This window comes from Setaria viridis, chromosome 7, assembly GCF_005286985.2.
Source record: "Setaria viridis chromosome 7, Setaria_viridis_v4.0, whole genome shotgun sequence".
In the NCBI taxonomy this organism is placed as follows: domain Eukaryota; kingdom Viridiplantae; phylum Streptophyta; class Magnoliopsida; order Poales; family Poaceae; genus Setaria; species Setaria viridis.
The window spans coordinates 9,434,089-9,506,177 of NC_048269.2; the positions used below are offsets into that span (position 1 = coordinate 9,434,089).

Below are 72,089 nucleotides of genomic sequence, written 5' to 3' on the forward strand. Positions count from 1 at the left end.
GAGAATAAGTACCAAACTCTTGGAATATAGAACACCTTTGTCGTTACTACCCGTAGCAGCACCCGAGTAATTGCTTCAAAGCAAAAACTCATGTCAACTACTCGTGCCAACAGCTCGACTACCGACTTCAAGACACACTACTCTTGACTCAAGACTACCAACCTAACAGGCATTCCAGCTCTGGTACAAAGCCTTAGCAGTAGAGTAATTCTTTACTCGAGACCGAGGATACATCAAGATTATATACGAGTACGGGTACTCAAAATACAATACAAGAGGACTGCAAGCAACTGCCTACTGGTGGGCTGCATTTAAGCCTCAGGCTTTTACAATATCATAAGGCCGCTTAGGCCTGCCGACTACAACGGGTGGGACCTACACGCAAGGAAGCTGCGCAAAATGCATCCATATCCGGGTCCTCTACCCAAGGCAACGCCAGAGACTCCTACACCGCCGCTGCCTTGACAACGGCAATGATGAATCTCGCGCGCCGCGCCAAGAGGGAACCAAGGCTGCTCTTTTGCTCGCCTTGCCGAGCCAACCCACTCTACGGCCACACCTCCACCTATAAGTGAGCGGGATAAAGATCGCGGCACTCATGACCCATCACCCGCGAGTTCCAGCATCTACTCCGCTGGATCACGGCTATCCCTACGAGCGATGAAACCTCCTACGAGGATTCTTCTAGCATCGCGGCTATCCCTACGAGCGCTAGAGTCTGTGGAGGGAAGGTGGTCTCAATCTACAAGAAATCTTCTAGCACCGGTGTACTCTTTGAAGGATCTCTACACTCAAACAACAGCAACCGAAGGCAATCCATCGCTACTCAGAAGCTTGATTCGGGTCGACCTCCAGAGGTGGCCTATTTATAGCCAAGCGCTACAACTATCAAACCACCCAAGAGTTACTACGCACCCGTGATCGATGAGTCTGACGACCCTAACTCTACCCACGTGAAAGCATTCACGCCACAAAGGATAAAAGAGTACAGTACACCCGTGCACCCCCAATTCAAAAAGCAGAGTACTCGACAAACACCGCGCCTACTCAAAACTCAGAACTACTCCAGCCAAGCATCGTCTGCGCTCAATGTTGGGATACGAGGTAGGCTACGCTAGCGCAAAACAAAATTTTCTACCGCGTATAACCAGGAAGAGCTGCCGTATAAGGATCACGGGATTACCACTCGACGCACTACTGGTGCGGAAGATGTAGATATGCGTCGGTGCAGTGAAGACGATCACGTAGTCGTACGTAGTCGATCAACGTAGTCGTACATAGTCGATCACGTCCAGCAGCTCCTCAGCAGCTCGTCGTCGGCTCGTCGCGGCTCGTCGGCGGCTCGTCCAAGTGCTGCAGGCGCAACACCTCCAAGGTATCCACACGTGCAGGGAGGAAGCGTCGCAAGCCGGATTGCTAGATCCGCGAGTTGCAACAGGCGAGGGCGTGGGAGGCGCGGCAAGTGTGTTCAGCCAAAAGGTGTGAAACCCTAGGGCGCCCCCACCCCTCTATTTATAGGGGTTCCTGATGGGCCTCTGGATCCGAGGCCCATTAGTACTCCTAAACCTAATCCAACTCGGATCAGATCCGAATTGGGCTTCCAGCCCCTTAAGTGTGTGACCCTATGGGTTCGGATACGTATAGACATGGCCCGAGTACTCCTACTCGGCCCAATAGTCGGTAGCGGTCTCTAGCAAGACGTGCCAACTCCTATACGCATACGAAGATCATATCAGACGAACCATCACAACATAATATACATGCTATTCCCTTTGCCTCACGATATTTGGTCTAGCTTCAAGCCGACCGCTCTTTCTCGATCCTATGATTCGGAATCCCTTTGTAGGTTAACTCTTAACCGTACGTAGCATGGCCATGCATTTTCTGATCCGATCACTCGAGGGGCCCAGAGATATCACTCTCAATCAGAGAGGGGCAAATCCCATCTTGATTGACCATGTCTCATAGCATGCTTCTTGACAAACCCGAAAGCTACCTTTATAACTACCCTGTTACGGCGTAGCGTTTGATAGCCCCTAAGTAGGTCAATCCACATCTAGAATACATGCGACAATCTCAGGTCTAAGGACAAAGCGTATATGTTGTTTAAAGAGAGAACTACTTCTCGTGTTGGGTCAGTCCTAACACATGTCTCCACATGTGTCCACATTATTAGTTCAACATCTCCATGTCCATGACTTGTGAAACATAGTCATCAACTAATACATGTGCTAGTCTAATATTCATGTGTGTCCTCACATGAACTCCGACTAGGGACAACTTTAGAATAACCATACAAGTAAAGAGTTTCACATACAATTCACATAATTGCAAATCAATTCAAGTAGCCTTTAATGGATATTCAATGAACACAGTATACAAATCATGGATACAAATGGAATATCATCATCTCTATGATTGCCTCTAGGGCATACCTCCAACAGTCTCCCACTTGCACTAGAGTCAATCTAGAAGGTACCTAATACCCATAGCTCTTACATGCGCATCATGCTTAGCCTGCGGGAGTGGTTTTGTCAACGGATCAGAAATGTTCAGATCCGTGTGTATTTTGCATATCTTGATCTCACCCCGGTTAACGAAGTCTCGAATGAGATGAAATCGCCGCATTACGTGTTTGTTCTTCTGGTGGTTCCTTGGCTCCTTTGCTTGCGCAATTGCCCCATTATTATCACAGTAGAGATTCAATGGGCTGGACGCATTCGGGAACACACCAAGCTCAATGAGGAAATTCCTTATCCAAACACCTTCCTTCGCGGCTTCCGAAGCCGCGATGTACTCGGCTTCTGTCGTAGAATCGGCCACCGTCTCCTGCTTGGAACTCTTCCAACTAACAGCACCACCATTTAGCGTGAACACAAATCCTGATTGTGACTTTGAATCATCTCTGTCGGTTTGGAAACTAGCATCGGTGTAACCTGTTACAACGAGCTCCTCCTGACCTCCATAGACGAGGAACATATCTTTAGTCCTTCTCAAGTACTTAAGAATGTTTTTCACCGCTGTCCAGTGACTCTCACCTGGATCAGATTGGTGTCTGCTTGTCATACTTAGCGCATATGAAACATCTGGGCGAGTACTTATCATTGCATACATGATAGATCCAATAGCCGAGGCATATGGCACTCTACTCATGCGATCCCGCTCATCAGCAGTCGAAGGACACTGAGTCTTGCTGAGATGTATGCCATGTGACATAGGCAAGAACCCTTTCTTTGCCTCTTCCATGCTGAACCGCTTCAACACTTTGTCAATATAAGTATCTTGGCTCAAACCTATAAGCCTTCTCGATCTATCTCTATAGATCTTAATGCCCAGAATATATGCCGCTTCCCCTAAGTCCTTCATCGAAAAACTATTTTTCAGTGAAGTCTTTACGGACTCAAGCATAGGAATGTTATTTCCAATCAGTAATATGTCATCCACATATAAGATTAGAAATACTACAGAGCTCCCACTAACCTTCTTGTAAACACAAGACTCTTCTTCGTTCTTGGTGAAGTCAAACCCTTTGACCACTTCATCAAAACGAATGTTCCAACTCCTAGATGCTTGCTTCAATCCATAAATGGATCTCTGAAGCTTGCATACCTTTCCAGCATTTTTCGGATCGACAAAACCCTCGGGCTGTATCATATACACGTCCTCAGCTAGGTTTCCATTCAGGAAAGCTGTCTTGACATCCATCTGCCATATCTCATAATCGAAATATGCAGCTATAGCTAGAATAATCCGAATGGACTTAAGCATCACTACGGGCGAGAAGGTCTCGTCGTAGTCAACTCCTTGAACTTGTCGAAAACCTTTCGCGACAAGTCGTGCTTTATAGATGTGAACATTTCCATCCATGTCCTTTTTCTTCTTATAGATCCACTTGCACTCTATGGCTTTAACACCATCAGGCGGGTCAACCAAGTTCCAAACTTGATTGTCTCCCATGGACTCTATTTCGGATTGCATGGCACTCTGCCATTTTTCGGAGTCTGGGTCCATCATTGCTTCTGCATATGTCGCAGGCTCATCATTGTCCAACAATAATATTTCCCGCATTTCGCGGAGCCTTGCCGACCTTCGTGGTTGTGGCGGTGCTTCTCTTGCCATGGGTATCTCAACTTGTTCTGCTACGTTAGCATCACTCATTGATTCTTGCCCGATTGGCTCATCTTGAACTTCTTCAAGATGCACTGTCTTTCCACTCTTTTCTCCTTTGAGAAACTCTTTCTCTAGGAAAACCCCGTTCCGAGCGACAAACACTTTGCCTTCTGATCGGTTGTAGAAATAATATCCCAAAGTTTCCTTTGGATATCCCACGAAAATGCACTTATCCGACTTGGGTGTGATCTTGTCCGACTGAAGTCGCTTGACAAACACTTCACATCCCCAAATCTTTAGAAAAGACAAACTAGGAACCTTTCCAGTCCACATCTCATATGGTGTCTTAACTACGGATTTAGATGGTACCCTATTAAGTGTGAAAGCTGCTGTTTCTAGAGCATATCCCCAAAATGACAACGGTAGGTCCGACTGGCTCATCATTGATCGAACCATGTCTAACAAAGTTCGATTACGTCGCTCGGACACACCGTTTCTCTGAGGTGTTCCAGGCGGCGTAAGTTGTGGAACAATTCCGCAACTCTTTAGATGATTGCTAAACTCGTGGCTCAAATACTCGCCTCCACGATCAGATCGTAAGGCCTTAATTTTCTTGCCACGCTGATTTTCAACTTCATTCTGAAATTCCTTGAACTTTTCAAAGGTTTCAGACTTGTGCCTCATCAAGTAGACATAGCCATATCTACTAAAATCATCAGTGAAAGTTATGAAGTATTGGAATCCTCCTCTAGCCGTCGTGCTCCTTGGTCCGCATACATCACTATGTACGAGTTCCAACAAGTCTACTGCTCTCTCAGGAAATCCTGTGAAAGGCGTCTTGGTCATCTTGCCTAGCAAGCAAGCCTCACATGTCTCGTATGATTCAAAATCAAACGAAGTTAGAAGTCCATCAGAATGGAGCTTCTTCATGCGCTTATCACTTATGTGACCCAAACGACAATGCCACAAGTAGGTAGGACTCAAATCATTAGGCCGAGGCCTTTTAGCACTTACATTACAGACAGGTGAACCATCAAGATTTAAAACAAATAATCCATTCACAATGGGTGCAAAAGCCATAAACATATTATTCTTAGAGATCACACAACCATTGTTTTCACTCGCAAATGAATAACCATCCTTCATCAAACATGAAGGAGATAAAATGTTTCGACTTAAACTAGGAACAAAATAACAATTATTCAACTCCATAATAAATCCTGACGGGAGGTGGAGTTGCATCGTCCCGACGGTCAAAGCAGCAACTCTTGCATTATTGCCCACGCGGAAATCAACTTCTCCTCTTTCCACGCTTCTACTTCTTATCATTCCCTGCATCGAATTGCAAATATGAGCAACCGATCCGGTATCAAATACCCAAGAATTAATAACTGTATCAGCGAGAAATATGTTGTCTATAACATAAACAACAAGCGTACCTGAGGTAGAAGTACTCTTACTTCCGCCGTTCTTCAAGGAAGCTAGGTACTGCTTGCAGTTTCTCTTCCAGTGACCAAGTTCATGACAGTAAAAGCACTCTTTATCTGGAGCAGGTCCAGGTCCAGCTTTAACCTTGGGCGGTGGGTTTGGCTTGGACGTTCCAGCCTTGCCCTTCTTCTTCCAAGAATTGCCCTTCTTCTTAAAGCTGGGCTTGTTCTGTATCGCCATCACATGGCTGGTACTAGCGCTTTTCTTGATGTCAGCCTCTGCTGTCTTGAGCATACCACACAGCTCATTCAATCCCTTCTCCGTCCCATGCATATGGTAGTTCGAGATGAAGTTCCCATAGCTAGGCGGAAGAGAGGAAAGAATGAAATCAGTGGCCAACTCTTGGCCCAGTGGGAAGCCTAGCTTCTCCAACCGTTGAGTGTAACCAACCATCTTGATCACGTGTGGTCCTACTGCTGCGCCTTCTGCTAGCTTGCTCTCAACAAAGGCCTTAGACACATTGAACCTTTCAGTCCTGGCCTGTGTTTGGAACATGTCTCTAAGCGCCACGATCATATCGTGCGCCTCATGGTTTGTTTCGAACTGCATCTGCAGCTCGGGTTCCATGCAAGCAAGCATAAGGCAGCTTACTTCAAGGTTAGCATCACATGCTTTCTTGTAAGCATTCTTAGCAGCAGCGGGTGCATTCTCAGCAGGTTCTTCTGGTAGTGGGTTGTCTAGAACATCTTCCTTTTTCTCAGCCCTGAGAACAATTCTCAGGTTGCGGATCCAATCCGAGTAGTTTGTTCCATTCAACTTGTCCTTCTCAAGGACCGAACGCAAAGCAAACGATGTGGTGGTGTTGCTAGGTGCCATTTAATCTACAACAAAAGTAATGCAAAATACACTAAGACAAACGTATCCATGATAGAGCAAATTACATTAAACTATTTTAACAGAATCTACTCCCACTAAAATCAATATCCCTCTATTGAAAATTAGTGATTCAGGATCCACAACTAACAAGTCTACTAGTGAGCTTTAGCATCACCGCTAGCAAACGAGGTAGGTCGGTAAGCAACTTTTGCTAATCATATCACATATGACTCCTGTTGTTGGGTGACATCTCCATGTCTCGGTGCCCAACCTTTATGCCCCAAGGTCCTTAACCGTTAAGATAACCTTGTTAAGCAAACCAACCCTTATGCGTGTAAGTGTCCGACACAAACCCGTTTAGTCAAGGAAAACTAGTGGCACCCTAATTTCATAGACCCACCACTAATTGTACAAGACATGGGACGGTGCAAGTTTTAGTTGGGAGGGCATACTAACTTAAACTTTGTGAGGGATTGTTCTACTTCTAACATCACAGCATGCAGAAAGTAAAACATAAAACAGAATAGCATTCACACAGTTGTGACACAGTATGCCCCGTTTTTCTTATGGTGATCTCCATCTCCATAGAACCTGTTCACCATGGTGATCTCCATCTCCATGTTCCATGTGCGCCATCCTCCTGGTGATGAGTCCTCCAAGAACTAGAGCATGCTATTACGCCTAATAGCTAGTAAAGAATCTAGTAATGAAGATTACATAGTTGCTCGGATCATCACAGATTGGTACGCAGACCATTAATTACAATAAAGTGACAACACATATGGCTCCTGCCGTGTTGCCGTACGCGCGACACGCAGGTCACGAATTAGTTACACACATGCATCACATACACAAGGGGGCCATACTGATCACAAGATATATACATACATCCTGCAAAACAGAGTTAGGCGTCCTAACGTTCTAAACTTGGGAGGCCCGAAACTCCATCTTCCAAGCCGAATTTGGCAAATCTAATTTCGCCGAAAACGGCAAAGCGGTTGAAATCCACGTGTAACTTTTTCTGTAGATCAATTTTCGTATAGAAATCGCCCCGATCCGAGATCGTACCGAAAAGTTACGGCTGATTTACCGAAGCATGCGCATACGGCAAAATCCCGACCCCGGCAGTAGATCACATCTACTATTGCACATCTAATGCGCCTGGCGTATGACCCTGGATCTCGATTTGACCAATCATATTGATCTTCCCTCACTGCAACTGGATTTACGTGTATCACTTAACTCCGATGGCGGAAACCGACCGGTAGGAGTATGTCGTTACACTACCATTGCAGCAAGGGCACGAAATCAGGACATAGATCAAACAGAGAACTCGCATATCTCCATATGCACACATCCCGAATCCAAAACTAAGCAGCTAAGGCTCTGATACCACTGTTGGGATACGAGGTAGGCTACGCTAGCGCAAAACAAAATTTTCTACCGCGTATAACCAGGAAGAGCTGCCGTATAAGGATCACGGGATTACCACTCGACGCACTACTGGTGCGGAAGATGTAGATATGCGTCGGTGCAGTGAAGACGATCACGTAGTCGTACGTAGTCGATCAACGTAGTCGTACGTAGTCGATCACGTCCAGCAGCTCCTCAGCAGCTCGTCGTCGGCTCGTCGCGGCTCGTCGGCGGCTCGTCAGCGGCTCGTCCAAGTGCTGCAGGCGCAACACCTCCAAGGTATCCACACGTGCAGGGAGGAAGCGTCGCAAGCCGGATTGCTAGATCCGCGAGTTGCAACAGGCGAGGGCGTGGGAGGCGCGGCAAGTGTGTTCAGCCAAAAGGTGTGAAACCCTAGGGCGCCCCCACCCCTCTATTTATAGGGGTTCCTGATGGGCCTCTGGATCCGAGGCCCATTAGTACTCCTAAACCTAATCCAACTCGGATCAGATCCGAATTGGGCTTCCAGCCCCTTAAGTGTGTGACCCTATGGGTTCGGATACGTATAGACATGGCCCGAGTACTCCTACTCGGCCCAATAGTCGGTAGCGGTCTCTAGCAAGACGTGCCAACTCCTATACGCATACGAAGATCATATCAGACGAACCATCACAACATAATATACATGCTATTCCCTTTGCCTCACGATATTTGGTCTAGCTTCAAGCCGACCGCTCTTTCTCGATCCTATGATTCGGAATCCCTTTGTAGGTTAACTCTTAACCGTACGTAGCATGGCCATGCATTTTCTGATCCGATCACTCGAGGGGCCCAGAGATATCACTCTCAATCAGAGAGGGGCAAATCCCATCTTGATTGACCATGTCTCATAGCATGCTTCTTGACAAACCCGAAAGCTACCTTTATAACTACCCTGTTACGGCGTAGCGTTTGATAGCCCCTAAGTAGGTCAATCCACATCTAGAATACATGCGACAATCTCAGGTCTAAGGACAAAGCGTATATGTTGTTTAAAGAGAGAACTACTTCTCGTGTTGGGTCAGTCCTAACACATGTCTCCACATGTGTCCACATTATTAGTTCAACATCTCCATGTCCATGACTTGTGAAACATAGTCATCAACTAATACATGTGCTAGTCTAATATTCATGTGTGTCCTCACATGAACTCCGACTAGGGACAACTTTAGAATAACCATACAAGTAAAGAGTTTCACATACAATTCACATAATTGCAAATCAATTCAAGTAGCCTTTAATGGATATTCAATGAACACAGTATACAAATCATGGATACAAATGGAATATCATCATCTCTATGATTGCCTCTAGGGCATACCTCCAACACTCAAAACGCATCCTTGTCTCGGGGGCTTGGATAAACCCGACCCTCTAAGCCAAGGGGTCAGGCGATACGAAGCCTTACGACAAGGGGTCGGGCGCATCCGATGTTGGGATACGAGGTAGGCTACACTAGCGCAAATCAAAATTTCTACCGCGTAAAACCAGGAAGAACTGTCGTATAAGGATCACAGGATTACCACTCGACGCACTACTGGTGCGGAAGATGTAAATATGCGTCGATGCAGTGAAGACGATCACGTAGTCGTACGTAGTCGATCAACGTAGTCGTACGTAGTCGATCACGTCAAAGTCCAGCAGCTCCTCAGCAGCTCGTCCACGTGCAGCAAGATCGCCCCCCGGTGCCGCAGCTCGTCGTCGGCTCGTCGTGGCTCGTCGGCGGCTCATCCAAGTGCTGCAGGCGCAACACCTCCAAGGTATCCACACGTGCTGGAAGGAAGCGTCGCAAGCCGGACTGCTAGATCCGCGACTTGCAACAGGCGAGGGCGTGGGAGGCGCGGCAGGTGTGTTTTCCAAAAGGTGCAAACCCTAGGGCGCCCCCACCCCTCTATTTATAGAGGTTCCTGACGGGCCTCTAGGTCCGAGGCCCATTAGTACTTCTAAACCTAATCCAACTCGGATCAGATCCAAATTGGGCTTCCAGCCCCTTAAGTGTGTGACCCTATGGGTTCGGATACGTATAGACATGGCCCGAGTACTCCTACTCGGCCAATAGTCGGTAGCGGCCTCTAGCAAGATGTGCCAACTCCTATACGCACACGAAGATCATATCAGACGAACCATCACAACATAATATACATGCTATTCCCTTTGCCTCACGATATTTGGTCTAGCTTCAAGCCGACCGCTCTTTCTCGATCCTGTGATTCGGAATCCCTTTGTGGGTTAACTCTTAACCGTACGTAGCATGGCCATGCATTTTTGGATCTGATCACTCGAGGGGCCCAGAGATATCACTCTCAATCAGAGAGGGGCAAATCCCATCTTGATTGACCATGTCTCATAGCATGCTTCTTGACAAACCCGAAAGCTACCTTTATAACTACCCTGTTACGGCGTAGCGTTTTATAGCCCCTAAGTAGGTCGATCCACATCTAGAATACATGCGACAATCTCAGGTCTAAGGACAAAGCGTATATGTTGTTTAAAGAGAGAACTACTTCTCGTGTTGGGTCAATCCTAGCACATGTCTCCACATGTGTCCACATTATTAGTTCAACATCTCCATGTCCATGACTTGTGAAACATAGTCATCAACTAATACATGTGCTAGTCTAATATTCATGTGTGTCCTCACATGAACTCCGACTAGGGACAACTTTAGAATAAGCATAGGAATGTTATTTCCAATCAGTAATATGTCATCCACATATAAGATTAGAAATACTACAGAGCTCCCACTAACCTTCTTGTAAACACAAGACTCTTCTTCGTTCTTGGTGAAGTCAAACCCTTTGACCACTTCATCAAAACGAATGTTCCAACTCCTAGATGATTGCTTCAATCCATAAATGGATCTCTGAAGCTTGCATACCTTTCCAGCATTTTTCGGATCGACAAAACTCTCGGGTTGTATCATATACACGTCCTCAGCTACGTTTCCATTCAGGAAACCTGTCTTGACATCCATCTGCCATATCTCATAATCAAAATATGCAGCTATAGCTAGAATAATCCGAATGGACTTAAGCATCACTACGGGCGAGAAGGTCTCGTCGTAGTCAACTCCTTGAACTTGTCGAAAACCTTTTGCGACAAGTCGTGCTTTATAGATGTGAACATTTGCATCCATGTCCTTTTTCTTCTTATAGATCCACTTGCACTCTATGGCTTTAACACCATCAGGCGGGTCAACCAAGTTCCAAACATGATTGTCTCCCATGGACTCTATTTTGGATTGCATGGCACTCTGCCATTTTTCGGAGTCTGGGTCCATCATTGCTTCTGCATATGTCATAGGATCATCATTGTCCAACAATAATATTTCCCGCATTTCGCGGAGCCTTGACGACCTTCGTGGTTGTGACGGTGCTTCTCTTGCCATGGGTATCTCAACTTGTTCTGCTACGTTAGCATCACTCATTGATTCTTGCCCGATCGGCTCATCTTGAACTTCCTCAAGATGCACTGTCTTTCCACTCTTTTCTCCTTTGAGAAACTCTTTCTCTAGGAAAACCCCGTTCCGAGCGACAAACACTTTGCCTTCTGATCGGTTGTAGAAATAATATCCCAAAGTTTCCTTTGGATATCCCACGAAAATGCACTTATCCGACTTGGGTCTGATCTTGTCCGACTGAAGTCGCTTGACAAACACTTCACATCCCCAAATCTTTAGAAAAGACAAACTAGGAACCTTTCCAGTCCATATCTCATATGGTGTCTTAACTACGGATTTAGATGGTACCCTATTAAGTGTGAAAGCTGCTGTTTCTAGAGCATATCCCCAAAATGACAACGGTAGGTCCGACTGGCTCATCATTGATCGAACCATGTCTAACAAAGTTCGATTACGTCGCTCGGTCACACCGTTTCTCTGAGGTGTTCCAGGCGGCGTAAGTTGTGGAACAATTCCGCAACTCTTTAGATGATTGCAAAACTCGTGGCTCAAATACTCGCTTCCACGATCAGATCGTAAGGCCTTAATTTTCTTGCCACGCTGATTTTCAACTTCATTCTGAAATTCCTTGAACTTTTCAAAGGTTTCAGACTTGTGCCTCATCAAGTAGACATAGCCATATCTACTAAAATCATCAGTGAAAGTTATGAAGTATTGGAATCCTCCTCTAGCCATCGTGCTCATTGGTCCGCATACATCACTATGTACGAGTTCCAACAAGTCTACTGCTCTCTCAGGAAATCCTGTGAAAGGCGTCTTGGTCATCTTGCCTAGCAAGCAAGCCTCACATGTCTCGTATGATTCAAAATCAAACGAAGTTAGAAGTCCATCAGAATGGAGCTTCTTCATGCGCTTTTCACTTATATGACCCAAACGACAATGCCACAAGTAGGTAGGACTCAAATCATTAGGCCGAGGCCTTTTAGCACTTACATTACAGACAGGTGAACCATCAAGATTTAAAACAAACAATCCATTCACAATGGGTGCAAAAGCCATAAACATATCATTCTTAGAGATCACACAACCATTGTTTTCACTCGCAAATGAATAACCATCCTTCATCAAGCATGAAGGAGACAAAATGTTTCGACTTAAACTAGGAACAAAATAACAATTATTCAACTCCATAATAAATCCTGACGGGAGGTGGAGTTGCATCGTCCCGACGGTCAACGCAGCAACTCTTGCATTATTGCCCACGCGAAAATCAACTTCTCCTCTTTCCACGCTTCTACTTCTTATCATTCCCTGCATCGAATTGCAAATATGAGCAACCGATCCGGTATCAAATACCCAAGAATTAATAATTGTATCAGCGAGAAATATGTTGTCTATAACATTAAAAACAAGCGTACCTGAGGTAGAAGTACTCTTACTTCCGCCATTCTTCAACGAAGCTAGGTACTGCTTGCAGTTTCTCTTCCAGTGACCAAGTTCATGACAGTAAAAGCACTCTTTGTCTGGAGCAGGTCCAGGTCCAGCTTTAACCTTGGGCGCTGGGTTTGGCTTGGACGTTCCAGCCTTGCCCTTCTTCTTCCAAGAATTGCCCTTCTTCTTAAAGCTAGGCTTGTTATGTATATCCATCACATGGCTGGTACTAGCGCTTTTCTTGATGTCAGCCTCTGCTGTTTTAAGCATGCCACACAGCTCATTCAGACCCTTCTCCATCCCATGCATATGGTAGTTCAAGATGAAGTTTCCATAGCTAGGCGGAAGAGACGAAAGAATGAAATCAGTGGCCAACTTTTGGCCCAGTGGGAAGCCTAGCTTCTCCAACCGCTGAGTGTAACCAACCATCTTGATTACGTGTGGTCCTACTGCTGCGCCTTCTACTAGCTTGCTCTCCACAAAGGCCTTAGACACATTGAACCTTTCAGTCCTGGCCTGTGTTTGGAATATGTCTCTAAGCGCCCCGATCATATCGTGCGCCTCATGGTTTGTTTCGAATTGCATCTGCAACTCGGGTTCCATTTAAGCAAGCATAAGGCAGCTTACTTCGAGGTTAGCATTACATGCTTTCTTGTAAGCATTCTTAGCAGCAGCAGGTGCATCATCAACAGGTTCTTCTGGTAATGGGTTGTCTAGAATATCTTCCTTTTTCTCAGCCCTGAGAATAATTCTCAGGTTACGGATCCAATCCGAGTAGTTTGTTCCATTCAACTTGTCCTTCTCAAGGACCGAACGCAAAGCAAACGGTGTGGTGCTGCTAGGTGCCATTTAATCTACAACAAAAGTAATGCAAAATATACTAAGACAAACGTATACATGATAGAGCAAATCACATTAAACTATTTTAACAGAATCTACTCCCACTAAAATCAATATCCCTCTATTGAAACTTAGTGATTCAGGATCCACAACTAACAAGTCCACTAGTGAGCTTTAGCATCACCGCTAGCAAACAAGGTAGCTCGGTAAGCAACTTTTGCTAATCGTATCACATATGACTCCTGTTGTTGGGTGACATCTCTATGTCTCGGCGCCCAACCTTTATGCCCCAAGATCCTTAACCGTTAAGATGACCTTGTCAAGCAAACCAACCCTTATGCGTGTAAGTGTCCAACACAAACCCGTCTAGTCAAGGAAAACTAGTGGTACCCTAATTTCATAGACCCACCACTAATTGTACAAGACATGGGACGGTGCAAGTTTTAGTTGGGAGGGCATACTAACTTAAACTTTGTGAGGGATCGCTCTACTTCTAATATCACAGCATGCAGAAAGTAAAACATAAACAGAATAGCATTCACACAGTTGTGACACCGTATGGCCCGTTTTCATATGGTGATCTCCATCTCCATAGAACCTGTTCACCATGGTGATCTCCATCTCCATGTTCCATGTGCGCCATCCTCCTGGTGATGAGTCCTCCAAGAACTAGAACATGCTATTACGCCTAATAGCTAGTAAAGAAGCTAGTAATGAAGATTACATAGTTGCTTGGATCATCACAGATTGGTACGCAGACCATTAAATACAACAAAGTGACAACACATATGGCTCCTGCCGTGTTGCTGTACGTGCGACACGCAGGTCACGAATGAGTTACACACATGCATCACATACACAAGGGGGCCATACTGATCACAAGATACAAACATACATCCTGCAAAACAGAGTTAGGCATCCTAACGTTCCAAACTTCGGATGCCCGAAACTCCATCTTCCAAGCCGAATTTGGGAAATCTAATTTCGCCGAAAATGGTGAAGCGGTTGAATTTCATGTGTAACTTTTTCTGTAGATCAATTTTCATATAAAATTCGCCCCGATCCGAGATCGTACCGAAAAGTTACGGATGATTTACCGAAGCATACGCATACGGCAAAAATCCCAACCCCGGCAGTAGATCTCATCTACTATTGCACATCTAATGCGCCTGGCGTATGATCCTGGATTTCGATTTGACCAATCATATTGATGTTCGCTCACTGCAACTGGATTTACGTGTATCACTTAACTCCGATGGCGGAAACCGACCGGTAGGAGTATGTCGTTACACTACCATTGCAGCAAGGGCATGAAAACAGGACATAGATCAAACGAAAGCACTCATATCTCCATATGCACACAACCCGAATCCAAAACTAAACAGCTACGGCTCTGATACCACTGTTGGGATACGAGGTAGGCTACACTAGCGCAAATCAAAATTTCTACCGCGTAAAATCAGGAAGAACTGCCGTATAAGGATCACGGGATTACCACTCGACGCACTACTGGTGCGGAAGATGTAGATATGCATCGATGCAGTGAAGACGATCACGTAGTCGTACGTAGTCGATCAATGTAGTCATACGTAGTCGATCACGTCAACGTCCAGTAGCTCCTCAGCAGCTCGTCCACGTGCAGCAAGATCGCCCCCCGGTGTCGCGGCTCGTTGTCGGCTCGTCGTGGCTCGTCGGCGGCTCGTCCAAGTGCTGCAGGCGCAACACCTCCAAGGTATCCACACGTGCAGGGAGGAAGCGTCGCAAGCCGGAATGCTAGATCCGCGAGTTGCAACAGGCGAGGGCGTGGGAGGCGCGGCAGGTGTGTTTTCCAAAAGGTGCAAACCCTAGGGCGCCCCCACCCCTCTATTTATAGAGGTTCCTGACGGGCCTTTGGGTCCGAGGCCCATTAGTACTTCTAAACCTAATTCAACTCGGATCACATCCGAATTGGGCTTCCAGCCCCTTAGCCCTGAGAATAATTCTCAGGTTATGGATCCAATCCGAGTAGTTTGTTCCATTCAACTTGTCCTTCTCAAGGACCGAACGCAAAGCAAACGGTGTGGTGCTGCTAGGTGCCATTTAATCTACAACAAAAGTAATGCAAAATATACTAAGACAAACGTATACATGATAGAGCAAATCACATTAAACTATTTAACAGAATCTACTCCCACTAAAATCAATATCCCTCTATTGATACTTAGTGATTCAGGATCCACAACCAACAAGTCTACTATTGAGCTTTAGCATCACCGCTAGCAAACAAGGTAGATCCGTAAGCAACTTCTTGCTAATAATATCACATATGATTCTTGTTGTTGGGTGACATCTCCATGTCTTAGCGCCCAACCTTTATGCCCCAAGGTCCTTAACCGTTAAGGTAACCTTGTTAAGCAAACCAACCCTTATGCGTGTAATTGTCCGACACAAACCCGTCTAGTCAAGGAAAACTAGTGGCACCCTAATTTCATAGACCCACCACCAATTGCACAGGACATGGGACGATGCAAGTTTTAGTTAAGAGGGCATACTAACTTAAACTTTGTGAGGGGTCGTTCTACTTCTAACATCACATCATGCAGGAAGTAAAACATAAAGAATAACATGCACACAATTGTGACACATTATGGCCCGTTTTCTTATGGTGATCGCCATCTCCACAGAACCTGTTCACCATGGTGATCTCCATCTCCATGTTCCATGTGCGCCATTCTCCTGGTGATGAGTCCTCCAAGAACTTGAACATGCTATGACTGTTAATAGCTAGTAATGAAGATTACACAGTTGCTTGGATCATCACAGATTGGTACGCAGACCATTAAATACATTAAAGTTACAACACATATGGCTCCAGTCATGTTGCTGTACACGCGACACACAGGTCACGAATGAGTTACACATATGCAACACATACACAAAGGGCCATACTTATCACAAGATACATACATCCTGCAAAACAGAGTTAGGCGTTCTAACGTTCCAAACTTCAGAGGCCCGAAACTCCATCTTCGAAGCCGAATTTGGGAAACCTAATTTCGGTGAAAATGGCAAGCCATTGAATTTCATGTGTAACTTTTTCTATAGATCAATTTTCATATAAAATTCGCCCCGGTCCGAGATCGTACCGAAAAGTTACGGCTATTTTACCGAAGCACACGCACACGGCAAAATTCCGACCCGGTAGTAGATTCAATCTACTATTGCGCATCTCATGCGCCTGGTGTATGAACCTGGATTTTGATTCGACCCATCACATTGATCTTCGCTCACTGCAACTAGCATTATGTGTATCACTTAACTCCAATGGCGGAAATCCGACCGGTAGGAGTATGTTGTTACACAACCATTGTAGCAAGAACACGAAACTAGGACATAGATCAAACTGAAAACTCGCATATCTCCATATGCACACATCCCAAATCCAAAAGAAAACAGCTACAACTCTGATACCACTGTTGGGATACGAGGTAGGCAACGCTAGCGCAAATCAAAAATTTCTACCGCGTAACCAGGAAAACTGTCGTATATGGATCACCGGATTACCATTCGACGCACAGGTGCGGAAGATGTAGAATTGCGTCGGGGCAGCAAAGTCGATCAACGTAGTCGAACACGTAGTTGATCACGTCGACGTCCAGCAGCTCCTCAGCAGCTCATCCATGTGCAGCAAGATCGTCCTCGCGCCGCGGCTCGTCGTCGGCTCGTCGTGACTCGTTCGTGGCTCGTCGTGGCTCGTCAGCGGCTCATCCAAGTGCTGCAGGCGCAAACACCTCCAAGGTATCCAAACGTGCAAGGAGGAAGCATCGCAAGTCGGACTACCAGATCCGCGAGTTGCAACAAGCGAGGACGTGGGAGGCGTGGCAGATGTTTTTGCCAAATGGTATAAACCCTAGGGCGCCCCCACCCCTCTATTTATAGAGGTTCCTGATAGGCCTCTCAGTCCGAGACCCATTAGTACTTCTAAACCTAATCCAACTCGGATCACATCCGAATTGGGCTTCCTGCCCCTTAAGTTTGTGACCCTATGGGTTCGGATACGTATAGACATGGCCCGAGTACTCCTACTCGGCCCAATAGTCGGTAGCGGCCTCTAGCAAGATGTGCCAACTCCTATACGCACACGAAGATCATATCAGACAAACCATCACAACATTATGTACATGCTATTCCCTTTGCCTCACGATATTTGGTCCAGCTTCAAGCCGACCGCTCTTTCTCGATCCTGTGATTCGGAATCTCTTTGTAGGTTAACTCTTAACCGTACGTAGCATGGCCATGCATTTTCGAATCCGATCACTCGAGGGGCCCAGAGGTATCACTCTCAATCAGAGAGGGGCAAATCCCATCTTGATTGACCATGTCTCACAGCATGCTTCTTGACAAACCCAAAAGCTACCTTTTTAACTACCCTGTCACGGTGTAGCGTTTGATAGCCCCTAAGTAAGTCGTTCCACATCTTGAGTACATGCGACAATTTCAGGTCTAAGGGCAAAACGTACATGTTGTGTAAAGAGAGAACTACTTCTCGTGTTGGGTCAGTTCTAGCACATGTCTCCACATGTACCCACATCATTAGTTTAACATCTCCGTGTCCATGACTCGTGAAACATAGTCATCAACTAATACATGTGCTAGTCTAATATTCATGTGTGTCCTCACATGAACTCCGACTAGGGACAACTTTAGAAAAACCATACAAGTAAAGAGTTTCACATACAATTCATATAATTGCAAATCAATTCAAGTAGCCTTTAATGGATATTCAAGGAACACAATATGAATCATGGATACAAATGGAATATCATCATCTCTATGATTGCCTCTGGGGCATACCTCCAACAGGACCTTCAATGCGTGTCCCGGCTCCTCCCTTTCGACAACGACGGCGGCACTGACTGTTGGGATACGAGGTAGGCTACACTAGCGTAAATCAAAATTTCTACCGCGTATAACTAGGAAGAACTGCCGTATAAGGATCACGGGATTACCACTCGACGCACTACTGGTGCGGAACATGTAGATATGCGTCGATGCAGTGAAGACGATCACGTAGTCGTACGTAGTCGATCAACGTAGTCGATCACGTCCAGCAGCTCCTCAGCAGCTCGTCCACGTGCAGCAAGACCGCCTCCGGTGCCGCGGCTCGTCGTCGGCTCGTCGTGGCTCGTCGGCGGCTCGTCGATGGCTCGTCCAAGTGCTGCAGGCGCAACACCTCCAAGGTGTCCACACGTGCAGGGAGGAAGCGTCGCAAGCCGGACTGCTAGATCCGCGAATTGCAACAGGCGAGAGCGTGGGAGGCGCGGCAGGTGTGTTTCGCCAAAAAGGTGTAAACCCTAGGGCGCCCCCACCCCTCTATTTATAGAGGTTCCTGATGGGCCTCTGGATCCGAGGCCCATTAGTACTCCTAAACCTAATCCAACTCGGATTAGATCCGAATTGGGCTTCCAGCCCCTTAAGTGTGTGACCCTATGGGTTCGGATACGTATAGACATGGCCCGAGTACTCCTACTCGGCCCAATAGTCGGTAGCGGCCTCTAGCAAGACGTGCCAACTCCTATACGCACACGAAGATCATATCAGACGAACCATCACAACATAATATACATGCTATTCCCTTTGCCTCACGATATTTGGTCTAGCTTCAAGCCAACCGCTCTTTCTCGATCCTGTGATTCGGAATCCCTTTGTAGGTTAACTCTTAACCGTATGTAGCATGGCCATGCATTTTCGGATCCGATCACTCGAGGGGCCCAGAGATATCACTCTCAATCAGAGAGGGGCAAATCCCATCTTGACTGACCATGTCTCATAGCATGCTTCTTGACAAACCCGAAAGCTACCTTTATAACTACCCTGTTACGGCGTAGCGTTTGATAGCCCCTAAGTAGGTCGATCCACATCTAGAATACATGCGACAGTCTCAGGTCTAAGGACAAAGCGTATATGTTGTTTAAAGAGAGAACTACTTCTCGTGTTGGGTCAGTCCTAGCACATGTCTCCACATGTGACCACATTATTAGTTCAACATCTCCATATCCATGACTTGTGAAACATAGTCATCAACTAATACATGTGCTAGTCTAATATTCATGTGTGTCCTCACATGAACTCCGACTAGGGACAACTTTAGAATAACCATACAAGTAAAGAGTTTCACATACAATTCACATAATTGCAAATCAATTCAAGTAGCCTTCAATGGATATTCAATGAACACAACATACAAATCATGGATACAAATGGAATATCATCATCTCTATGATTGCCTCTGGGGCATACCTCCAACAGTCTCCCACTTGCATTAGAGTCAATCTAGAAGGTACCTAATACCCATAGCTCTTACATGCGCATCATGCTTAGCCTGCGGGAGTGGTTTTGTCAACGGATCAGAAATATTCAGATCCGTGTGTATTTTGCATATCTTGATCTCACCCCGGTTAACGAAGTCTCGAATGAGATGAAATCGCCGCATTACGTGTTTGTTCTTCTGGTGGTTCCTTGGCTCCTTTGCTTGCGCAATTGCCCCATTGTTATCATAGTAGAGATTCAATGGGCTGGACGCATTCGGGAACACACCAAGCTCAATGAGAAAATTCCTTATCCAAACACCTTCCTTCGCGGCTTCCGAAGCCGCGATGTACTCGGCTTCTGTCGTAGAATCGGCCACCGTCTCCTGCTTGGAACTCTTCCAACTAACAGCACCACCATTCAGCGTGAACACAAATCCTGATTGTGACTTTGAATCATCTCTGTCGGTTTGGAAACTAGCATCGGTGTAACCTGTTACAACGAGCTCCTCCTCACCTCCATAGACGAGGAACATATCTTTAGTCCTTCTCAAGTACTTAAGAATGTTTTTCACCGCTGTCCAGTGACTCTCACCTGGATCAGATTGGTGTCTGCTTGTCATACTTAGCGCATATGAAACATCTGGGCGAGTACTTATCATTGCATACATGATAGATCCAATAGCCGAGGCATATGGCACTCTACTTATGCGATCCCGCTCATCAGCAGTCGAAGGACACTGAGTCTTGCTGAGATGTATGCCATGTGACATAGGCAAAAACCCTTTCTTTGCCTCTTCCATGCTGAACCGCTTCAACACTTTGTCAATGTAAGTATCTTGGCTTAAACCTATAAGCCTTCTCGATCTATCTCTATAGATCTTAATGCCCAGAATATATGCCGCTTCCCCTAAGTCCTTCATCGAAAAACTATTTTTCAGTGAAGTCTTTACGGACTCAAGCATAGGAATGTTATTTCCAATCAGTAATATGTCATCCACATATCAGATTAGAAATACTACAGAGCTCCCACTAACCTTCTTGTAAACACAAGACTCTTCTTCGTTCTTGGTGAAGTCAAACCCTTTGACTACTTCATCAAAACGAATGTTCCAACTCCTAGATGCTTGCTTCAATCCATAAATGGATCTCTGAAGCTTGCATACCTTTCTAGCATTTTTCGGATTGACAAAACCCTCGGGCTGTATCATATACACGTCCTCAGCTAGGTTTCCATTCAGGAAAGCTGTCTTGACATCTATCTACCATATCTCATAATCGAAATATGCAGCTATAGCTAGAATAATCCGAATGGACTTAAGCATCACTACGGGCGAGAAGGTCTCGTCGTAGTCAACTCCTTGAACTTGTCGAAAACCTTTTGCGACAAGTCGTGCTTTATAGATGTGAACATTTCCATCCATGTCCCTTTTCTTCTTATAGATCCACTTGCACTCTATGGCTTTAACACCATCAGGCGGGTCAACCAAGTTCCAAACTTGATTGTCTCCCATGGACTCTATTTCGGATTGCATGGCACTCTGACATTTTTCGGAGTCTGGGTCCATCATTGCTTCTGCATATGTCGCAGGCTCATCATTGTCCAACAATAATATTTCTCGCATTTCGCGGAGCCTTGCTGACCTTCGTGGTTGTGGCGGTGCTTCTCTTGCCATGGGTATCTCAACTTGTTCTGCTACGTTAGCATCACTCATTGATTCCTGCCCGATTTGCTCATCTTGAACTTCTTCAAGATGCACTGTCTTTCTACTCTTTTCTCCTTTGAGAAACTCTTTCTCTAGGAAAACCCCGTTCCGAGCGACAAACACTTTGCCTTCTGATCGGTTGTAGAAATAATATCCCAAAGTTTCCTTTGGATATCCCACGAAAATGCACTTATCCGACTTGGGTGTGATCTTGTCCGACTGAAGTTGCTTGACAAACACTTCACATCCCCAAATCTTTAGAAACGACAAACTAGGAACCTTTCCAATCCATATCTCATATGGTGTCTTAACTACGGATTTAGATGTTACCCTATTTAGTGTGAAAGCTGCTGTTTCTAGAGCGTATCCCCAAAATGACAACGGTAGGTCCGACTGGCTCATCATTGATCGAACCATGTCTAACAAAGTTCGATTATATCGCTCGGACACACCGTTTCTCTGAGGTGTTCCAGGCGGCGTAAGTTGTGGAACAATTCCGCAACTCTTTAGATGATTGCTAAACTCGTGGCTCAAATACTCGCCTCCACGATCAGATCGCAATGCCTTAATTTTCTTGCCACGCTGATTTTCAACTTCATTCTGAAATTCCTTGAACTTTTCAAAGGTTTCAGACTTGTGCCTCATCAAGTAGACATAGCCATATCTACTAAAATCATCAGTGAAAGTTATGAAGTATTGGAATCCTCCTCTAGCCATCGTGCTCATTGGTCCGCATACATCACTATGTACGAGTTCCAACAAGTCTACTGCTCTCTCAGGAAATCCTGTGAAAGGCGTCTTGGTCATCTTGCCTAGCAAGCAAGCCTCACATGTCTCGTATGATTCAAAATCAAACGAAGTTAGAAGTCCATCAGAATGGAGCTTCTTCATGCGCTTTTCACTTATATGACCCAAACGACAATGCCACAAGTAGGTAGGACTCAAATCATTAGGCCGAGGCCTTTTAGCACTTACATTACAGACAGGTGAACCATCAAGATTTAAAACAAACAATCCATTCACAATGGGTGCAAAAGCCATAAACATATCATTCTTAGAGATCACACAACCATTGTTTTCACTCGCAAATGAATAACCATCCTTCATCAAGCATGAAGGAGACAAAATGTTTCGACTTAAACTAGGAACAAAATAACAATTATTCAACTCCATAATAAATCCTGACGGGAGTTGGAGTTGCATCGTCCCGACGGTCAAAGCAGCAACTCTTGCATTATTGCCCACGCGGAAATCAACTTCTCCTCTTTCCACGCTTCTACTTCTTATCATTCCCTGCATCGAATTGCAAATATGAGCAACCGATCCGGTATCAAATACCCAAGAATTAATAATTGTATCAGCAAGAAATATGTTGTCTATAACATTAACAACAAGCGTACCTGAGGTAGAAGTACTCTTACTTCCGCCGTTCTTCTTCAACGAAGCTAGGTACTGCTTGCAGTTTCTCTTCCAGTGACCAAGTTCATGACAGTAAAAGCACTCTTTATCTGGAGCAGGTCCAGCTTTAGCCTTGGGCGCTGGGTTTGGCTTGGACACTCCAGCCTTGCCCTTCTTCTTCCAAGAATTGCCCTTCTTCTTAAAGGTAGGCTTGTTCTGTACAGCCATCACATGGCTGGTACTAGCGCTTTTCTTAATGTCTACCTCTGCTGTCTTGATCATACCACACAGTTCATTCAGACCCTTCTCTGTCCCATGCATATGGTAGTTCGAGATGAAGTTCTCATAGCTAGGCGGAAGAGATGAAAGAATAAAGTCAGTGGCCAACTCTTTGCCCATCGGGAAGCCCAGCTTCTCCAATCGCTGAGTGTAACCAACCATCTTGATTACATGTGGTCCTACTGCTGCGCCTTCTGCTAACTTGCACTCCAGAAAGGCTTTGGACACATTGAACCTTTCAGTCCTGGCCTGTGTTTGGAACATGTCCTTGAGCGCCACGATCATATCGTGCGCCTCATGGTTTGTTTCGAATTGCATCTGCAGCTCGGGCTCCATGCAAGCAAGCATAAGGCAGCTTACCTCAAGATTAGCATCAAATGCCTTCTTGTAAGCAGCCTTAACGGCAGCAGATGCATCATCAGCAGGTACTGGTGGTAGTGGGGTGTCTAGAACATCTTCCTTTTTCTAGCCCTGAGAACAATTCTCAAGTTACGGATCCAATCCGAGTAGTTTGTTCCATTCAACTTGTCCTTCTCAAGGACCGAACGCAAAGCAAACAATGCGGTGGTGTTGCTAGGTGCCATTTAATCTACAACAAAAGTAATCCAAAATACACTAAGACAAACGTATCCATGATAGAGCAAATTACATTAAACTATTTTAACAGAATCTACTCCCACTAAAATCAATATCCCTCTATTGAAACTTAGTGATTCAGGATCCACAACTAACAAGTCTACTAGTGAGCTTTAGCATCACCGCTAGCAAACAAGGTAGATCCGTAAGCAACTTCTTGCTAATAATATCACATATGATTCTTGTTGTTGGGTGACATCTCCATGTCTCGGCGCCCAACCTTTATACCCCAAGGTCCTTAATCGTTAAGATAACCTTTTTAAGCAAACCAACCCTTATGCGTGTAAGTGTCCGACACAAACCCGTCTAGTCAAGGAAAACTAGTGGCACCCTAATTTCATAGACCCACCACTAATTGTACAAGACATAGGACGGTGCAAGTTTTAGTTGGGAGGGCATACTAACTTAAAATTTGCGAGGGATCGTTCTACTTCTAACATCACAGCATGCAAAAAGTAAAACATAAACAGAATAGCATTCACACAGCTTGTGACACAGTATGGCCCGTTTTCATATGGTGATGTCCATCTCCATAGAACCTGTTCACCATTGTGATCTCCATCTCCATGTTCCATGTGCGCCATCCTCCTGGTGATGAGTCCTCCAAGAACTAGAGCATGCTATTACGCCTAATAGCTAGTAAAGAATCTAGTAATGAAGATTACATAGTTGCTTGGATCATCACAGATTGGTACGCAGACCATTAAATACAATAAAGTGACAACACATATGGCTCCTGCCGTGTTGCCGTACGCGTGACACGCAGGTCACGAATGAGTTACATATATGCATCACATACACAAGGGGGCCATACTGATCACAAGATCATACATCCTGCAAAACAGAGTTAGGCGTCCTAACGTTCCAAACTTCGGAGGCCCGAAACTCCATCTTCCAAGCCGAATTAGGGAAATCTAATCTCGCCGAAAACAGAAAAGCCGTTGAAATTCATGTGTAACTTTTTCTGTAGATCAATTTTCGTATAAAAATCGCCCCGATCCGAGATCGTACCGAAAAGTTACGGCTGATTTACCGAAACATACGCATACGGCAAAATCCCGACTCCGGCAGTAGATCCCATCTACTATTGCACATCTAATGCGCCTGGCGTATGACCCTGGATCTCGATTCGACCAATCATATTGATCTTTGCTCACTGCAACTGGATTTACGTGTATCACTTAACTCCGATGGCGGAAACCGACCGGTAGGAGTATGTCGTTACACTACCATTGCAGCAAGGGCACGAGACCAGGACATAGATCAAACAGAAATCTCGCATATCTCCATATGCTCACATCCCGAATCCAAAACTAAGTAGCTACGGCTCTGATAGCACTGTTGGGATACGAGGTAGGCTACACTAGCGTAAATCAAAATTTCTACCGCGTATAACCAGGAAGAACTGCCATATAAGGATCACGGGATTACCACTCGACGCACTACTGGTGCGGAAGATGTAGATATGCGTCGATGCAGTGAAGACGATCACGTAGTCGTACGTTGTCGATCAACATAGTCGATCACGTCCAGCAGCTCCTCAGCAGCTCGTCCACGTGCAGCAAGATCGCCTCCGGTGCCGTGGCTCGTCGTCGGCTCGTCGTGGCTCGTCGGCGGCTCGTCGATGGCTCGTCCAAGTGCTGCAGGCGCAACACCTCCAAGGTATCTACACGTGCAGGGAGGAAGCGTCGCAAGCCGGACTGCTAGATCCGCGAATTGCAACAGGCAAGAGCGTGGGAGGCGCGGCAGGTGTGTTTCGCCAAAAAGGTGTAAACCCTAGGGCGCCCCCCACCCCTCTATTTATAGAGGTTCCTGATGGGCCTCTGGATCCGAGGCCCATTAGTACTCCTAAACCTAATCCAACTCAGATTAGATCCGAATTGGGCTTCCAGCCCCTTAAGTGTGTGACCCTATGGGTTCGGATACGTATAGACATGGCCCGAGTACTCCTACTCGGCCCAATAGTCGGTAGCGGCCTCTAGCAAGACGTGCCAACTCCTATACGCACACGAAGATCATATCAGACGAACCATCACAACATAATATACATGCTATTCCCTTTGCCTCACGATATTTGGTCTAGCTTCAAGCCAACCGCTCTTTCTCGATCCTGTGATTCGGAATCCCTTTGTAGGTTAACTCTTAACCGTACGTAGCATGGCCATGCATTTTCGGATCCGATCACTCGAGGGGCCCAGAGATATCACTCTCAATCAGAGAGGGGCAAATCCCATCTTGACTGACCATGTCTCATAGCATGCTTCTTGACAAACCCGAAAGCTACCTTTATAACTACCCTGTTACGGCGTAGCGTTTGATAGCCCCTAAGTAGGTCGATCCACATCTAGAATACATGCGACAGTCTCAGGTCTAAGGACAAAGCGTATATGTTGTTTAAAGAGAGAACTACTTCTCGTGTTGGGTCAGTCCTAGCACATGTCTCCACATGTGACCACATTATTAGTTCAACATCTCCATATCCATGACTTGTGAAACATAGTCATCAACTAATACATGTGCTAGTCTAATATTCATGTGTGTCCTCACATGAACTCCGACTAGGGACAACTTTAGAATAACCATACAAGTAAAGAGTTTCACATACAATTCACATAATTGCAAATCAATTCAAGTAGCCTTCAATGGATATTCAATGAACACAACATACAAATCATGGATACAAATGGAATATCATCATCTCTATGATTGCCTCTGGGGCATACCTCCAACACTGACCATGTGGTTGCTTGCCGTGATGTAGAGGAGGAAAGGTTCTTCCCGTTCAGGAGCGACGAGGATTGGGGCTGAAGTCAGCAATGCTTTGAGGATATCCAAAGCCTGTTGTGCCTCCTCCGTCTAGACGAACGCACTATCCTCTTGAGGAGCTTGTAGAGAGGCATCCCTTGTTCGCCTAGTAAAGAGATGAACTGGCTTAGGGCGGCCAAGCAACCAGTGAGGCTTTGCATGCCTTTGACGTTGTGTATGGGGCCCATGTTGGTGATGGTCGCGATCTTTTTAGGGTTGGCTTTGATGCTGCGCTCGGACACGAGGTATCCGAGCAGCTTCCCCTTCGGGACCCCGAAAACATATTTTTCGGGATTCAATTTCATGTTGAACGTTCGGAGGTTCGTGAATGTTGCGGCTAAGTTCGCGATCAGGTCACTCTCTTGAGTCGTTTTTACTACTATGTCATCCACGTTGACGGCAATAGTAGGTTTTGTCTACTCAACTCGGTCAAGTTGGTCGGGCGGATCGATCTGGTTGGCAAAGCATCACTGTATGCACCGTTGATAGGTGGCGCCCGCGTTCTTCAAACCGAATGGCCTGGTCATGTAACAATACAAACCATACGGGGTGATTAAGGAGGATGCAACCTGGTCGGTCTCCTTCATCGCGATCTGGCGGTAGCCTGAGTAGGCATCCAGAAAAGAGAGGATTTCGCATCCTGAGGTGGAGTCGACTATCTGATCTATATGTGGTAAAGGAAAATGATCCTTGGGACATGCCTTGTTATGGCTAGTATAGTCAACACACATTCTCCATTTCCCATTCTTCTTTTTTACAAGAACAGGGTTAGCGAGCCAGTCGGAGTGGTACAACTCCTTGATGAAGCTGGCCACTAGGAGTCTGGCGATCTCATCGCCTATGGCCCTGCGTCTCTCATCATCGAAGCGGCGTAGGCGTTGCTTGACAGGCTTCAAGCCTGGGGCGATGTGTAGTGCGTGCTCGGTGACCTCCCTTGGTATGCCCAGCAAGTAAGAAGGCTTCCATGCGAAGACATCCCGATTGGTGCACTGGAGGTCGACGAGCTCGCCTTTCTATTTGGTTGGGAGCTTGATCCTGATCCGCACCATCATGGTTGGGTCGCTGGGGTCGACCTCCACCACCTTGGTTTCCTCGATCGGATGGAAGGCGCTCATGGAGGTTGGCTCGTTGTAGTCGGGGATGGCCGGTGCCGCCGTGTTCACGAGCTTCGGGAGCTCGGCACTGTTGACGATGCTGGTGGCGAGCTTGTAGTGCTCGTGGTCGCATGTGTAAGTGTGCGAGAAGGTGCTACCCATGGTGATGACGCCGTTCGGTCCCGGCATCTTCAGCTTGAGGTAGGTGTAGTTGGGGACTGCCATGAACTTGGCATAGCATGGACGCTCCAGGATGGTGTGGTAGGACCCTGGGAAGTCCACCACCTCGAAGGTCAGGACCTCTGTGTGGAAGTTGGCGTGGTCTCCAAACATGACAGAGATGTCGATTTGCCCAAGCGGGTACGCCTGCATCCCCGGGATCATGCCGTGGAAAGGGGAAACTCACAGGACGAAGCTCAGACCGGGGGATGCACATGGCGTCAAGGGTCTCAACATACAGGACGTTGAGGCTACTACCCCCGTCCATGAGTACCCGGGTGAGGCGCTTCTTGTTGACGATGGGGTCAACGATGAGCGGGTAGCGACCCAGTCGGGGGACGTAGGGGGGATGGTCCCTCTGATCGAACGTGATCGGATACTTCGACCAGCGAAGGAAACTGGGGATGGCTGAGTTGACAGCACATACCTCTCGGTAGTGCATCTTGCTCTAGCGCTTGGAGTGGTCAGTGTCGGATCCCCCGAAGATCATGAGGCATCCCTCGAGGTCGGGGAAGCCATCTCCTTCCGTGCCCTACGCACCTCCCTTCTGGGCCGCATCCTCCTTGTCTTTCCCCTCCTTGGGCTTGCCGGCTTGCCGCAAGAAGCGCTTGAGGAGATTGCAGTCTTTGTAGAGGTGCTTGACAGGGTAGGCGTGGTTGGTGCAGGGGCTCTCCATGAGCTTGTTGAAGTGGTTGGGCTAGCCTTGTTGGGGCTGCTTGCTCGGGTGCTCGGTCGCGACGACCAAGGTCGAGCTGGTCGGTCGGCGCCGATCCTTCTTGTTCTTCTTGCCCTGTTGTGCAGAGGGGTCTTCATCTTGGTTCTCGCGCTTGGCTTTGCCCTTGTCCCGACCTCCGCTGAAGACCACCCCGACTACCTCCTCGCCAGAGGCGTGGTTCATGGTGATGTCAAGCAAGTCACGAATGGTCTGGGGCTTCACGCAGCCGAGCTTGTGCACCAGAGACTTGCAGGTTGTCTCAGAGAGAAACGCGCTGACAACGTCTGCATTGACAATGTCAAGGAGGGAGTTGCATTGCCTTGAGAACCTGTGGATGTAATCCCGTAGGGACTCGTTGTGCTCCTGTTTGCAACTCTTGAGGTCCCAGGTGTTCGCAGGGCGGACGTACATCCCCTAGAAGTTCCCTATGAAGACCTTCTTGAGGTCCGCCCAGTCGCGGATGCTATTGGGCGGAAGGAATTCGAGCCAAGCTCGAACAAACTCCCCTACACAGATGGGGAGGTACTGGATAATGAAGTAATCATCATCTGCGCCGCCGGCTCGGTAGGTGAAATCGGAAGTCTTCCAACCATACACTGGGGTTCGTCTCCCCAGTGTACTTGGCGATGTTGGTGGGCGGTCGGAAGCGTTGTGGGAACGATGCTTTTTGGATGTTAAGACCAAAGGCCCATGGTCCCAATCCGTCCGGGCTGGGACTCCGGTCACCATTTCGGTCGCTCAATCGGCTGCCAGGCCTAGGGTGCACCTCCTTGTGTTCCTCATCGGATCGATCGTGGCCCGCTCCGCCCGCGCTTGCCGCCATTTGGTGGACATCGGCGTCGTGCTGAGCTAGGCATCGCGCGTGGATGACGCTGCATGCGTCATGGTTCGGTCCAAGCCACCCACGCACGTGCTGACGATGTGGAGCTGGTGCCGGGTCGGGCTGCAGTGCGGCCGCGGTACTCCGTCCTGCATGATGCAGCTGTAGGGGCAACCGAACGGAGCGATTCGGCTGGTGCGGCCCTAATGCATCGGTCGGGCAAGAGGCCATGTGCCGCTGTCATGATGCGGAGCTTTCTGCCTACTGGATGGCGGTGGTCTCTATCAACGCCCGAAGGTTCGGGTGGCTTGCCTGCTCCTACAAGTCGGTAGGCTCAGGGAGGATGCGCAGAAGCATCGCTGCGGCGGCGATGTTCTTGCCAGCCCGAGCAAATTGTGGGGGGTCGTCCCCCCAGCTAGGATGTTGCGTTGGACCTAGCGGGCGTGGCCTCGAACGCCGCTCGCCGGGTTGCGCGTGTGCGGCTCAGAGCGCGCTGTTGGGTGCACCGACGCGGGTGGTTGCTAGGCCTACCGTCGTTGTCGCAGCTCGTCACCATGCGCCTGCGCCTATGCCGGGGCCTCCGCATGGTGGTCCGGTGGGGTGTGAGTTTGCTAAGAATCCACCACCTCTAGTGGCTGTCCTGGCGCGTCCGCCATGGCGCACTCCTAGGATAGAGGATGGTTGAACGCCATGATGTTGCTGATGCTGGAGCCGTCGCTCTCTATCTCCTCGTCGCAGAGGTCGTGGAAGAAGGCGGGAGTGTAATCCGTCATTCCTACGAACTTACATGGGTGAGGGGGCAATGTCATGACCCTCCAGAGCCCCTGTGCGTACGCGTATGCAGGGGACGCGAGACCATAGGGGAACCAGCCGTGTGGCGAGCGTGGTGGAGACAGTGGGATCCCTTCGGAGAGCTGGCGGAAAGTGTTGAACAGTAAGTACAGGGCGATGTCTACATCACTCACTGTGGGGTTTGAGCCCAACGCGGACTCGAGGCGGAGTGCGAGTGCCTCAACGTCGAGGTCGTTGAGTGACCTGGGGTTCATGGAGGGCGCTCCTCCTCCTGGGGACACCAGGGCAGACGCCTCCTCGCGGAGGCGAAGTACGCCGAGCTAGTCATCGATGAAGTCTAGACTCCTGAAGCGGAAGGTCTGGAATGGTGCAAAGATGGGTGGAATCCACATCCCCCCGAGCGGGGGTGCGGGAAACTCCAGCGAGCCGAAGCGAATCGTGTCGCTCGAGCTCGTCATGCCGAAGGTGGTGGGAACGTGGGCCATCCGATGACCTGCAAAAACTCGAACGCATGACGTCTTCCCCACGAACGGCGCCAACTGTCGGTGCGGAATCTGGCCCACAGGTAAATGTTAGTAGTTTTGCCATGCGTTAGATTGGATATGGCCTAGCACACAATGACACAGGATGTATACTGGTTCGGGCAACGGGTCCTATGTCCAGTCGGGGTCGGTCAGTCGACTATATTTCTGAGCCTAGGTGCTCAAAATTTGTAGTGGGGGTGCAAACAAGAGGGATGAGAGGGGATGTCCGAGAGCTGGTCGTGCTCTGGTCCGAGTGGGAGAGAGTGACCGGGGGCTCAGACACGCGCTATGTGTTTGAGAGTGTGTGCCTGTCTGGAATGAGTAGGGGTGTCTGCCTATATCCTCCTTCTTCAGATGGGGAGGGCCTGTTCCCTTTTATAGTACAAGGGGACAGCCTTACAAGTCAGAGAGAGGGAGGGTGCAAGCGCTGCCTAGTCTTGTTGAGACCCATATCATCGGGTACGGTATGGCTACCGTCCTCGATCCCTGTTCATCTCGTCAGGCCACTCCGTTGTAGTGGGTAGGTTACGGCGGCACTGTGTCGCAGGGCGTGGTACGATACGGTTTCTCGTACGATAGTTGACCTGGGCACTTCCTCTTATCCGTTCCACCTGCTCCCTAAGCCCACACCGAGCGGGCGTCCCCGATCGATTGTCCCAGTCGGCCCCAACCCTGCTGGTCGGGGGGAGTGGTGTGGTCAGTACGGCGCATCCCCGGTTGGGGGAACTCGGTCGGGGTCAAACTGTGGTCCCACGCTGACTAGACCCTTTTGGTCGGGGCGCCGACCAGGTCTCCTGTTTGGAGGAGCCGGTCAGTGGTCGGATCTTGATCTTCGGCCTGCGTTGTGTTGCTGGGCTGGCCCAGGTATGCGTTGTCGCCGCACCTTTTGTTGGGCCAAGTGATGTGGGAAGGAGGTTCTATTGGGGACCCAAGTCTATGGACCCGTCATCAGCTGAGAGCCTAAATACACTATCCAAGACTTGTTCAAATTTTCTACTAACAGTCTCAATCAACCTCCATCTGTGCAATTAGTTTATAATTAATTCATATTTAATCTTTCTAATTAGCCTCCGAATATTCGATGTGAGACGGACTAAATTTTAGCTCGAGGAACAAATGCCCTGCCGCAGAGTCAGTAGCATCGCAAGATTAAAATTTTGACTCATCTTGAAAAGATAATCAAAACTAAGAGAAAGTTCTCGACCGTGACCCAGCTCGCGGCGCCATCAGCCACGTCACTTTCACACCAACGAATTAAGAAGCCGTGGCCGGTGACCACACAGCTGCGGTGGCGAAAAGCCACACGCCCTCACCTCACCCGGCGTCGGCGACAGGCACGCCGCCGTGGCAAATTTCCTTTTTCGCCTCGACGAAACAAGAGGAATCCCCGCGGTCAAATGAGTCCACAGAAGCAGATCGAAGCAGCAGCATCCAGCGAGCCCAACAGCGTGGCGTGGACTCATTTCCCCGCTGCTGCCACCGCGGGCCGCGGGCCCCACCCGGACCCATCGCCCCAGCTGGCCCGTCTCCTCCCATTCTCTCTCTCTCTCTAGTTTCTCTCTCTCCGCCACTCCCGAGTCCCCGCCAGCAGCAGTAGCAGCAAGCACACTCCGCTTCCCCACTCTCCGTTCTCGCAAATCCATCCGCCTCGCCGTGCGCGCGCGGGGGCGCTAGGGGTCTGGAGATCTCTCGCCGCGCTCCCAAGATCCGGACCGATCCGCCCGCCGCCGCATCCTCGTGCGGGGATTGCGCGCGCCACCGCCCGATCCACTCCCTCCCGCGGCGAATAGGCGGGACGCTGCGAGTGCGCGGGTAGCCCGGTGCCCTGCTCGCCTCCCGCGCTCGCCGAGCCGAGCAATGACCCGGCGTGACCAGCGGCGGCGACGATGAGGCGCGTCGCGTGGTGGGCGGCCCTGCTCGTGGCCGCCGCCGCCTTAGTTGGCGCCCGAGGGGACAGCATCCTCCCCGCGCTCGCGTTGGCGCCCGAGCCACGGCACGACGACCGGTTCGCGCTGGTTCCTGTTGGCGGCGGCCGCGATGGCGGTGGGGCCGCGGCGGGGCTGCGCGGGGAGTTCCCGTGCCAGACGCACTCGGCGAACTCGAGGACCTGCGAGGAGCTGAACGGCTCCGGGTCGTTCAACACCACCTGCGTCATCAGCTCGAGCTCTTCGCTGGACGGTGATCTGTGCGTGTACGGCGAGGGGAGCGTGGAGATTCGGCCCAACGTGAAGATCATCTGCCCCGTCAGGGGATGCTACATCACCGTCAATGTCTCCGGAAGCATCAGGATCGGCGAGCATGTCGAGGTGATTGGGGGCTCAGTTAGCCTTGACGCGGCCAATGTGTCCTTGGACCACCACTCGACCATCAACACCACCGCGCTCGCCGGGGAGCCCCCTCCCCAGACGAGTGGGACTCCGCACAGCCTGGAGGCGGCTGGTGGAGGACATGGTGGGAGGGGCGCGTCATGTAAGGTGTCCAATGACACCAACTGGGGAGGCGATGTGTATGCATGGTCGACGTTGGCGTGGCCCTGGAGCTATGGCAGCATGGGTGGCAGCATGTCTGCTGATCAGCAATTCGGAGGGTATGGTGGAGGCCGTGTCATGCTTAGGGCGAGGACCTTCATGAATATTGATGGGCATGTGCTTGCTGAAGGTGGTGTTGGCAGTCTCAAAGGAGGGGGTGGGTCGGGCGGAAGCATTATAATACATGCTTTCAAGCTGTAAGATCTACATTACTCAAACTTATGCCTGTTTTACTATGAGTTGCCATGTCAATCTAAATTCTCTAGCTAATCAGAAACTTTGTCGTATTTAGTATTGGTATATGCTTGGATAACTGATTCTGCAGTTATCACCAGCGAGAAAAAGCCACTGCAGTCGTCAGGCGTTTAACGAGGTCATTCTGAACTTTTGGGGATTCTACAATATGACACTCACCTTGTTGTCTATCTTTTGGACCAATGTGGCCTTATTGTTTTTTCTTTTTCTTGACCTCTCTCTGCTGTTCTCCTGAATCATGAAATCTTCGTAGTTGTGACCACCTTGGCCTATTTTGTGCGTCATTCTGCCGTTTATGACTTTATAGGCACCTGGAAGGTTTTCCAACTTGTGGTTACAAAGAAGAAACTCTTAGCAATTAACTTGAAGAAAGTTTAGTTGACCACAGAAGGAACACGTGATACACAATGATGAACCTGTTCTTTGCTTTATGAGAGGAGCTATAGGCAGTCAACTTTGATCTAGTCCTCTCTCCGTACATTGATCAGAACATGATCTTGTCAGGTGATCGTACCAATAGGTTGAGTCAGACACAGGTACACAGCGAGCAATGCTAAATCGCAAGACCAGCATTTAATTGATGAACCAAGCAGCGTGACCTCCATGGTGTCATGGTCAATGAGGCAATAACTGTTGCAGCATTGATGACGTGCATGCTCTGCTGTGACCATCTGTGAGGTTCTGAACAATGCCAAATCAAAAGGAACAACCTCAGTTCATGGGTGTTCGTGTTTGCTTTCTCTGGGAGATATATGCACCTGAAGGTCCCGCTAGGGATGAAGAGGAAGAACGTAAGGGTCGTTTTGTCCAATGTCACAAACTTCAGTGGTGGATCCATCGATGTCATGGTATTTTGTAGAGTCTCAAGGGTTTGTAATGGCAGTTTTCAGAGCCTTATGGTTGCAGTGGCTTTTCTCAAACTGGTTGATGATTGCGGTGCCATTTACCCATATATTTCCATATTTATTTTATTATATCATTTCCTGTCAGTTCCAATGGTATTTGTCACATAGATAAATAAATGCGCATCTGTTGTTCTGAACAAGGCTGATGTTAGCTGGGCAAGCCCCTTCATGCAATTCCTTGGTTGCTGCCTTGCAAGCCAGGAAAGTAAGGGGTGGCTAATACCTGGTGAATTGCTTTTGGAAATCATACCATACTAGTCAAAGGCTTAGCTTATTTGCTGAATTAGTCATATATTCTGCCTGAGTTTTCTCATTAACCTAGTTTTTCCTTGGAAACATTTTGATGTGATGCACACTAAGAAATTTACAGCTTTGGTCTGAACCACAATGTCTATTTTTAGCATAGGATGGATCTGCATGCTGCAGGATTTGGTTGGAAGTACACAATTTTTTAGAAAGGATATCTCTTTTTGAAGAAATGAAAGTGGAAAAGATATGAAGTTTTTGTGACTTTTAGCCAGGGTTCATGGTCAACCCAGTAATTGTTTCTATAATTATTAGTGTAAGTACAAACTTGACCCTGTCAATATATTTGATATTCATAAACATTCCCCTCTTCTTAGATACGGAAATGGTACAATAAGTGCTGCTGGTGGTAATGGATGGGGTGGTGGTGGTGGTGGGAGGATATCCATGGATTGTTACAGCATTCAACAAGATCTAGAAATTACAGTTCACGGTTAGTATTTTGTGACCTTAGTTTTTATGCAAAGTGTTGTGTAGAAAAGATTATCTGTCATGAATGAATGAATACAAGTAACATTTTGTGTGATGCATTCATTGATTGTAACACTAACTACAAATTTTACTCTGGGAATTGGGGATGTAGCATGCTGGTATGCCGTTTGCAGAAATAGCTCTGCCGACGCATTCTGTTGAATTGATTACAATAAAAAAATTATTTTGGTTGCTCACAATTAGATGCAGTGCGGTTATAATATAAGGCAATGGTCAGAGTATGCTCAATTTCACATTAGTTATTAGGAGGGTCAACTTATGCTGACTTAGTTCAGGACTGTTTTGCATATCAATAATTGCCGCACTGTTATGTAAAAGTATCATTCTCCCATACATAAATGTAGGATTGAGTGCCAGAGCCTCAGCGGTATACACGTTCAATGTACAATGTAAGCTTTATGTGCCTATTATCAGTTTAGAGGAAAGTCTCACTACATCTTTTGCAAGAAGACATATTGAGGTAATGTCTTCTCATTGTCTTGGTTAGTTGAACTTAGGAATTAGGAACTTAGGATATATGTGGAGCCCTAATTGTTCTGCTAAAACTACCACGGGTACCTTATGGACTGAATAAGTCCATGGGCCGGTCATCTTTGTCTTTATTTTTTTTGGCACAAATGTTGTTAGTTTCTTGATCTCTGTATTTTCCTTTTCCTCTCATTCTTTTATTTCTTCCTTTCTACTGCCCATCTTGGAATTGTATGGGGACAGTTATTTCTTTCTCCTATAATACAAAAACGTGCAGCCCTCCTGCTCGTTCAAGGAAAAAAACTATATCCATGTTGCCTTTTTTGTTGTTGTTTATCACTTTTTGCTACACATTGCAACAAGTCAAAGTTTTTATTGTCCTATTTTGGGCAACATTGATCACAATTATGTATTTGTGTAGAACTGTGACCATCAAGTTCGCTACGATAGGAAGAGATTACACCCAATCCCTTTGTGTGACTTTGGATTCTTGGAAATGTTGGTGGGTTTGGGAAATAAGAGTTTTTTTTCTCAAACACGCAGGAGAGCTGCGTATTTTTATAATAAGAAGATGATAAAGGGGGTGGGGTGGGGGGGTAAAGAACCCCTTACTAGAACCACACACCCACACTCCCAAACAACAGGGCTGAAGAAATCTCGCCTTTGACAAAGGACGACCAATCTGGGACCTGACCTTAAGCTAACCTGCTTCTAGAAGCGGGTTATGCAGCAACTTGATGCCTCTCGCACCAGCTGCACTCCATAAATCCAACTCCTCGAAAGATACAGCGAGAAGGCTTAGAATGTTAGGCGAGATCACATCAAACACACACCGATTGCGGTGGTTCCAGAGGGTCCAGGCACCAAGAAAAACCAAGGAGTTGAAGCCCTGCATAACCATACCACTAGTTCGGGAAATAACAGGTAGGATAAAACATTTCCAATGTTTGGCTCAGGGGTTAGGGAAAAGAAGGTAGATTGGGAATGGGATATAAGGCCACATTTCCCACCCATTCAAACCCATGGTATGAGGAGGGATATGTTTGGGATAAAGATGAGAAGCATAGAAAATTACATATTTGCCCTTTATTATATTGCTGCTCATTGGTTGTTTCTTTGAATTGAAAGGGTATCCTCATTATTTGTATTGTTTTTCCCTATCCCTATCCCATAACAAACCAAGCAAAGGATTTGGAATAAAACCTTATAACCCTTTTTTCTTGAACTACGCAGGAGAGCTGCACATCATTTCATTAAGGTAGAAGAAATAGTACACGAGTCTGGGTAGAAATCTTATAACAATATCCCATACCCGCGCAACGTAACCCTATTCTTATCCCATTCCCTTTCCTACTAGCTATCCAAACGCCACCTTGGGGTAGGACTGAAGTTAATTCATTTCCCCTACTAATCCAAGTGATAAACAACAATAAAAAAAGCCCTTAGATATCACTGTTATGATTTCTTGTTATCCATTCTCAGTGTTTGATAAATGTGTGTTAATACAATGTGTGCTTTTCCTTTCCTAACCTTTTCGTTTGTAATTCCTCTTTCTGTCCGTCCTTCATTGATATCATTCTTTTTAAAAACACATCAGGTGGCCAGAGTTTCGGGTGTGCTCAGAATGCTGGTGGAGCAGGTACAATATATGATAGTTCATTACAGACTCTGAAGGTGAGCAATGGAAATTTCACAACACACACCGAAACTCCATTGCTTGGTTTTCCAATGACTAGACTCTGGTCCAATGTGCTTGTGGAGTGCAATGCACGAGTGCTGGTTCCCTTGTTGTGGTCTAGAGTGCAGGTTTGTTTCAAGAGCTGATTAACATCTTATTAATGATTTCCTGTTATGTTTATGCGTATGTAGATCTCTGAGGTTCTTTGTTGCATTTATGCCACACCAATGTCCAAATTTTTTTAATGGATATTTCCACTTTTATAAGAGGTCAAACTATAAGACATGCAGCAGTCTAATTCTAAAAGTTAACATATCAAATTTGGAATGCCCTTTGCAACAAGCTAATACTCCCCCCGTTCCTGTTTATAAGGCATGGTATGACATGGCACAGTCTCCCAAATTAGACTTTGACCATTCATTTATCTTATATTATTTTGTTTATGGTTATAAACTTATAATCATTGAAAAGTATATTTGATTACAAATCTAACCATGTCAAATTTACATTACAAAAATAAAAAATTGTTGGCCAAATTATTGGTCAAAGATTGTAAAATTTGAATCTTGATATGCGTGTGCACCTTATAAACAGGAACGGAGGGAGTAGCTTGTAAAGTGGTACTAGATCTTTGGGCTTTGAAACATAAATTATCTGGATACTAATTAAACTACTACAGCCTTACTGAGTTTGATTGTTGGCTTCTCCTTTTGGGTGCACCATTGTCAACTTTCTGTTACATGGTTCAGTGAAACAATTGTGCAATTACATACACTGAAAATTTCACTATATTGTTTCAGATTTGATCTAGCAAAGAATATCAGACATTCTCAGATTTGTTTAGTATGCTATTTCCAGAATCGTATTTATGTCCATTGATTCCCTTTACCTGATCATTTTATTGCTTCCTATATTCCTAGATTACCATTCTCTCTGTTGCATAATAGCATTTCTAATGGTATATTTGCTCTCCTGTCACTATTTTCTTATTGTCAGGTGACAGGTCAAATTAGGCTACTTACTAAGGGCAGTATCTGCTTTGGGTTATCAGAAAATCCAATATCCGAATTTGAGCTGGTCGCTGAAGAGCTTTTAATGAGTGACTCTGTTATAAAGGTAAAATGCTCATTGCCTTTAGATTTTTTCTTTCCTTTGATGGGTTTCCTAAGTAAATAAGTAATTTTCATATGAGTAAAGTTCATGGCCCGTCCTTAAATTTGTCCGGCGGTGTCACTTAGGTCCCTATATACTCTTGAATTGCAGATCTGGTTCCCTAAACTTAGCCTCAGGTGTCATTTAGGTCCCTATACTCTTATGCAGGTCTGACCCCCTAAACTTAGCTTCGGGTGTCATCTAGGTCCCTATACTCTTAAAATGCATTGTCGTCCAACCAATAAAGCATAATAGGACTCAAATATTATGCTTTTAAGCATGCCGTTATTTTTATCGCCCCCTTTTCTCACTCGTTTTGTTGCCCCTTCAGTTTCTCTCCATATTTCATTAGGTAATTCATGGCGCTCATAAGCCCCTAATTCTAGTTTGGGAATTGCAGGTACACTTTAGTTATGTTTGAACAATCTTCTAAGAATAGAGCATGACTGTATGCATACCTAGCAAGCTAAGATATTGCCACCAAAGTTAACATCATCAAAGCTTCTTGGGTTCATGCTCATCAATATTATGTACATTAAGCTATACCTATAAAAAGTTTTTAACAATTTAATTGGGATGATAGTTTATTTTTAGAGTACAGGGACCTAGGTGACACCCGAAGCCAAGTTAAGTTGCTAGATCTGCATTTTGACAGTATTTGGACCTAAGTGACGCATGAGGATAAGTTTAGGGAGCTAGATCTACAATTTCACGGTATGGTGACCTAAGTGACAAGTTTAAGGACTGGCCATGCACTTTACTCCTTTCATATGCATACATCAGGTGAGCGACAGTTGAATGTAATTAATTTTATAAATATGGACTTGGAAACACAGCAATATCTATGTAAAAGTTCGTCAATGCAGCATATATCATAGCTGTCCCTTTTTCATATGTTGGATAGTATGTGACATGCTAGATGCCTAAAGTTGTCCAATGCTAGTATATTACCCACTGAATTTATGCGGCATTGATGCTTGTAAAAGAATATGTGCTGTATTGGGTATCCTTGATGCATTCTATGGTTACTTCATCAAAATATAATTTTAATACCTTTTTTTGTATTCTTTATTTCTCTTATGGAAGGTGTACGGAGCTTTCAGAATGTATGTCAAAGTGCTCTTGATGTGGGATTCAAAGATTCAGATTGATGGCGGGACTAAGGATGTTGTTCTTGCATCTATGCTTGAGGCAAGAAACCTTGTAGTCCTCAGGGTATGTTGGTTGAAGCCCTTACCGAATCTTTATTTTAGCAATTAGCACTGGTGTTCAGTTTTCTTTTTATTACTGCGGCAGCATGGTTCCGTGATATCTTCCAATGCTGATTTGATGGTCTATGGGCAAGGACTTCTTAACTTGAGCGGCCCTGGCGATGGAATCAAAGCTAGGCGACTGTTTCTCTCTCTATTTTACAACATTGAAGTAAGATTGTAGTATATGCACTACCTACATTGTTTTCATAGTGAAATGTTACTATGCTGAATGCTATAAAGTTTTTCTCTGTTTACTATTCCTTCTCCGAAGAGCAAATGATATGATTTATACATTATTATGCTAAGGAATTTGATGTGCTTTAGCTATACTCCTAAATCTAAATCTGTTATTTGGTTTCGTTGATGTGTGAGTATAATAAATTTTGAACTAAGTTGAATCCAGAAGTTAGCAACAGATGAAGCTTCCAATATTTTATTCATAATATATCTGTACAGTTTACACAACAGATGAAACTTCTAATATTTATAAACCTCATTTAATATGTCTGTTTATTAATGTAAGACGGAGCTTCTTTCTCATGTAGTGTTTATAATTTTGGGCCACTTGAGAACATGGGTAATTCAACTACTGAATCTACTTTGTAGGTCTTCTATTCTAGAAGCCGTATAAGTTTATTTACTAAAAAAGCTTAAGCCAGGAAACATAACCACATAGGCCTACAAATTAATGCTGGCATTGTAGTGCTGATTTTCTCTCCTGCATTTTCAAAAAAAAAAATTGTAGTGCTGATTTTCATGACAATAAAAGATTCAGTGCTCTGAATTCCAATAACTTAAGGAAAATGTGGTGCGTATCAGTTTTTGTGGTAATAGAAATATTTTACCTGCTTGTTGACATTATTTATCTGTTTATAGCTAGTGAGTCAGGTAGATTCAACTTAAAGAAGATGGTTAACATATAACATATGCAAGAGTGTCAGAACCTATAGTTGCTTCTTATGCCATGCAATTTATTTTTCTTATAAATGGCATTCTGCACCACTCATAAGTAGTTGTTTAATTTTTTCATTGTGCTGTGTAATATTACCATGGCACACTGATGTATAACACCCTTGGTATACTGGCAACTTCCTTAACTTCCTATTCTGGTATTTTATGTACTTAATCAGCTGAATTAAAGTATTACGGATTTTGTTGAGGTACTGTTCCTAAAATATTTTCCTCTACATGTTTCGATTGGCATCAAGTAGATCTTATTTAGTTCTAACCCCTATTGCTACTACTCCCTCTGGCTGAAATTAGAAGCGTCATTCCCCTAAAAAACAAATTATAGGGTGTGCACATATTACAAGATTCAAATTTTATAGCTTTATCATCAATTAGACGAAGTATGTATGGGTTTAGTGCCACAGATTTTGTACCACAATAATTATATTTTAATTTACATGCCTATGTTAGTAACTAGATGTTTCAAGAGAAATTTGTGGTCAAAAGTTCAATTAAAATACCATGCAAGGGGAGGAAGTACCATTTGGGCACATTAGCGGACAACTTGAGGACTTAATGATTAAATTCACTTTCCATGGTCATTCTTAACACGTTTTCATTTTGGTGTGCTTATTATCCAGCTAGTTTAAGTTATCATATCAAAGTAACATGTGGTATTTTGAGTTTTGTTCTTAAATATTTACTATTGGGGAGTTAACCATGTGTCGGCATGTGAGCAGGTTGGTCCTGGTTCCCTTGTTCAGGCTCCACACGATGAGACTGTTCAAAGTAGCTTGTAAGTTGTTACCCCACTGTGAATTCATAATCTTTACTTCCTTCTAAACAGCGAATATGATAAGATATTTGTGTTAACCAGGGATGCACTTTCACGCTGTGAAAGTAAAACATGTCCTAGTGAGCTTATTACCCCACCTGACGATTGCCATGTTAATCGCTCCTTGTCGTTTACACTGCAAGTAAGTATACTTTATTCTGATGCTCTTTTCCTTGGCACATGATTTTTTATAATATAATGAACAAGTTTGCTACGATTCTACCATGTTTTCTTTTCTAAGTATATTGCCGCCTTTCCTGAATGCTTAAGCTTTTGGGTGAAACGCTCATGGGGTCCTTATTGCAATACCCAAAAAGCTCCCACAAGGTGGGGTCTAGGGGAAGGAAATTTGTTGGCAGCCTTACCCTCTCTTATTTTGCTAGGAGGCTGATTCAAACCTAGGACCTCCACATAAAAGTGGAGAGCACCAGGCTCACCCTTTTTCAGTAATGCAATTTTAAGGGGGAAAAACCTGTTATCTAGTTGGATGCTATGTTGCAGGATTGATGTTACCTTAATGTGAGGGGTGTGTCGGAGTACATTGCCCACCTTTTCTTTCAATATCATAAACTGGTCGGTTCATGAAATACAATCTCTTGGGACTAGATAATTTGTATCATAATTGTCCTATTTGTGTTATTAGTTTATGATACACTGCCTCACCAAGGTTCTTTAGGGGTGATATACCTCTTTCCTTCATGAAATCTTAACGTGGTTCAGTTCACTAATCGGACCTGCTGATAAAAAAATGAAACTAAGTTCACCTTTCATCATAATCACATGTTTGTAGAATGTCTCAAGCTAAATTGCAGATTTCATTTGCTCTGTAGCCATCTTAAGCTTTTTTTTTAAAATTCTTTTGGTGCAGATTTGTCGGGTTGAAGACATAACTGTCAGTGGCATTGTTAGGGGAAGTATAATCCATATTCATCGGGCAAGGACTGTGACCATTGCGAAGGATGGCACCATTAGTGCCTCAGAGTTAGGTGATTCTGTGTTTTTGTGTAATAATTAATAAAGGAGCAGGAATATGTCCTGTCAGTGTCATGACTATGTTAACCAGCAATTTGAATTCTTTGACAGGTTGCAAGGAAGGCATTGGAAAAGGAACATTTCTAAAATATGGAGCTGGAGGTGGCGCTGGGCATGGAGGCCGAGGTGGCACGGGTATTTACAATGGAATGAAAAGTGATGGAGGTCTAGCATATGGTAATGCTGATCTTCCATGTGAGCTTGGAAGTGGTAGTGGTGGTTCTGCTGTGTCAGCGGATAGCACTGCGGGTGGGGGATTAATTGGTTGGTGCCATCCTGTCCTTTGGAATCTATGTTCTGCATATTTGTTTCCTGCATTTGCTTCTCTTTGTTTTCCCATTTTTCCCTTCATGATGTTTGGTAGCATCCTCTGAGTTTGCTTTCAGCATAGTTTCTTTCACTATTTTTTTCTCGAATACGCAGGAGAACTGCGTATCATTGTATTAATATTAGAGAAAGGAGTCATACAGAGACCCAAACACACACACACACACACGCCCACTTACTGACTGAAACTAATCACCTATGACTGAGATTCTTTCACTATTCAGTGTGCGACATGCATCATGCAGTGCACTGGGAACAATATTCTTTCTGTGACATATCTCCTCCTTTGTAGAAGTGCATTTGGTATCAAACTTTTGAATAAATTCTCTGCTCTAATAGCTGATCATTTTTCACTATTCAGTCATTGGGTCCATGAAATGGCCACTTTCAAGGTTGCTAATTTATGGCTCAATGAACTCTGATGGTGAAAGTCATAGAGGCACAACTGGAAACTCCAATGGGACTTTTAAAGGTGGAGTTGGTGGTGGTTCTGGAGGGTCAATTCTATTATTTCTTCAATGGCTTCTGCTAGAGAAAAACTCATCATTATCCGCATCTGGTGGCAATGGAGGTGTATATGGTGGTGGAGGTGGTGGTGGTGGTAGAATACATTTCCATTGGTCGAATATTGCTACTGGAGATGAATATGTTCAGATAGCTTCTGTCAATGGTACAGTAGCATCAAGGTATGCAATTCATTTGAAATGGCAAGTCGAGTGAAGTAGGTTTCGTGCTTGTCTTGTCACTGCATGATCATTTCAAACTCTTTTTCCTTAGTGAAAACAAAATCCATACCTACTCACATTTGTGCAAGAATGCTACATAATGAGGATTGTAGTTTTATTTGGTTGTTCCAGTTACAACTTTCAGTTGTGATACTTTATGTATGAGCTGCTTTTTTTTTCAGAAATGTTTTGTTGGTTATTTCCACTGTTAGTCTTTCCAACATTATGAATTGCAATGCCATATATGCTATTAATGAAGCACATATATTCATCACATCAAGACAGCTTCCGACATAGTAGAGTACTAGAGTTATTTTATAGAATATTTCTATAACAAGTATAATATTGTAAATATTCTCAGAGCATAGTATCAAAAAACAATTAACAAAATTATATCTTAGAAACGACACTTGGGGATAGGGATGCAAGCGGGTTTATCTGTGAGCCCACAAATAGGTCATTTTTTACTAGGCTCTGCCACGCCAAAAAATGACTATTTGCGGGCTCGCGGGCAAACCTGCTTGCGTCCCTACTTGTACTTGGGCATTTCTTTGTGCTTGCTTGATCTGTAATGTGAAAGGGGGGGAATACAAAAGCCTTTTTTCTCTCCATATGCTTGCTACATAAAAGAATTCCAAACACATGGTGGCAGCAAATTCCAAGATGTACTCTTTAACAAAGCAACCACTGCCACCTTGAGTTTTGACAGAAATGTCATGCTTAAAATATTACTGGTATTGCAAGGGTTATCCAAGTATGCCTTTGTCAGGAACTTCATCATGTGCACTACGCTGAATTAATTGTTACTGAGCCAATAAATCTTTCTGACAATTCATATTACTTTTCTTTTGTGTAGTGGAGGATCTGGTAACAACGATGGACATTTTGGACAAGATGGAACCATAACTGGAAAGAAATGCCCCATGGGTCTATATGGAACATTTTGCACCGTATGGACACTAAACTTATATTTCTTTGTTTGCATACATGTATTCCATGTGACATGTTGCAACAAGACATAGGACTTAGCATACTTAGTGCAGACCGTTGTTCGTTTCATTTAAAATTTAGACATTGAGAACAGTTGTGACCTGTAAGTTAAAGCTTAATATTGTGGGGGTGGTTTATGAGGTAGTGTTGGGAGGGTTGGGGGGGCATCGATCTTCATGCCCTAGAATATAATATTGACTTGGTTAACACACTGCAATTTTGTGCATGCTTTCCTTAAACTAGCTGATTGCTTTATTTGTTCATTATTACTGATCATAGTTCATTTCAGGAATGCCCAGTCGGTACATATAAAAATGTTACCGGGTCCAATTCATCTCTGTGCAGTCCTTGTTCTGTGGTTAGTCTTCCAAACCGCGCTGACTTCGTATATGTAAGAGGTAGGCCTTCATGGTTATTTATAATCAGTATTGATGTTACTTTCAATATCCTGATGTTGAATGCATGAAACTAAACATTTGCTGTATTTTGCTAGGTGGTGTTACCGAGCCACCCTGCCCATATAAGTGCATATCTGATAAGTACAAGATGCCAAACTGTTACACACCACTCGAGGAACTTATGTATACTTTTGGTGGTCCATGGTCTTTTGCAATTATCCTTTCTTTTACAATTATTCTTTTGGCACTTATCTTGAGTGCTCTAAGAATTAAGATTGGTGAGAGTGATATCACCTACCGGGCAACAAATGCAATCCACAATGATGGATGTTCTTCTTTCCCTTTTTTGCTTTCTTTGGCTGAGGTATACTTCTCATTTCATTCAATATATTTTCTTTATTACAAGCTTTTATAGAATAACTGAAACTTAAGCATTGAACAAATTACTCCTTGTATATAACTTTGATTACTATCAATTATTTATTCAGTAGTACTTGATCCTGTGGCTACCTTCTCATGGTTGTACAATTCATGGATTCACATATTTTAGAACTCTAAAGTTGATCCTGATTGGACAAAATGAATGAATCCATCATGAGAGATATATGCTCATATGTACCTCAAATATGCAGTTATGGAGAGATAAGCATATGCTAAATTTGCTTTAAAAAGGAAAATTATCTGAATGACTGCAAAAAACAAAACATAATTGGTGTTAAAGTATACCCAGAAAGTACTCTGGGATTTCTATCCCATTTTGTTTAAGCATTCTTACATATTGTGATTGTACTGATAAATAGTGTACCCCTCCTTTGTAGGTACCTGGGGCTAGCAGGGCAGAAGAAACACAGAGCCATGTTCACAGAATGTACTTCATGGGACCTAATACTTTCCGGGAGCCCTGGCATCTCCCCTACTCGCCTCCTGATGCAATAATTAGAATTGTGTAAGATTTTCCATCTTACAATTATAGAATAGCAGTGTGCCATTTGTATTACTTTTATTTACAAGAAAGTTATTCTCAAAAGCCCATACAGTTTGAATTTATTTACTTGTAGCTAGTGATCAGAAAAAGATTCTGTAGTTTTTTTTGTTCAACTAAATTTTTGCCATCCGTTTGTCTCGGTATTGCACACTTGCCACCAGAAATTTTTTTTTAACTGCATATTGCTTTCTTTTCAGTTATGAAGATGCTTTCAACCGATTTATTGATGAGATCAATTTGGTGGCTGCATATGAGTGGTGGGAAGGATCAATACACAGTATACTTTCTGTTCTGGCGTATCCTTGTGCCTGGTCTTGGAAGCAATGGCGCAGAAGAAAAAAAATCCATCGTCTTCAAGAGTACGTTAAATCCGAATACGACCATTCATGTCTTCGTTCTTGCAGGTCACGGGCTCTCTATAAAGGCTTGAAGGTCAGTAATCATGTTACATAAATTTTATTTAGCATTATCTAAAAAAACTGATGTCATTTCGTGTAAGAACCAGCAGCAATGTTCCCAATCTTGTGCTAAACCAAAATGTCTGGTTTGCTCTGCTGACATGGTATGGTCTTTTGTGAGCTGGTCAATAGCAGCGGCAGGAGCTCAGGTGCATGTAGCGGGAAGTTCCTGCCGTGAGACAGAGTCCAGATAGATATGTAGGAGCCCTAGTCAGTTGAATTAATTGTTAGCTTACCACAAAGTCCTTAAAGGGCCTTAGTATTATGAGCATGCTTTATCTGGTATTAGGCAAGTTATGTTATTTACTAGATGGGATTGCTTGGCAAGTTAAAAAGTTAGTTTAGTTACGTTATCGTGTGGGTGTTGTTTAGGATTCCTGAAGCTATAAAGGCAACCTTTGTGTTGTTGGTTTAGATCTAGCAAGAAAGCAAGTGCAAACATTAGTCTACCTTGGTCAGGGTCACCTGGTAAGCCAGGGATCAAGCCCTGCAAATGACCTAAACGGTGTCACCATTAGATGAAGCAAACACATTGTTGCCAGAACTTGTTCTGCCCAGAACTAGACAAATATCTGCGGACTTTCATTTTAATGAATTTTTAACTTCATTCTGAATGGCAAACCTCCACATTCCTGATGGGATAAAATATTGGTACCACTCTTTTGAACAATCTTTTAGTTAGCTTGTTAACCTATGATCACTACTGTATTGGAATTGAGTTAAAACAACTTCCTTGCGGACTTGTTTTTTGTATGTATATCATAAAAGATATAGTGCACAGGTAACTGTCTGAACTTGGCAGGTTGGTTCAACTCCAGATTTGATGGTTGCTTACATAGATTTCTTTCTTGGGGGTGATGAGAAACGACTTGATGTAGCATCCACCATACAGAAGAGGTTTCCCATGTGTCTAATTTTTGGTGGTGATGGAAGCTACATGTCTCCATACTACCTGCATAGTGATACATTGCTATCAAACCTTCTTGGCCAGGTAAAAATTCTGAATTTTTGCTGTTAATACCATCCCTATTGTTTGTCATGACTCGTGATCAGGTTCGACATTCTGTTCCTATTTCTATTCTCCCTTGTATATACAGAGTACACTGACCTCTTTGGTTTATGGTAATGATGATTTCAATATTTTCCACAAAGCATAACCAGTACCCAAGAAAAACTAAACCATATCCTGATGCACATGTGTATGATCCTGATGTTTTTTGTTGGCCATCGAGATACTCTAGGCCTCCAAGTTTATTATTCATGAGTATTCAACATCTTGTCATCTTCTAGGTGGAGAATGTGAATAATTGATCAGGATGAGATTTATTTGATGCATAGGGACACACATCTTGCAGCATTTATTAGAAAATTTAATCGTTTTGGATCTCATATTGCATATTTGTTGAGCTTTTATGTTGTTGATATCAAAATATTCGTTGGTGTTTTGATGAACATGCTAAAAAAGTGCAGCATGTTTTGTTCAATCACCCTGTATAACGTCGACTTTGTTTTTTTAGTATGTATCGACTGCGATCTGGAACAGATTAGTCGCTGGTTTGAATGCCCAATTGAGGACAGTAAGACAAGGAGGCATCCGCTCAACTTTGAGCCCTGTTGTTACTTGGATCAACAGTCATGGGAATCCCCAACTTGAGAGGCATGGTGTTCGAGTGGAGCTAGGGTGGTTCCAGTCCACTGCTTCTGGATATTACCAGCTAGGTATTGTTGTAGCTGTGAATGAGAACTTCTACAAGAGTCTCCACCCCCACGAGCATGGCCCAGAATTCGGTGAACGCTCGAGGTTTGAAAAAATTGCAAGTTATAATGTCTTTTCTTAGAGAATGTTTTACTTGCTATTTAATGCTTATATAACTAGAATGCCTTTAATCCTACAGGAAGAACATTGCAGTTCTACTTCAGGATTTCAATCAGGCAAATCAGGATCAGCCTTGCACAAGCTATGCTGTTTCTAGGAAGCGGTTGACAGGTGGAGTGAATGGTGGAATCATAAATGAGGGAACACTCGAGTCACTAGATTATAAAAGAGACTATCTCTTCCCTTTTTCATTGTTATTGCAAAATTCCAGGCCTATAGGCTATGCGGTAACTACTGGACCCATTATTTTAAGTGCAAAATGCGCTCATGCTGGATATGACGATCACCATGACTGAAACCATGCTATAATATTGCAGGAAACATTGCAGCTGCTCATTTGTATTTTACTTCTGGGTGATTTTTCCATCACCCTGCTCATGCTTGTACAGTACTACTGGATATCTGTTGGAGCTTTTCTTGCCGTTCTGCTCATTCCCCCTCTTGCTTTGCTTTCACCTTTTCTTGCTGGTCTCAATGCACTTTTCAGTCGAGGACCAAAACGATCCTCTGTGACCCGTATTTTTGCACTTTGGAACATTACTTCAGTTATAAACATTGTAAGTCTTCTAACTTCTGTCTATGAACTATCATGTTTATTCACATGTTACATATTTCTGTTATTTCCTGCTGTGATCAGTCAGAATTATGTTGCATTATATAACAATAATTATTACTGCATGCTGTTACTCTAATCTTGTGAGCATATAATCTTCACCTATTTGAGAACTGAGGATAGCTCACTGGTTAGGATCCTTGTGGTGGACTGCACACCCAGGTTCGATCTCAGATTCGGCTTGAGTGCACATCATGTTGGTGCATTCCAATGTAAATTGCATGCTCACTCTATATGAGATTAGAATCTTGTTAGATGTGTTCTAGGGCGTGCCCATGTGTGTCTGGTTGTGCATGGGATGGGCATGAGTGCCTCCAACTTGGACTTGAAAAAATGTGTATTAACTATTCCACTCTATTTGTTTGTAAATACACATATGCATGCAACATTACAGGCCATTGGAGTTTTAACCATATTAGTTTAATGCAGATTGTATCAATGATATATGGTGCTTTGTATTTTTGGCTCTCTTCTTTGGCGGTGTCCTCAGTGCATCATGTATACAACGCAAAAAGGTATGGTTCCTCCTATTCCTGAATGGTGATATTGGAACAGCATCCCAGCATTCACTCTGTAAATAAAAACAGCAGGGTTCATGTTCTGGTTGTTGGCCTTGCTATGCTACACTATGAAATCTAGTAGTCAAATAATTCTTAACTAATTGTAGTGATATTTTTGTTTTTATACTCCAAAAAGAAAATGCTTGTGATCAAGGCTAGTTGAGCAGTTGTTGTGCTCAAAAGTGAGTACTTCAGAAAAGTCACTGAATGAATGGAACCTATTAGATACCATAATTCAATTGATTGGACGGAACGGCCGATTTGCTCTTGTTTTGGTGCTTTGGATGAATTTATTGTGGAAAAGATATAAAAACTCTGAACACTCAAAAAACTCGGAGTGTAATTTAGGAAGTTTATTACATAGATTGTCTAGGGATAGATAGGATTGCAGGAAGAACCCAGCCGCCCTTCCTCAGTCACCGCCCTTCCTCCCTTCCTTTTAGGGTTTTTCTTGCTTGATTACAATGGATGGTGTGTCTAGGCTTTTATAGCCAAGCCATCTAACAAACTCAATCTAATATAAACAAACTGATCTCCTCACAACCTTATCTCCCTAACTGATCTTATCTTTAACTTATCTTGATCTCTAAACAAACCTGATTTAAACTAGACATCTGCTAGCTTGTGCTGTTGGATCTGGGTTAGGCCGCCCGATTTGCCAAAACACTTGATTCCTTTGTTTTGCCAACTTCACCTACCGTTTGGAACAGAGAAAAACACCAGCTGCTTGCACAGGAAAGGATCGATTTCCTCGACATAACACAGTAAATAAAATATCCAGTCTGAGCTAATCGTTTCGGGTTAGCCCGAGGCAAAGAGAGATAGAAGCTTTCTCAGGTTTGAAATCCTATTAGGGAAGAAAGACAACCAGATAAATTAAAAGAAAAGAGCACGCCTGACGAATGAGCATTGACTGCATCCTCACAGGTGTAGCTTGCTGCCATTTCCCCTCCTGCTTGCAGTTGTTGCCTGGTATCCCCAAGGCTGTCACTCCAATCTGGATCGCTGCCATTTTGCTCCTTGAACCGCAAAGGGAAGTAGAAGAGAGAGAATGAGGTTTTGACTGGATAGTATTTGTGGCCCATGTCATTGGTGAATGGAGAAGGATGGATGTGTGGGACAAGTCCATGCAGTGCCCACACATGTCAGATTCACATCAACTAACAACCAAATGGAATTAATTATTATGGGCTGCTGTTCAATTGATCCTATATACTAATATTCTAAGGGCCTGTGTGGCATGGCTCCAACTCCACAGTTTTGTACTCCAACTCCAAACTCCAGCTGGAGCTCTGAGCTGAGCTGTCTGTTTGTGGTGTTTGGCTAGAACGGTGCCCCAGCTCCAGAAAAGAAAATTTTGACGCTGGATTGCCATTCTTGCCCCTGGTTTGATGGGCCCACCTGTCATTCTCTCCATCCCTATTTTTCCTTTTCCTTTTATTTATTTATCTTCTTCGTCAGCTCGAGGGTCACCCACACCCCCGCAAGGGCATGCTCGCTCCGCTGGGGGGGGGGGGGCATGGCGGCGGCGCAGGACATGACCTGCTTGGCTGGCGGTGGGACAGTGCCGGCGCAATCTCCTCGGCCGGTGTGACGGCGGCGGCGCGGGATGGGGCAGCGCGGGGGGGGGGGGGGGGGGGGTGGGGGGGGGTTGTTGTTGTTGGCACGGCATGGAGCTGGCGCGGGTGGCTCGGCCGGGCGGCGGCGCACTGGGTCCAGGCAGGGTGTCTTTGGGCGCAGCTCCAGGTCGAGGAAAAGGATAGGGAAGGGGATGGCGGAGGGAAAGGGTGGGGGGTGGAGGTTGGGCAGAGCCGCGGAGGCCACCCGGCGACGGCGTTAACGGTTGCGGGCAGGAGGCGTCGAATGGGCTGGGAGGATAGGTTTGGTGTCGGTGGTGTCGAGAGAAAAGAAATGAACGTTTTTTTGTAACGAGTGGCAGTGGTGGGTAATTACCCTCCAACTCCACGTCTAGGTTCATATTGGATGGTTCTGAAGAAAATGAACTACAGCTCCACTAACTCCATGGAGTTAAGCTAATCCACAATTGGTGGAGTTAGGGTGTTTGGCTGGCTCCACTTAACTCTGGCCTGGAGTTTGGAGTTGGAGCCTTGACAAACATGCCCTAAATATGTTTTATGGTCCAATGCTTAGTGATAGTATAGGCCTGTTTGTCACAGCTCCAGCTCCAAGATTTTCTAGGCCCTGTCATTCGTATCCAGAAATTCTTGGAGCTGGAACTGTGGGAACATTGAAGATATTTGGTTCAACAATTTTGTTATTATTTTGTTTTAGATATATATGTTCAAACCACTTTATTTTGTTCTACAAACTCCAAATCCAGCATGGATCTTGCAGCTAGAGCTGGCCCTGTTATGTTTCCTTGCATTCCAAAGTCTAAACAGATCTTCCTATCCATTTCCTGTATTTTTTTTATTCCTCTGTTTGCCACTACATCCCTATCCCTTTCCTTTGTTCTCCTCATTCCCTATCCCTTTCCTGTGTTCTTCTCAATCCTTATTCCTCAGTTTCTGGTTCCTCCATTTCAAGCAGGCCCTGACAGGAGGAATTTTTCCATAGGACACTAAAAACTTCTAGCATAAATTCATAGTTGAACCTTTATACGAAGTGCAGGAAAAATGATGAGCAAATTTATTTCAATAATTTTATTGACACACAGGATAGTTTTGTTGTTTGACTAATAACATCCTTCAAAAAATAGAGGAAAAAATACCAAAATTCAGTGGAAATTATGCACATCTTATTTTCCTCTGTCATGCATTATGTGGTCATCATCCTATTGAATTTGGAGACGGGCTATACCCAGGATATGTTCAAGTACTTTTAAGTCTGTACTTTTGGTCCCATGTGGCTGCATTCTGGCCTGTTTACACATTCTCTGGATTTTTTATTCAGATTCTGAATGTCTGTTTTCGAGTTATTCTTCCAAAAAATACAAAAGGAACTGACAAGATATTTTTAAGTTTCGATTTTCATAAACGTTTTTATTCTCCAAGGATGTGTAATTGATATGTTTGTTCTATGTAACCTGTTCAGCTTCAAGAGTAGGGAAGACAATGAATGGTGGATACTACCTGTTATTCTTTTTCTTATCAAGTCACTGCAAGCTGGACTCGTTAACTGGCATGTTGCGAATTTGGAGATCCAGGACTATACATTATTTAGTCCCGACCCTGATAGATTCTGGGCAATGTAGCTGCCTGCTGCAAGCTAAGTGGCAGAAAGTATCAATTGGTTGAGCTGACAAGCAGCATTTTATCTCTTGCATCTTCGTCAGCCCATTTCTGAATCTGAAGAATTGGTCTGACTTGCTAGACCTGGAACTTCCTCCTATTTCTGGGAGCTCTCCAGCGTAGTTCAGATATGTGGTAATTATTTTCTTTCTCAGTTTTGCATCTTGGTCGTGTGTTTAGGATAGGTCTATTGCCCCATGGGAAGCAGATTTCTACATTTTCTTTGGTTGAAATTAAATCGGTGGAGTGTACAGCAAGAAGCCAGTGATTGGAGTTATAGTGGTGTACATTCTTGTAAGTAATAGTAAGCTCAGTCGATTCAATTGTAAACAGTAGGGAAGATTTCTGGTTTTGGAGTTTCATGGTCGAAATCAAACTGAGAAAGATGGACTTTTCTCTTGAAGGAATAGGCATACAGTATTAGTTTGCATCCACTTAAGTATTAAGCTGACGTCATGAGATGAGCATGTCAATTGATGTGTGCCTTGTGCGAATCTGGTTAGCACAAAATATCAAAATTACTGCAAACTTTACCGTAAGGCCCCGTTTGGATCCCTTCAAAATAAAGGAATTGGAACTATTTAATGGAGGAGCCTATTTGTCTTGGAAGGTGGTATTTCACAACTTTCCAAAGTTTACATATAAACCTATCTTAAATTCATGGGGTATGGGGTGGGAGATGGAAATTGATTTTATAGATCCTCGTGCTATGTTTTTGATATGCAATTTATAACACGTTCTTCGACTTTTCCATATAGCAGGAGTGTAGCACATAAGTATCTCTCTTGTATGACTAACAATAATATATAAATATACAAATATATTTCACGTACAACTATATTAGCTTAATTAATATATCTAAATTATGATTGTTTGAATGGAATTCAATTTCAAGGATCCAAATGGGGTCTAATTGTTCCAAAGAGAATTGTGGAAAACTATGGTACAAAGATATGCCAGGTGTTGACCTAAAAGCAAAAGCACTTTTTCCGGTCCTAACCTATTTCAAGCCATTGAACATCAAAGGAGCTAAGAAAAACACTGAGATCAGAGAAAATTGAAGGTACCTATTTCAAGACTTCGAACGCCAATGGGCTAAGAAAAACATTCTGAGATCAGAGCAAATTGAAGGCCTGGAGAGGTGTCAAGAATAGTTATGGCTACCGCATCCATGTGGAGTGTCATACTTCCACGGGTTAATTATGGTTTGTTATACGTGTAATGATTAGACCACCTAATTATATCTGTGATATTGATATGTGTTATCGTGGGTTGATTTTGGCTGCAGCCTGCATATGGACTAGCTGAACTTGTGTTGTCATTGGTGGTAACCTCACCAAAAGACAGATGGCGACCACACAAGCCATCAGACAATGAAATAAGATTATTCAATCCCACACATATTTTCAACGAAAAAGGGATTGTTTTATCATTCCAACCAAATAATGGGAACCATTCCATTTTCAAAAGTAGGGATGGATTCACCATCTTGCTCCTTCCAACTAAACAATAGGAACCATTCCATTTTCAAAACTGGTGATGGATTCATTCCATCCTGTCTTGCTCTCCGACCAAATGAATCCGAAGGGAGCGAGGTTCCATATTTGAACGTCTAGCAAGATTTTAATGTTTCTGATGGTGGTTTGGGTCGGACAGCATGGATAGAGTCTTGGATGCAGTGCCGAACCTTTGCTTCACAATCAGAGGGGGCCAATCAAGTGGAGGGGGCAGATTGGCTATATTTGGTGTTTAAATGGTAGAATTAAGTGTTTCTTAAAGGATTTTCGGGGGGGGGGGGGGGGGGCGCCATGAAGCTCCGCCCCTGCTTGGACGAAAGATTTGTTGAGCCCAAGGAAGAGGACTAAGTAATTTGATGTATTTGAGATTTATTTTTGCTTTTATTTATGAGATTTGCTAGGTTCGAGGTGAGTTGGACATTGTAACCGTGTAAATAGTAACATTTAAATTTGTTGTAACATGCGTATCTTATCGTTTCAACATGCTAAGACTATCAAAAACGTCATATATGCATGAGTCTTGATGCATGTTGCAATAGTTATTTGTATTTGTGGCATTCCTTATTCAGTTTCCAAAGGTATTATAGCATGTTGCAATAAGTTACAATTAGGCATTTTTGGATTCTATACTTGATATCTTATTAATTGAATGGCAGAGATCCTGTCACTTATATTTTTCTTAAAAGAAAGTGCTACCAGTAAAATCTAGTTAATTTTGGCAAAATTATCTTGAGACATTAGCCAAACAACTCATAAAGTCAGGAGACTCTGCAATGTGGCACCCGGCTATCATACTAGATGTAAACGGTTTTGTAAAGGGTTAAAAACATGGTATCTATATTTTTCTAGTTCAGTTACTTCTTTTTATTTTGTAAGTTCAATTATTTTCCTAGCTCATGTACAAGACCTCTTAATTTTGACCATTACACAGTATCACAATATCACACCCGAACAGTTTGGCTGAGCTCCAATTGATTCAAAATATGCGTGCTGCATTCCTCTTAACTTTAGAAAGAGCTAATTTAGCATGTAAACATTTAAAGCAGAACTGCTGGTGTCAATTCAGCAGATGATATTTCTGGAATAGCATCTTAATTGGTTTATGGAAACACTTCCTTATTTTTTATTGGCAAATGGCTTGAACATCTGGAGAGACATTTTTATAGCTTACATACATGAACGCCAGGCCATATTCAGTAAGGAATATAATATACGGATTGTTACAAGACACGTGCTTCATTTTTCAACTTATCAAGGAGCTCGTCGACAGATGAAAGAATTATCCCTGCTTTTCTTTTCGGAGGTTCATTGACCTCAATGACCTCCATATCTGATCTAATATCCACATTGAGCTCTTCAGGGGTAACTTTTTTAATAACTTTAGATTTTGCCTTCATTATGTTCGGCAAAGTTGCATATCTTGGCTGGTTCAGTCTCAAATCCGTGCTGGAACAAAGAAAAAAAATCAATGGTTAATACAATTTCTGAAAGGTTGCCTGAAAAGATTGTGCAGAAGTGTTTCTTTATTACTTCTCCAACATAGAACAATTAAATGAAAACAACATATTGAAATGTATTATGGGCCCTACGTGATCACTGCTGGCAAATCAAGGCAGATGGTTTCAATTCCACCGTCAACCTCTCTCTCAACAGTAGCTTTTTGTTTCTCTTTGTCCAATAAAACCTGCCAAATTAATACAGTACTTTTGAGTACAATTCTTTTATCAAGCAAAATAAGGGCATAAGAAATCGGAAAATGAACCAAAGATAGATCCAGTAGTTAAGCACAATTGGATATATGAGAATAAAGAATAATCTTTAGAATTCTTTTTCTAAAAGTAATTTTAGAATTCAAAAAGGTAACAAAGAGGTGATCGCGTATTAGTCCACAAAAAGAAAACCAAAGTTTCTAGGGATCAAATAGGGTTCAATAGGAGTTGAAAATCATAAGAATTAAAAGTTCTTCCTATAATCTAAGTGCAACTAAAGAAAATTTAACAGCACCACAGTTAGTTCACTAACTAACTACTCACTAAATGAATAAGAAACAACAATACCTTGGAGGCAAAGGTTCCCTGTGGCCACTGAAGCAATCCAGCTAGCATTTGTCCTGTTTGGTTGCAATCGTCATCAATTGCCTGTTTACAAAGAAAAGACTCGGTAACATGAGGCTATCAGCAGATATCAGGGGCCGAGCTGCACCACGAGCTGGGGGTGCTGCAGCACCCCCTTGGCCAGAATTACTAAAATTACCCATATGTATTAGCTCACAACATTAGAATAGACAGAGCATTATTGCTCTTTGATTTTAACTCATGCTCTCTCTTCTTGAGTTCATATCCATTGGTCATTGTCGCTTTTCTCAATCCCAAAGTCATATCCTCCTTCTAGGTACCAATGGCATGTAGCAGCACCAGCACATAGCACCCCCTTAATCCCATTCCTGGATCCGCCACCGGCAGATATACTGTAAAGGTAAACTTGGTGATTCTAGACAAAATAAGATACTAACTCATTTCTTTTCCTCATTTATTTGTGATATGAAAAAAGAATCAGTTGTTTTCTACATAATACATTTTGGTCGGTGTTCTATTTGCTGAATTTCCAACAGTGGAAACCAAGGGTTGTTGTGCATAGCAGCATAAGTATATTGCATAAGGGGCATCCGCACATCTCAAAATCCTACACCCTGTGCTTGGTAACAAAAGCCCAATGAATCAAATGAAATCAGAACAGAGGTCTGAATAAATTCAGGCTTCAGCTGCAACCTATCATACCACAGTTGTGAAAGATACAGAATGAGGAAGAGAGCTTTACCAAAGCAAGCAATCATGGATTCGAACAACTAAGCTAAACCCAAACTTTGCAAATGCAGTCGAGAACAGACTAGATATGCCTTTCAACCCCATATACGCCATCTTATTGTCAAAGAATACAAAGAAGAATCAATCTAAGTTCACAAAAGCTCAAATACCCTACAACCCACAAATTCCACACATAGCCTGACAAGCACATTGGATCCAAGATGGAGAATTGCAATGTTCTCCTCCCACCTAACACTGCAATCTAGAAACCATACCTTTCTCCAACTCAGATCGAACACCCTATTCATCAGTCTCCAAACCCATAGCAGTGCGGCGCAAGACAAGATAGAGCGAGCTGATACCTGCTTGCCGAGGATGACGAGGCCGGGCTTCTCCTGGAGCGCGACGGCGCGGAGGATCTTGGCGACGGCGAGCGGGAGGAGCGGCCGCACGGGGTCGGGGTCGTGGAGCACGTGGACGGCGCGGTCGGCGCCCATGGCGAGCGCGGTGCGGAGCGTGTCGGCCGAGTGAGCGGGGCCGATGGTGGCGGCGACGACCTCGGCGGCGGCGCCGGCCTCCCGGAGGCGGAGCGCCTCCTCCACGGCGATCTCGCAGAAGGGGTTCATGGACATCTTGACGTTGGCCGTCTCGATGCCCGTCCGGTCCGGCCTCACGCGCACCTTCACGGCGTAGTCCACCACCCGCTTGACGGCGACCAGGATCTTCATGTCGTCGTCGGCGTCGGCGGCGGCCCCTCTCTCCTATCTCTATTTACTGAGAGAGTGGGAGTAGGCAGAGCAGGGGATGGGCACTGATGAGCTGCTGGCGAAGCAGTTGCGAGTTCGAGTCTCTCACTATTTCTGACTCAGCACGCACCACTCACGACTCACGAGTTTGGCTTTGGCCCCTCCGCCGCTCCGTTTTTTTTTTTTTTTTTTTGTATTTTGGGTCGGCCTGCGTGATTAATTGTAAGCTAATATAGTAATCTTGCCACCTCAGATTAACTTTTAGGAATTTGGGGCACCTGGCAGCAATGTAATCCTAATAAACTAATAATATGAATCGCGTAGAAAATGAACTAAAAGATGAATTATCTTATATCAAACGAAGCCTAATCGGTCAGTTGAGAGACGGGAACCGTAGCAGTATGGGCCGAGAATCTTCGCTGATTTGATGCAGGCAGTAATACTCCAGTGATTGTAAAAAAAAAGTAGCACCAAAGAGAAGAAACAAGTAGCAATTTCTGTCTTTTCAAAGGAGATCCATATTTTACGATGAAAACAACATTAAAAAGCTCTTGACAATTTGGAAATCAGATCAAGCGTCTTGACATATGCAAAAAGAATCATCATTGGTCCACAATTGATTACAAGATTTAGCTTCTATAAATCGCGATCGGTTTGATACGAGTATCAAACATCAGTGTCTATCCATCACCCGGGTGAAAGAGGAGTTGCTGTCACTCGATTTTTGAACCGTTCGATCGCCATCCAACGCTTCGTGTTCATCTTCAACCTCTAACTGCTCTTCTTTGCTCCCTCTACTGTGCTTCTTCTGCTTGCCACCCCCTCGTGCCTCCACCCGTCCACGAGCGGGTGGGCTAGTGTCCCGCCAGAGCTCCGCGCCGGCCGGAGCTCAGGTGGGACCCTAGCCCGCTCACGTCGGATGCCTTCCTGCCCCTCCCATCGCCGCGATCATGATCAAGGAACTTTCGTGAAGAAAAAATTTTACAACGTTGTATTGTAATGCGCTAAATTTACATGACCTTTGTGTAGTAATTGATACAATTTTTAATTTACCCTATGTATGATTTCATGTGTTCTTAAATTTGTTAGGTGAAGATTTATTAGATAAACATGAACAATGTTAACCACATACATATATGGATTTTTCTGCGCATTGAAATTATTTAATTGAATAATTTCTTGATCACAGCGATGCAGTAAAATAAATATTTTAGAGGCTAAATGAACTGGTATAGAATTAATGACTAAATCACACTTATTGTCAATTTACTCGCTAATTAAATATATTTTTGCATGTACAAAATATGTGAAGGTTTTTGTTTTTCATCATTAAATGCAGTGAAAAGATAAATAAAATCCATTTCCAAAAAACAGGCGGGAGAAGAAAACTGGGAAAAGGACCTTTTGTCCCGGTTGGTGGTAGCACCCAGGATAAAAGGGTAGGCTCCCAACCCCACCTGGCGGACGCACCTTTTTATCCCGGGTCCCGTCACCAACCGGGATAAGCCTTTTATCCCGGTTGGTGATGGGACCCGGGACAAAAGGCCCTTTAGTCCCGGGTGCCATTACGAACCGGGATAAAAGGGGGGGTTAAAAGGCACTGTAGCCCCTTCTACCCCCCACGCCAGTTACACTTGGCAAAATTTTTGCCAAGATCCCCCGCGCGCTCTGCTCCGTCGCCGCCCGTCCGCCTCCCTCGCCGGCCACCGTCGTCGTCGTCCCCCATTGCCCCGGCCGTCGTCATCCCGCCGCCCGACCACGCCCAGACAGCCTCCTTCTCCATCGCCCCGGCCCGCCTCGATCCTCCTCCGTCGCGACCGACCCCTACCTCGTCGCCGTCGGCCACCTCCATCGCGGGGCCTCATCGCCGCCTCCATCCTCGTCGCCGCCTTGTCGCCCCTCGTCGCCGCCTCGTCGCTGTCCCGCCATCCTGCGCACCTTCGCTCCGTCGTCGCCTCCGCCGTCCCGCCGTCCCGGCCGCCGCCATCCCGCCGCCTCGGCCACCTCGCCGTCCCGGCCACCGTCGACCGCGCGCGAGGTCCGCCGTGCCGGCACTGGCGCCGAGAGTACCACCTTGCTGACGCAAGCCCACCGGCTTGCGTCAGCAAGGACCTTTTTTTAAGTTAGAAAATAAATAGAAAGGAGTAGTAATTAGGTAGAAATTCAATAGATTTTTGTATATGTGTTAGAAAATCAAATTAGTGTAAATTAGTAGTAATTAGGTTCATCGCTCCGCCTAGGTTAGAAATGAATTGTGTTTCATCGTGGTTCTGTCCCTGCCTCCGCCATTCCGCCTCCGTCGCAAATTCATGTTATTGCTAGAAATTCCAATAAATATGGACAAATTAGTAGAAATTTGGTAGAAATTAATCGTTGCTGCGGCCACCTCACTCCGTCCCCGCCTCTGCCGTTCCGCCGCCCCGGCCTCCGCAAATTCATGTTATTGCTAGAAATTCGTAAAAATTCATGTTATTGCTAGAAATTCGTACTCACAAAGTACTACTAAGGGGGCGTTTGGATACGAGGTGCTAAACTTTAGCAAGGTCATATCGGATATTCGGATGCTAATTAGAAGGACTAAACATAAGCTAATTACAAAACTAATTGCACAGATGGAGTCTAATTCGCGAGACGAATCTATTAAGGCTAATTAATCCATCATTAGCAAATGGTTGTCAAATCATGGACTAATTAGACTTAATAGATTCGTCTCGCGAATTAGACTCCATCTGTGCAATTAGTTTTGTAATTAGACTATATTTAATACTCCTAATTACTATCCAAACATCCGATGTGACAGGTGCTAAAGTTTAGCATAGTGTTCCCAAACACCCCCTAATTTGTAGAAATTTGTATAAATATTCCGGACTTTGTGGGATTCATGTTATTTTATGATTTCATGTATATACCCTTATGTACATATAACTAAGGCGATTTCTATGATTGTCATGTATGATTCCATGTATGTTTCAATCAATAGTTGAAATGGCAGACGATGAGACCGCAAGGTATCTCATGGAGCAGATAATCGCTGGTGATGGTAGTGGCGACAACCTTCCACTATCGTACACCGATGAAGAGGGCACCTAGGCGGACATGTTCCTCAACATGTCCACCGATGGGAATGAAGAGCAAGAGCCCCAGCAACACCTTGCCGTGGCGGAAGGTTCCGACGAGGTATATATAACGATTCTTGTATTGTTTCACGCCACCGTTACTACTACGTACTAATTAACGAATCTTGAACTGTTAGCCCTCTGGATCGATGCAAGGGCAGAAGACCCGAGGTCGTACAAAGGTGATGGAAGGGAGGCTTGTCATCACGGAAGTGACAGAAGAGGGCAGGCCGGTTGCTCCCGAGAAAGTAGCAAAGAAGTACGTGAGTCAGATCGGGGCAATCGTCCGGGACAACGTGCCTATCAGCATTAGAGAATGGAAGGGCAGAAGCACTAATCCGTACGCCCTCCCGGAGACAGAAAAGAATATGCTGTGGGAAGACGTCAAGAGACATTTCACATTCCCCGAAGGATATATTGAGAAGGATGTGAAAGCGTGGACGCTTAAGAAGATGGCTACACAATTCCAGACATTCAAGAAGATGCTGGATACCCACTACATTAAGAAGGGCCGAACTCCAGACTTCAACGCCTGCCCAAAGTTGAGGGACCACTGGGATGCATTTGTTGAATATAAGAGGAGTGGAAACGGTGTGAAAAAGATCATGACCAACACAATAAATGCTAGTCAGAAGGGCAACCATCATCATCTGGGGCGAGGTGGTTATGGCTCAGCAATTCCCAAGTGGAGGAAGATGGAACAAGATCTGATCGAAAGGGGAATCGTACCGGCAACTATTGAATGGCCCGAACGATCAAAAAATTGGTACTACACTCATGGAGGCTCCCTGAGCCAAGAGGATGTGACGTAGATTTTCAATGACACAATACGTGAGAAGGCCAAACATCTTGTGAAGAACATTGAAGATTCTAAGGCTGGGAGGTTGAAGGTGGATCGAGAAAATGATGAGCTCACATTGGCCCTCGGTAATCCGGAGCACCCAGGACGTTGCCGAGGGTTCGGGGTCATTCCGTGGAAGTTTGCTTTCCGAGGCGACAGCGCCTCGTACAGAAGCCGGAAGCGAAGAAAGGAACAGATCGAGGAGAGCTGGCGGCAGATGCTAGAATCCAAATTGCAGGCACAAGAACAAAGAATGATGGAGGAAATCAATCGTGGAGTGGCCCACGCAGTTGCGGAGTTGGCCCAATCTGGAGCATTGCCGAATCCTAACAACGCCAGCCCTTTTCAACGCCTCTTGAGCAGTTGTGCTTCTACAGGGGTCCCCGATGCGCAGACGCCCAGGTTACCCGTGGAGGAGCAACGGTTCCCCGTGGATGCCATCACGCAACGCACCACATGTGAGCTGCATGCACCGGTCGGCAACCTCACTATTAAGGTATACTTATACATAATATTTATGCAATCTTGTCAATTGATCCACGCCTCGAAATCGGAGTTTAACTTGTTTACTTCTACTATATGTACAGGTAGCGTACAGGAGTGCGTTAGCAACCCTAGCAGGGAAAAGCAGTCATGGCATGGAGATTCCACCTGGCTACGCCAGCGTCCACGTAGAGCAAATAGTTGATAGCCAATATGAAGGTCTAGAGCTCGACCTCCCGTGAGGCGACGGGGAAAAGACACTGGCAGATGCGCTTCATGGGATCATTCTATGACGAAAACGCTACATCATTATTCCCAGCACGGAGCCATCTCCTCAGAGCTCAAGACCGCTCCCCGTAGATCCCCAGTAGTGACCTTCTCCTCATAGCTCGAGACCGTCATCTCCTGCACAACCTGCTCCAGGACCGTCCCTTCCATCTATATCAAGGTCTCCATCTCCACCACATCCTGGTGGTGGGAGCGACGACGACAATAACAACACCCCTCCCCGATCACCGTCGCCGGCACCAAGAGCGGCCCCCATGAAGGAACCTGCACCACCACTAAAGAAGTCACGAGCACCGCCTCCCAAGCAAAGACAGAGAAAGAAGAAAACAAAGGACCTGAAGTGACTTGTAAGGAATGCTGGGAGGCAATGTCTCATGCGGAACAGTGGGCAGAAATCCAACGAGAGGCTAGTGAGTGGTTCAAGAAACAAGCTGAAGAAAAAAAAGCAAGGTAGATGGAGCCACTGCCAGTAAATGGAAGAGATTTAAACTTTTTTATCAGGATGGAAGAAGGAGCCAAGAAAAGGATACCACTCTTATCAAACTATGAACGGGCTTTAGTAAAGGCTGATGAAAAGGATAAAAGGAAAGGAAAGTCATCTTCCAGTGGTGCTGTCCCTGACCTCAGCCATTTATCAAAAAAAGACGCTCAATGGGTAAAAGCAATGCCCTTGGATCAACAAGCAGAAGTATTGAAGTTCATGCAAGAAATAGGTCTGGGACTTGATGAATGCCTAGGGCAAGTTGAGACGCCAACTGCACCTCCCCCTGAGCCGAGATGGCCTTATGAGCTAGACAAACCTCTAGTAAAGCCTTCATTGGTACGGAAGCTATCAACAAAGATGTACGCATTCCATCAATGGTACATGATGGCATCTGTCGACTCGAGGGAGATGCTCGGCCTGAAGGTAAAACTGATAGATTTTCACGGCGAAGGAGAGAAAGTGCTGTGGCTAGACTTCAAGGATATATACGAAGTGTACCACCATCATGATGCCCTGGACGTCTCTCTGATCAGCGCTTGGGTTCTGTAAGTGTCCGTTTATCTCTACATGTAAATTTTGGCGTGCGTCACCGTACTAACTTCGTCTTCCATTTCATGTAGGATGCTAATTCAGACATGCCGCCAAGAGGCGTACCTACATATAGGCTTCATGGATCCATCTGTAGTTAACCAACAACAGATACAATTAGCGCCGGAAAAAACCTTGGTGGAAGTATACAATTTCCTAGACAAACAAACATTCAAGGATTTCATACTACTTCCATACAACTTCAAGTAAGTGTGTGTATACCGTCTACTTTCAATATCTTTTTCCTTATCTTTACATGTTAGTTAGCTCTAATATGCATGAACATTTTACGCACGCAGCTTCCACTGGATCCTTATTATAATTGAGCCTGAAAGAAGCCACGTCACTGTCTTCAATTCGTTGAGGAAAGATCCGGTGGAGTACCAAGAAATGCAAGACATGCTAGGCTTGTAATAATTCTGGACCTTTATCTCTATGCAAAAGTTTGTTTCCTAAATTTTATCCCTGTTACACTATATCATTCATTATTCTAATCCGTAGCGCATGGAAACAATTCATAAGGACACACAAAGGTCCATTCAAAGAAAAACTTATATGGAACACAGACTTCCCGGTACGTATGAAGTCTGCACATTTATTACATTGTATAACAGGAATATTTCATAACTTATTTTTTTCCGCACTGAAGTGCTTAAGACAGGAACCCAGGAATAATCTATGTGGCTACTACATCTGTGAGCACATGCACAGTTTTATGGGACCCAAGGGACTAAAGATGACGCCGCACAACTTTAAAGTACGTAAAATAAAACTATTACTAGTTAATTATTTTCTAGCTCCTTATATGTATTTGTTCGTGTAACATTCGCAAATTTCCAAATTATAGATGTTAAATATTCAACAAGGACTCTTGAAGGAAGAAAGAGTAGCGGCAATATGTGAAGGTCTCATTGGATTCCTAATGGACGAGGTGGTAGATCCAAAAGGAGAATTTTATTACGATGGACGACAATTAGACACTCCGATCAGCAACACCTCGACAGGAAGGTTGTAGATAGATACTTTGATTTATTTGTATATATAATACACGCTAATTATGATCGATTTATACTAGTTGAATTGTGTATATGAATTGTGTATAAGAATTGTGTATATATATAGTAATTGTATAATTACAAATCCCATTCGTTTAAATACTAGTTGATTTCATTCTAAAAAAATCTCAACTACTAAAGGTTAACAAAAGGGCCGCGGTACTACGTACGTGATGCATGCATGAAAAATTCAGGCGCCAGGCAGGTGCCATGCAGGGCGCCATTTAGTCCCGAATGGAATCCAACCGGGACTAAAGGGTAACCCTTTACTCCCGGTTGGGAAACCCAACCGGGACTAAAGGGGCGCCCTTTACTCCCGGTTGCTTTTACCAACCGGGACTAATGAGGGATCTTTACTCCCGATTAAAAGACCCGGGACTAAAGACCCCCCCTTTTGTCCTGATTGGTTTATCCCGGATGGATTTTCGGGAGATATGCACCCTACCAATCGGGACTAAAGACCAATTTTCTACTAGTGCTTCCTCCTTTCACATCAAGCAAGGCAAGCACAAAGATAACTAAAGTCCATTAGAGTTGACAACATTCCACCGGCATGTCAAAGATATGCAACTCGACCATTCATTCATGAATCCATAGCAATAATGTTGGCCGTGAGGGCTGGTAGGGCATCGGCGGATGCTCGTAACCGTACCCCATTTGCGGGTACCCGGCACCGCCATGAACATGGTGGCCATGAGGGCCATTGCCATTCATCATCATCTGTGGCTGGTGTTGCTGATGTATCATGGGCATATACTGCTGCTGCTGCGCCACGGGGTTACCGGCGGCCGCCTGCATCATCTCTGGTCCGGATGGCATGCCGCTGCCGACGCAGCCACTAGCACCGCCCACATAGAATCTAGCCCCAGGCATGCCGTGCACCGCGGCACTACCACCTCCCGGCTGCATGCCGTTGCCAACCATGTGGGGGTGGCCCATCGGCATGCCGCCCGTCATGTTCGGCGGCTTCATCATCATGTCCGCCGGCTGCGGCGGCGGCGGCATGCTGCCTATCATCGGGCCGCCGATACCGGCAGACGGGCCACCGGCGCCGCCCATCATGTTGGGCGGCCTCATAGGTATGCCGCCTATCATCAGGCCACCAACCCCGGCGGGCGGATGTGTCCTGGCGCCGCCCTTCTTGGACTGTCCCGGCTGGTTCCCAATACCTAGGGCACCGCCCTTGCCGTTCTGCGGTGGCTGTGCACCGCCACCGTTCTTGCCCTTGTTGCCTCCTCCACCCAAGCTCTGCTTTGCTCTAGGGTTCATCTTGCCGCCGTTGTTGGCATTTCCCTTGATCTTCACCGGGATCTCGTTGCCGCTGCTGCCTCTATTTCCACCATTGCCGCCCTTCTTGTCGCCCCCACTGGCGGCTGACGGCATGGTCCTTGTCTTGATCAACTTCATAATTTCGTCGTCAAGGTCCTCGTCCTCAAAATTCTCATCTTCAGACTCATCCCGGGAGTCGATGTCCTCGGGAACGTTAAACTTGACGGTCTTGGGGCCCTTCGCCGGTGGCTGCGGCTTCTTGCTGCCCATGCCCATGATCTGAGGAGGAAGCTTCGTCCCCTTCATCTGCATTTGTTGCAGTTTCTGAAGCTGCTGTGGAGTGGCTTGCGGCATCGTTATCTTTAAATCTCCTTCACCGCTGCTGCTTGTAGCAGCCACTCCACCCTTGGCCTGTCCATTGACACCGGCATCATTGGGCTGCCCCTTGCCGCCATTATCCTTGGGCTGCTGGTCGTTGCCGCCGCCGCCAACCTGGATCTTTTGGACCTGGCTTGCCACTCCAGGGTTGGCACCCCACAGGTGCGCGGGCTTGCCGGCCTTATTCAGCTTCTTGATGACAGTGTCCGGATCCATCAGGCTGGAAAATGTCACCTTCCCCTCCTTCGCATCTATGTGGCTTTGGTACACACCTGCACAACAATCCAGCACATTTCTCTTAAGAAAAAGACAAGCTTTTTCTCTTTAAGAATGGGCAGGTGAACTATCCATAGTTTCTATTGAGGAGATGAACAAAGTAGAGCTGCTGAAGATGGCAATGAAAACTAAATAAAAAATCAAGAAATTTGTGTTTTAAAAAAGCATTATTTCTTATCATCAGTCTTGTGGAGGATCTTCTTGACCTTCTTCTCGCACCCATTGCAGTGGATATCCACTTTCAGCACGCAGGCGGCAGGTCTAGGAACAAATCGAAAAAAATTGTTACCAAAACTGAAAAAAGGCTGCAGGAGACATGCATGCACGGTAAGATGAAATCAGGTTGCCTGTATCTAATACAACAAGGAAAATATATAGATTGTGTCTGCTGTTGCTTGAGTTGAGAAGACTGGAAACAAACTCACCTTCACCTTGAGGATATCATCCTTGATCATCCTGGCCACCTCAAAAATGCCGCAAATTCCAATCGCCAAAGGCTCGAGAGGCTTCAGATCTGGTATAAGACCACTTAAATCAAGAATCGCAACAGCCAGAAAAAGAAAGATTCTCACCCCCTCTCTGAGGCAACAGCGGTCAGAGAGGGCGGAGTGCCTTCAGTCATCTCGCACAGGAGTGGAGAGGGCTTGCAATAAAATACTGTTCCATCACATAATCACACAACCAATAAATCTAGAGAGAGAAACAACATACCCATGCTAGATTTGTGTTTGCAAAAATCCAGGAGCAAGGCTATTAAGCGCCTACAGTGTGGTCCAGAGAAAAAAATATGGAGGTACGAGGAAGAAGAGAGTCTGCTCGCTGTCTCTATTTACCAACAAACAAAGTTAAGCACATAGAGGAGTCTCTGCTTACCATTTTTATTTTCCTTCAGGTCGTCTATGACCCTCGAAGCTAAAGCCTTTGCCTATCTTCTTGGGAACAATGCGAAATGGTGCGAAATGGTGTTTTGCAAAAGACTGGCCAACGCTACTGGAAAATTGGGCATTGGTCCTAGTCGCTAGTACCGGTTGGTTTTTGATCCGGTACTAATGTGAGCATTAGTACTAGGTCTAACGGCTAGTTTCTCAAGAGCTCCCATGACCCCCTTTAATACTAGTTGGGGGCTCCAACCGGTACTAAAGATCACTCATTAGTACCGGGTGGAGCCTCCACCCGGTACTAATGTGCCTGAGGGCCTTTAGTATCAGGTGGAGGCTCCACCCAATACTAATGGGCAACCTTTAGTATCGGTTGGAGTCTCCAACCGGTACTAACTTCCCTCCTATAAATTAGGCGTTTTCTTCCTCCTGCCCGAGCCATTTCCTCCAGCTCGAGCTGTCAGTGTTTTATACCCGGCAACCTACCGAGTGGTATCCCGAGGTAGTAGATTGGTTGGTGGGGAATCGTTGGATCTGAAACTCGACGGTAAAAGTGAGGACACAAGACACAGATTTATATAGGTTCGGGTCACCAGAGTAACATAATATCCTACGTCCTATTTGGAGTGTTGTATATTGTGCCCTGCGCTTGGGTGTTGTTTGCTGTTGAGGATTTGATCATCTGTCGTGGTTCTATGAGGTCTTGGCCTACCTTTCTGTTGACGCCAGATTTCGTCACTAGTAAAATTGGCGCCAAGAAGAGAGGGAATCGGAGAAGCACAGTTGGGAATCGGTCGAATGGTGCTACAGTGCGAGATCGGCTGATGACTTCTGTCTCGCTTCGGATTGAATGTGCCGGGGTCCCAATCGGTTGCCTTTTGCCGATAAGGAATCGGCCGATTCGGAGGTTGGTTTAATTGGGCCTGTATGGGCTTGGAAAGGCATAAAAGGATAGGGGGGGATCAGCCCATGAAGCGTGGAGTAACCAACCTAGCACGAATCGTGCTTGTAAATATTCGTTTTCTGTTTGAATTAGGGATAGAATTCTAGTCGGTTAAGAAGTCATCTGTACGGGGCTATAAATAGCTACCTTTGTAAATCTGTAATCATCAACAAATCAATACAACCAACTACTTTTTCCTCGTACTTACTTTCAAGCAGGCGACTTCGTCATTACTTTTCTCTTTTTTCAAGAGTTCGTGCGGGTTGGCAGGGCTGCATCAGTTTGATCTCCGGCCGATTCTGTAAGTTCCGCTTATCGAGTAATATCTAAGCTTTAACTTCGGGCGTATCGCTGTTGTTTCGTTTAGATTTATTCACTAGTTATCGATATTTGCTAGATTCATAGGTTTTACCTGTCTTTCTAGTTTTATCACCAGTTATCCAGCTAGGAATCGGTAGTTTCGGCTCTCTTTACATTCTGCTATTAAATTCATCTATTGTCGATTAGATCTTTTCCTAGTATTGTTATCATAGCGTTGTATCGATTACTCTAGTAGTTTTCTGTCTACAAGGCTACAGGAATCGGTTACGTTATAGCCGATTTCTTTATTACGGCAAATCGGCCGATTCGCTGATAAGCTATCTCGAGATCGGAAATCGAGCCGATCGGGATTTCTGGACCTGACACGTATTCTCCCTTGCCAATCAACAGGTCAGATTGGCTGGCACGCCACGCGAACCGCACCAGGGCAATCACCCGAACAGGAGCTAAGCAGATTCTCCCGGGTCGTGTGTCGGACACTGGGATTCGGTTGACCGATTTCTAGCGCCAACACTTTCTAGGTACCCCTGCCCTCCTTTATATACTCCAGAGGGCGGGATTACTAGTCGATTACAAGGAGTCCTAGTAGGATTACATGGTATGAGTCCTTGTAGGATTACAGAGGAATTCTTGTAGGATTCCACCTTCTTCCTTCGTTGCGGGTACTGAGGATCTATCCCCGACACGGGCTTCATCCATTCATGGCGAAATAGGGGATGTGCTGCCAGATTTTTTACCATTTCGTGGGGATTTCACTCATTCAAGTGTTCTAAAGGTTAGAAACTTCATCCTCCTTTGATACATGATTGGTATACTAAGTTTTATGCTTTAGAGCTAGAGTAATTTGTGATTTTTAGAATAAGGTACAATGGAGAAAATTTTCATTTATATGCATGTGTTATTTAGAGCTCATATTTGTGGCTTTTAGAATAAGCTATAATTTTTTGGATGCTATGTTTCGTATTAGTCAAAGAAATTGATATGAGGTTAGAGTCCTTTGCAAATATGAGCTAAATAAATTATGGTGAAAAATATAATTTGTTCGTATTTTAGTCATTTGCAAATACGAGCAAGATAAATTGTGGTACATAGAGATAATAAGATGAAATAGAGGTATGTAATTAGTCATTTTTAGAATAAGCTACAATGGAGAAATTTTTCATTTATATGTTATGTTTGGGCTAAATAAATTGTAGAGAAAAAAATATAATTTGTTCATAGTTTAGTCATTTTCAAATAGGACCTAAATAAATTGTGGTACATAGAGATGGCTAGTGCTGCTGGAGGTAGTGGCGATGGTGGGGGCGATCGTCGTTTCTCTCGCGGCAAGGGAAAAACCATAGTTGGCCCTCATGATAAGCCGAAGAAAATGAGCACGTGGGAGAGAGCAATGCTTCGTTATTTGGAAAGATGTCATGAAGATGTTGTTGCGGCGAGGCAAGGACCTCCTTTTGGTTGTCGTTAAGCTCCACCGCTAGTCCCGAGGGTTTCAGGTCTACTAAGTACTACTATCGCAGGAGGCACAAATAAACCACAGGATGAGGCTGGGTCAGCAAAAACTTCATTTTCGCCGCCCAAGGATGCTTAAAGTCTTCCTAGATAGTACTTAGTGGATGGTTTGGAGTAGTGTATCATATTGTTTGGGCCTGAAATTTAAATTTGTGTATTTCTATCTAAACTTTCAGCAACATTTGAGTTTTCCGTAGTGTATCATGTTGTTTGGGTTTGAAATTTAAATTTGTGTATTTCTATCTAAACTTTCAGCAACATTTAAGATCAATGAAATTTGTATCATGTTTGTTATATTCATGTATAATTCTATGGATGATCAGAATATCTTTAGTTCGGTAATACTTTGTAGATGGATCGGTAATGGTTGTACACGGATAAATGCTCCATGGAGTACATTAATGGCTTGAGTGGCGGCGGATGGAGGATGACGATGGCGAATCAGAAGAGCCACGCATTACTTCCCAGTTCCTGCTCCAGAAGTACCAACGACAGCATGAGCGCTCAAGGTCCCGGGAAGAAGCAATGCGACGGCACGAAGATCACTGGAGGTGCCCGTTCTTCATCCACTGTTGGGAAAACAACCTCAGGCTACCTTCGGCCGATAATTGCCCAGAATGCAACGGTCCATATCGTGGCAATTGGCCATTCGACAGGTCTCGCTCCAGAGACGGAAGGCCAGAACCGATCAGCAGGAATTGGCGCAACCCAGATGACCAGCGCCCTCCCGTGCGTGATCGGCTGGGGGGCAGAAGTGGCCGATATGATCGGTCGGAAGATAGACGCCATGACAGGCAGGGGGGCAGGACTGATCGGCATGACCGGTCAGAAAACAAGGCCAACGTTCACAGCCGGCTCGAAGAGATGGCCGATGCTCGGGTGACAGACGAAAACCCGTTAGGACGCGAACCGGAGTGGGAACGCGCCAAGTCAAGGGGCAGACCAATAAACCCCAGGTGGTGTCCCGATGGATTGACCAAGTCTCAAAAACGAAGAATCCAACGTCTCCGCCAATGGGAACAGCAGGAAGAGGAACAACAGAGCACGACGGACAAGAAGGAAGGAAGGCCTCGGGTGTGGCGCCCCAAAAGAAACGATAAAGGAGACGACGAATCGGCGGGTGACGAATCGGCAGCCGAGATCGGCATGGTTTTCATACTGCCGATGGAATTCATGACTCCCGCCGATCAACAGGATATATCGGCGATAGAAGAACAGACGGCACAGTTGGCTTTAGAGCCAATGATGGCCACGTTCGAGAAGCCCGAAGATGACGAACGACAACACATGAAGGCGCTGTTCCTTAAAGGGCATGTTGACGGCCGCCCCCTCACTAGACTGATGGTGGACGGAGGAGCTGCAGTCAACATCATGCCATACTCCGTGCTCCGGAGGCTTGGAAAAAGCGACGACGACTTGACTAAGACGGACATGATGCTCAAGGACTTCGAGGGCAACGTGTCAAACGCTCGCGGCGCTCTCTGCGTCGACCTCACCATCGGCAGTAAGACCCTCCCTACCACCTTCTTTATTATTAGTGGCAAGGGATCCTACAATATGCTGCTCGGCCGGGACTGGATACACGCAAATTGCTGCATCCCGTCAACAATGCATCAATGTCTCGTACAATGGGTCGGCGACAACATCGAGGTGGTCAACGCCGATTCCGCATACAGCATCGCGGCAGCCGACACACAGCAGTGGAGCTGCGAAACCGTCAGGTGCATATCCGGCAGAGTATGGGAAACCAATTTCCTGAAGGTCACC

General features: G+C 45.1%; 4 protein-coding genes across 4 annotated transcripts in view; 1 reads left to right on the forward strand and 3 right to left on the reverse strand.

The window, feature by feature from the left end:
* Nucleotides 1–27,640: 27,640 nt before the first annotated feature.
* Nucleotides 27,641–28,093, reverse strand: LOC117864566 (uncharacterized). The gene has a single exon (XM_034748698.1). It carries the CDS (start codon nt 28,091–28,093, stop codon nt 27,641–27,643), a length of 453 nt encoding a protein of 150 aa, XP_034604589.1.
* Nucleotides 28,094–32,352: 4,259 nt separating this feature from the next.
* LOC117862371 (uncharacterized) lies at nt 32,353–53,260 on the forward strand. Its single transcript, XM_034745825.2, has 22 exons — nt 32,353–33,516; nt 35,103–35,218; nt 37,343–37,551; nt 38,420–38,539; nt 39,662–39,790; nt 39,872–39,997; nt 41,517–41,572; nt 41,654–41,753; nt 42,480–42,597; nt 42,695–42,907; nt 43,332–43,656; nt 44,552–44,645; nt 44,975–45,083; nt 45,179–45,447; nt 45,902–46,029; nt 46,266–46,500; nt 47,329–47,517; nt 48,044–48,327; nt 48,422–48,629; nt 48,720–48,959; nt 49,445–49,530; nt 52,630–53,260. Exons 1-22 carry the CDS (start codon nt 32,678–32,680, stop codon nt 52,787–52,789), a joined length of 4,353 nt encoding a protein of 1,450 aa, XP_034601716.1. The 5' UTR covers nt 32,353–32,677; the 3' UTR covers nt 52,790–53,260.
* A 2,178-nt stretch (nt 53,261–55,438) lies between these two features.
* LOC117865614 (electron transfer flavoprotein subunit beta, mitochondrial) lies at nt 55,439–57,995 on the reverse strand. The gene is made up of 4 exons (XM_034749837.2): nt 57,510–57,995; nt 56,401–56,481; nt 55,933–56,027; nt 55,439–55,789 (listed from the first exon to the last, which is right to left on the reverse strand). The coding sequence occupies exons 1-4, from the start codon at nt 57,873–57,875 to the stop codon at nt 55,564–55,566; spliced, it is 768 nt and encodes a 255-aa protein (XP_034605728.1). The 5' UTR covers nt 57,876–57,995; the 3' UTR covers nt 55,439–55,563.
* Nucleotides 57,996–65,327: 7,332 nt separating this feature from the next.
* The window catches only part of LOC117864567 (uncharacterized), a 10,065-nt gene continuing 3,303 nt past the window's right edge, over nt 65,328–72,089 (reverse strand). The window contains exons 2-4 of the mRNA XM_034748699.1: nt 67,097–67,185; nt 66,851–66,976; nt 65,328–66,668 (exon numbers count right to left, since the gene is read on the reverse strand). Coding sequence (XP_034604590.1) covers nt 65,328–66,668; nt 66,851–66,976; nt 67,097–67,185 — 1,556 coding nt within the window. The remainder of the gene's footprint in view (nt 66,669–66,850; nt 66,977–67,096; nt 67,186–72,089) is intronic.

Coding starts and splice junctions, on each gene's coding strand:
- LOC117865614 (XM_034749837.2), bottom strand. CDS start 57,875: ATGAAGATCCTGGTCGCCGTCAAGCGGGTGGTGGACTACGCCGTGAAG. Junction 56,482..57,509: donor TCGTCATCCTCGGCAAGCAG/GTATCAGCTCGC, acceptor CTTTGTAAACAG/GCAATTGATGACGATTGCAA. Junction 55,790..55,932: donor GATTTGCCAGCAGTGATCAC/GTAGGGCCCATA, acceptor TCTTTGTTCCAG/CACGGATTTGAGACTGAACC.
- LOC117862371 (XM_034745825.2), top strand. CDS start 32,678: ATGAGGCGCGTCGCGTGGTGGGCGGCCCTGCTCGTGGCCGCCGCCGCC. Junction 48,328..48,421: donor GAATTCGGTGAACGCTCGAG/GTTTGAAAAAAT, acceptor TTAATCCTACAG/GAAGAACATTGCAGTTCTAC. Junction 48,960..49,444: donor TTACTTCAGTTATAAACATT/GTAAGTCTTCTA, acceptor AGTTTAATGCAG/ATTGTATCAATGATATATGG.
- LOC117864566 (XM_034748698.1), bottom strand. CDS start 28,093: ATGCAGGCGTACCCGCTTGGGCAAATCGACATCTCTGTCATGTTTGGA.